Genomic DNA, 72,089 nt, shown 5'->3' on the forward strand with positions numbered 1-72,089 from the left:
GGACCCCCCCAGACATAATGATTTATCTCTGTATTAGAAACCCCCCTGCATTCCTTCTCACCTCCACCATGCCCCACCAGCGCGCCCACGCTGCACAAAACCAGGCCCAGGAACAGGGAGACCACAACGGGATTCATGCTGGATTCTGGATCCGGGTCCGATTCGCCGAGACGTTTATATAGATCCGGGACGGGCAGGAGGGAGGGGGAGGGGAGGACACCGAGTGACATTAATTATGAGTAATATTTGCTATTTCTCAAGAAGTGACTTGCGTCAGAGCCGGCCTGGTTCCGAAATGATTCGTGTAACCGGTTACACGTAAAGAACACGCATTGTGACATCCCGGTGCGTCAGACATTAAACTTAAACCGGGGTCCGTTTCCAGAGAGCCGGGCGGATCGGGGAATGATAAGGTGTTTAGTTCTGTGCTGTATAAAACCCAGATGAGTCTCCGCACTAAGGGTTAACCCAAATGACCAGGCTTGGCTGGGGTTGTACCCGTCACGTGCCCAAAAAAACACCTTGCGGATTCAAACAAGCCAGATGGCGAGAGATTTAAGTAAAGTGCGGCGGCTGCAGTTTAATGTTAGAAGAATGGGGGGGCGTGGCTTGGATGGCGAAGGAGTAGGACGCACGGCTGTGGAGCTCCTCCAGCTTTTCTACATTTATACGGCTAATATTACATTTTGGAACCGATTCGAGACTCTTTTTCGACGCTCTTTACTCCAAGGATGTCCACGCATAAATCTAAACCCGCTGCTCACAACTTACCTGCTTATTTTGAGCCGAAACCAAAGAGGAAAGCGGCTTCCCGCGCTTTACTGACCACTCGCTGTATTGAGGAAGATGGCGACACCACGCTGCCCCCGGCGGAACCTTGCACACCAAACTCACCTACTCCGTCTGCGGAGGATCCTGATGACCAGGCACTCACTATTTCTTCTATGAAACTACTGCTCGAGGACATGCGACACAAATTTCGCCAAGACATAGAAAATTCGCTTGCGACAGTCCATAAAGATCTGCAAGATTTGGGGGACCGTACGCACCATTTGGAATCTAAAATGGAGGATTTCTCCGAGGCCCACAATACTGTGGTAGACACCTGCAACGCTCTGACATCGGAGGTGGAAGCCCTTCGTTTGAAGCTTAGTGATCTGGAAGACCGATCTCGGCGGAACAATGTCCGCATTCGAGGCATCCCGGAGGATGTTGCCCCAGAACACCTGAGGGCTTATACGGTATCCCTGATCCAAACTTTACTGAATCTCCCACAGTCGGAAGATGTCAATATTGACCGCATCCATCGCCTGTCTCGACCTAAGTCGCTTCAGGGTTCACCTCCCCGCGATGTCATTCTTCGACTCCACTTTTATGACCTCAAAGAAAAATTTATGTCAAAGGTGAGGCTCGCTCGCAATATTCCCGACCAGTACAATCATTTACAATTCTTTAATGATTTATCTCAGTATACATTACAACAACGACGATCTCTTTCAATTATCACTACAACTTTGCGTTTCCACAAAATTCTTTACAAATGGGGCTTCCCCACCCGCCTATTGATCACACGTGATGGCCTGGTACACTCGATTAAGTCTCCTGAGGAAGGAATTACTTTGCTGAAGACCTGGGGTTTGGACATTGTACGACCTCGTCATTCCTCTGCTCCTGTGACGACATCAATGGCATCCTCTCCTAAGCGGTTGGCCCGAGAATGGTCTGTGATCCCTGTTCATCGCTCGCCTCCTCATGCTTAATGGACTAATATATGGATGGCATCCTTACCACCACATTACAATTTTCCTTTTTTTTCCCTTTTTTTTTTATTTTTTTTTATTTTTTTTTTATTTATTTTTTTGATCGCCTGATTTACCGCTTACCACCGGATCCTGCGCAGATATTATACATGCCTAGGAAGTTCCTGCGCCGCTTCTCCGGGTTGACAGGGACTACACCGCCCTACGTCTGGACGTCACGTCGATGACCCTGCCTCATGCTTGTTCCAGTCTTCTGGAGATGCGGTTCACAGTCTAAGTTCTGACCACACTTCTTCATTTCTCCAACACCTGTGACACTCTGCGACTATGTGATCGCCTGTTCGGATGCAACGTTGAAGAACCAACCTCCTGATTGTTCCGATTCCCTTGGGCTACGGTTCGGCGTCTGAGTGAGACTTTTTTTTTTTGATTTCTTTTATTGTTGATTTTCCTGGGGGGGGGTTTTAGTGTGTTTGTTTCGGGGTTTTTTTTTTTGTTTTTTTTTGACCATGCTTCCTTACACTCACACTACATTTGATGCTGTATATGTCTTCGATTTCTCTCATATGCGGTTAGTTTACACTCACATCGTCATCTCAAGGGCACTACGCGCCCATCCTGTTCTCGACATTATAACCCCACCGTGGTTCCTTCCGCATTCATTTTGCTTTTATTCTCTCGCCGTATTTTTCCTTTTTTTTGACTTCCGCACGCTGGAGGTCTCCCTCCCACCCTTCGAATTTTGCTATTCCACCACACGACACCTGTTTGCCTTGGGTTTCTCCTCGTTGGAGATCGCAAGGTCTTGTTACTGCCTCCCCCTTACGCGGTCATTTTTTTCAGGGACCGCATGTTAGGAGTCTGTCTATGTGTTTGGAGGTTTTTCCTCCATGTTACTACTCCTTTAGCTCCTTCATGTCAATTATATTTTATTTTCATGTGCTCAACCTTTACTATTGCTCTGATTGTCCACGACGACCTTGCTCTTTATGTTGTTTATTTTATTTCAAGTGCTCTGATTCAGAATCCTTTATAGTCACGGGACTGTGCTTAGTTTTCATGTGCTATTGTTTGTACAGGGACCGGGCACGACTCTCGCTGTCATTTGTGTGTGTGGTCTTCCCCGGGGGTCTCAGCCACTCTTGTCCACGTCAATTTATACTACAGTTCGCTTTTATCTCTCTTTTTCTTTTTTTGATGGGCCAATTAATCATTACTCTCTAATGCCTCAGTATGGCCTCTATTAATTTAATGTCTATTAATGTGAATGGATTAAATACACCCCACAAACGTAGGATGCTTTACACAGATGCAAAGAAAGCTCATGCGCATATTGTTTGCGTTCAGGAAACTCACTTTAAACACTCCAAACAGCCACGGTGCTTCCTCAAGGATTATCCTTGGCAATTTCACTCTATGGCCACCACCTGTAGGGCTGGTGTTTCTATTTTTATTTCTAAACATTTATCGTTTCAATTACTTCGGTTGGTGACCGACCCCCGGGGCAGATTTTTGATCCTTCATTGTATTTTAAATTCTACGGAATACACGTTAGTTTCTTTTTATGCACCCAACACGTCCCAACTGCACTTTGCCAAGACCCTGCTGTCTAAGATAGATTCCCTCAAGAAGGGTCACCTTATCCTAACCGGGGACCTAAATGCACTACTTGATCCTGTATTGGATACCTCAGCTACCCTAAAGGGCAAATATGGTACACAGGTGAAATCATTGGCTTCATCACTTGCTCATTCATTTCATTCCTTCCAGTTATATGATGTGTGGCGCCTCCGCCACCCCCTGGATAGGGATTACTCATTTTTCTCTGCGCTCCATAAGTCGTACGCTAGAATTGATTTTCTTTTCGTTGATAAGTTTACTTTGCGGATGGTACGGGACTGCTCTATTGGTGTCATTACTTGGACTGATCATGCGCCGCTCTTCCTGTCTTTGCAGGTTGATCATTCTTTTATTGGTCGGGGCTCCTGGAGGCTTAATAATTCCCTGCTTTCAGATGACTCTATTAAGTCCCAGATTCACTCACACTTAGACTTGTATTTCCGCGAAAACACACATCCACAAACATCTATAGAGACATTGTGGAATGCCCATAAGGCAGTGATCAGAGGCAAATTCATCAGTATTGCCTCTTATTTAAAGAAACAGAAAGCTGCAAATTCTGATTACGATTCCCTACTTTTGCGTTTATATGACCTGGAAGCCCTAAATAAACGAAATCCGTCTACTCACTTAGTCACTGACATTGCCCGGGTCAAGCTCAAAATAGCTGAGATTCAAGCCGAGCGCACGGCCCGGATGAGGCTCCGCCTCCGCCAACGCTTTTATTCCAAAGGCAACAAAGCTGATACTTTGCTGGCGAACAAACTCCGCCACTCCACGGCCCTGTCGCGACCTCAATTTGTTTTTTCCTCACAGGGAGTTCCACTACGAAATCCCTCTCACATTGCCGATAGATTTGCATCTTACTACTCCTCGCTTTATAACCTCAATACTGATCCCTCAACTTCTCCACCTACGATAGATTCTATCAACTCTTACCTTGATTCTGTTGAGCTACCTACTCTACTACCTACGGAGGAGATGATCGCACAATTAGAAATTCCTTTGGAGCTGGATGAAATCCACTCCACGGTTAATCAATTAAAAAAGAACTCCGCCCCTGGTCCGGATGGTCTCACCAGTTTTTACTATAAGACTTTTTTCCCAGTGCTAGGCCCTCACCTTCTCTCTTTATTTCGTTCCTTTATGTCCATTGGCTGCATGCCGTCTGAAAATTTATATGCCCATGTCGTTACAATCCCTAAGCCTGGAAAATCTACTGACAAATGCGAACATTTTCGTCCCATTTCTCTTTTAAACAACGATATTAAATTGTATGCAAAAATTATAGCCAACAGACTTTGTCTGCTTCTTCCCTCTCTCTTGCATTCTGACCAGGTGGGTTTTGTGAAGAATAGACAGGCCAATGATAACACACGCAAATTTCTTAATGTTTTGTGGGAAGCCTCCAAAAATAACACTCAGTCTATTTTGGTTTCTTTTGACGCAGAAAAAGCGTTTGATCGTCTCCACTGGTCCTTCCTGACGTCTGTTCTCGCTAAATTTGCTTTTCCTTCTTCCCTAATTAGGTCAATCATGGCGCTATACTCTTCCCCCTCTGCTTCTGTTTCCTTTTCTGGATTCATTTCTTCCCCATTCCATATCTCTAACGGGACGCGACAGGGCTGTCCACTTTCTCCCCTATTATACATACTGGCTCTAGAACCCCTGGCGCAACGTATTCGATCAGACCCATCGATTACGGGATTCCCTACTTCGAGTGGTACTGATGTCACGTTGGGTCTCTTTGCGGACGACATTCTGGCTTCCATCACTCGCCCTTTAACATCTTTACCTGCGTTGCTCTCTCAATTCCAGCAATATGCTCAGGTTTCATATCATAAACTCAATGTACATAAAACACAAGCACTATCTCTAAATTTACCTGGTCCAACACTGCGTCTGCTCCACGAATCCTATGCTTTTGATTGGAGGAGAGAATTAAACTTCCTCGCCTACTATCTAGGCTGAATGAGTTTAATATTTGTTCGATTTGGAGGCAGGCTCTCCAGGACCTCGATAGGTGGCGCTCCTTTGATTTATCCTGGTTAGGGCGTATATCTTCGGTTAAAATGATGCTTCTCCCGCGGATTCTGTACGCCTTTAGAGCAGTCCCGACCGCTGTCCCTCGTAAATTTTTACGTCAAATACAAGTAGTTTTGAATTCTTTTATTAATTTTCGGGGTCATTCGCGCATCTCCAGTCAGGCGTTCTATTCTCCCAGGTTTAAGGGAGGTCTGGGAGCACCTGATATTATATCCTACTATCATGCATCTATCCTGGCACAATCGACCCTCTTTCATTACCGGGGTAACCTGCCTCAGTGGGTGGCCCTTGAAAACACCTATACCCGTCCGTATTCGGTTGCCCAGATTTTATGGTTACCTCCTCCTTATCGTCCAACACTTTCACCACTCCCTCCCACCACGCTGTGTACACTGCAGACTTGGTCTCACCTGGCTACACGACATTCGGCTTTATTGCACATCACTAAAGCTACTCCGCTCTCCTCCCTTGAGCTATTAGTCCCACATTTGAACCTCTCCCGTTAGTTTGCTGCCCACGTCTTCACAGTGGGTGACCTTTTCGAAAAAGGCTCTCTCCGGTCCTTTTTAGACCTTAGCTCTACTTACGAGTTACCCTCCTCCGAGTTTTACAAGTTTCTACAGGTTAGACACCTGCTGCAATCTCAATCGCCCTCGTTAACCGTTGATGTTGCCTCATCTGATCCGATCGTTCACTTATGTTCGAAGGCCTCACCCCCTCGGGGTTTGATCTCTATTTGTTATAGTTCGCTCCTGACCCATCTCTGGGATAATAAATTGCCACATATGCTAGCATGGGAACGTGAGTTAGGTGTTACCTTTCCCCTTGAGATGTGGCTTGATTCGGAGGAAGCAATGCGAGGGGTGTCGCACTGTAGTAACCATATTGAGCTACAAAAGAAAATAATTTGTAGATGGTATCTCACCCCAGCTCGATTGTCCCATATGTTTCCGTCCTGTTCGCCTTTATGTTGGCGGGGCTGCCCAGACAGGGGCACCATGCTTCACGTGTGGTGGCTTTGTCCCTCTGTCTCTCAACTTTGGAGAAAATTACTACATCTTTTAGAATCCACATTACACATACACCTTCCTTTTACGCCGCAATTAGTGTTATTCCACATGTTTCCAGATGACATCCCGGTTTGTGTTAAGAAATTGGTGATTCATTTCTTTTAAACTTTTAAATTGATGGTAGCTCGTAATTGGAAGTCGGTTACTCTCCCGAAACTCGCTGATATACTCCATCAACTGGAACATACATACCTCTTGGAAAAATTGTCATTCCAGAATGATCAACGGATGCCTTTATTCGATGCGGTGTGGGCCCCTTGGCCACAGATCCAGCTCTCCCCGCTGTGGCTGGGTTAATCGTTTGGGTCTTTCTGTGGAGTCGTGCCCGGTCTTTCCTTATTTCGGTGTTGGTTTGATGTATGGTTTTCCCGATGGCTTGTCTTGTTTTAGTCGTGACATGGTAGCATTACAATAGAGCACTAATTTGTTTTCCGGTTGAGCTCCTTTAGCCGTATGGCTCTTTAGTCGAGTCTCGTGCCATTGTTGTGGTTATTCTTTTGTGGCTGCTGTGCATTTCTGCATACTTCTCACTTGTACCTCACATGTGTCTATTGCCAATGTATTACATTGTTTTATTTGCTCTAATCTCACTGTTATTGCTGATTTTCCATGTGTATAATGTATTGCAACTTTGAGTCGACGAATTTGAAATTGAAAAACTCAATAAAAACTTTAAATTAAAAAAAAAAAAGTTAGAAGAATGGGGGAGAGCGCGGCGGCTGCAGTTTAATGTTAGTAGAATGGGGGAGAGCGCGGCGGCTGCAGTTTAATGTTAGTAGAATGGGGGAGAGCGCGGCGGCTGCAGTTTAATGTTAGAGGAATGGGGGAGAGCGCGGCTGCTGCAGTTTAATGTTAGAAGAATGGGGGAGAGCGCGGCGGCTGCAGTTTAATGTTAGAAGAATGGGGGTGAGCGCGGCAGCTGCAGTTTAATGTTAGAAGAATGGGGGGGAGTGGTGGCTGCAGTTTAATGTTAGAAGAATGGGGGAGAGCGCGGCGGCTGCAGTTTAATGTTAGAAGAATGGGGGAGAGCGCGGCGGCTGCAGTTTAATGTTAGATGAATGGGGGAGAGCGCGGCGGCTGCAGTTTAATGTTAGAAGAATGGGGGAGAGCGCGGCGGCTGCAGTTCAATGTTAGGAGAATGGGGGAGAGCGCGGCGGCTGCAGTTTAATGTTAGATGAATGGGGGAGAGCGCGGCGGCTGCAGTTTAATGTTAGTAGAATGGTGGAGAGCGCGGCGGCTGCAGTTTAATGTTAGAAGAATGGGGGAGAGCGCGGCGGCTGCAGTTTAATGATAGAGGAATGGGGGAGAGCGCGGCAGCTGCAGTTTAATGTTAGAAGAATGGGGGAGAGTGCGGCGGCTGCAGTTTAATGTTAGGAGAATGGGGGAGAGCGCGGCGGCTGCAGTTTAATGTTAGAAGAATGGGGTAGAGCGCGGCAGCTGCAGTTTAATGTTAGAAGAATGGGGGAGAGCGCGGCGGCTGCAGTTTAATGTTAGAAGAATGGGGGAGAGCGCGGTGGCTGCAGTTTAATGTTAGAAGAATGGGGGAGAGCGCGGCGGCTGCAGTTTAATGTTAGAAGAATGGGGGTGAGCGCAGCGGCTGCCGTTTAATGTTAGAAGAATGGGGGAGAGCGCGGCGGCTGCAGTTTAATGTTAGAAGAATGGGGGAGAGCGCAGCGGCTGCAGTTTAATGTTAGAAGAATGGGGGAGAGCGCGGCGGCTGCAGTTTAATGTTAGAGGAATGGGGGAGAGCGCAGCGGCTGCCGTTTAATGTTAGGAGAATGGGGGAGAGCGCGGCGGCTGCAGTTTAATGTTAGAAGAATGGGGGAGAGCGCGGCGGCTGCAGTTTAATGTTAGGAGAATGGGTGAGAGCACGGCGGCTGCAGTTTAATGTTAGGAGAATGGGGGAGAGCTCGGCGGCTGCAGTTTAGAGGGGCAATTATAAAACGCTACATATACACTATATATAGACGTGCATTTGTAACGACATAACATGTAATTATCTCTTTGAAGTAACGACTGTGATTCAAATCTGACTTCAAAAAAAACGGTGTTTCTTTAATATTAGCCCCTGCTGCCGATATATATATATTAATATTAGCCCCTGCTGCTGATATATATATATTAATATTAGCCCCTGCTGCCGATATATATATATTAATATTAGCCCCTGCTGCCAATATATATTAATATTAGACTCTGCTGCCAAAATATACCGTATTGGCTCGGATATAGGCCGCACCCTAAAAGTTTGGTGCTTTTTTAAAGAAAAAGCTTTGTAATAGATATGCTGCCACTCTGTCCCCCCCACCCCCGAGATATGCTGCCACTGCCCCCCCCCCCCGGATGTCTTGCGGGGCCAGCGGGGGACATCTACGCAATACGCGTACACAACTTCCGGTGCCGGCACTCAGCAGAGGTAAAATACATTGTGCTTACATTCACCGGCTGCAGCGATGAGCGTAAACAACCTCCGCTGCCGGTGAACGTCTGCACGATGCGCTTAGACAATCTCCCGTGCCGCCACTCCCCCCGTGGGAAGCGCTGGCAGGGGAGGCTGTCTGAGCGTATCAGAGAGTAGGATACAGGTCCCCTGCACCGCTGCGGGGGATCTGTATCCTAACCCTGCTGCCTGCCCGGCACCCGGAACTGCATGTCCCGGGCGCCGGGCGCTAGACCCCGAATATAGGCCGCACCCCCACTTTAAAGACAAAGTGTGGGGGGAAAAGTGCGGCCTATATTCGGGCCAATACGGTATATAAATATTAGATCCTGCTGCCAAAATACCGTATTTGCTCGATTATAAGACGATCCCCATCGTATAATTATAATATCAAGTTAGGAAAAAAAGAAAAAGCCTGATTATAAGACGACCCTATAGGAAAAATGTTTTTCTAGTAAATATTAATTCACATGTAAACTATTTATTTATATTTAATAAAAACTATGATTGAGAAAAATGCATTGTTTGTTTTTATTTCCTTTTATTTGCCAACCTGCCCCCCCCAGATATGCCTTATGCCACCTTATATACCACTCTGCCTGCCTGATATTCCTTTTAACCTAAGTCACATGTCCTCGCCTGAAACTCACAACGCCCTTTGCAGTACATATAATTATAATAATAATAATAATAATAATAATAATAAAGTACTGAGACATCTGCCCATTACACCATTTGACGACATCACATTCTAAATACATAGACATTAATATGAAGTCATCTCCCCCCTTTGCAGCTATAACAGCCTCCGCTCTTCTGGGAAGGATTTCCATAAGATTTTGGCGAGTTTCTGTGGGAATGTCTCCCCGTTCATCCAGTAGAGCCTTTGTGAGGTCAGAAACTGATGTTGGAGCACCTGAGGGCATGGAGCGCAGTCAGGTTCACTTTCCTGCTGTCTTATTCCCCCTCCTAATTGATTTTAAACTCACAAAATCAGGGCCCTCTTCCCCCTCTGTAGCATTACGTTTAACATGTGATGTTTAAATTTATTGTTAATAACATGTGCTCGATGTGAATCAATAAAGATGCAATACATCTCCCGGCCACTGTGTGGTGCTGTTGTACAGAAAACAAGAAGCACTCTTTTTGGAATCTGCTGCCATTGAATTATCTTTTTTTAACTTAAACGCTGTTAGGACTTTCACAACGAGTCCTTTAAACACAGCCGGGGTACTTTATTGGATGCATTTATTGGCAGAGACGTCTCGCGTAGAGACCGTTACTGGGTGTCTGAGACACGCTGTGGGTTTAAAGCGTCGGGGTGCAGGATAAAGCGCACGGACAGCACGCCGGCTGATGTTACGGCTCCCGGCCACCAGATGGCGACGGTGTATTCCTCGCTTCTCCAGTGATCCGGGATGTCTCCGGGAAGCCGCTGCGGGTTGGGGGGCTGCTGCTTATCACAGGGGGGGTCACCGAATGCCTGGAAAATGCTAAAGTTATTGTAGTGATAGGAAGACACTGCAGCAAATCACTGAAGGTCTGGCACTCAGGCAGTTGGATTTATTTCTTTAATTTCACTCAGTCTGGAGGGTTTGTGGCTCTTATAACACTTTCTATACGATACAACCGCCTGATCTGTTATTAATAGAAATCATTATGAGGAAAACACCGTAAGCGTTAGAATTATAATTAGCAGCCTGGATTAAGTTAATGAACACTGAGCAAACATTCCGAGCTCCTAGGAAAGACCTCTCCCCACCATCCTTCATCAAGGAACCATGACCCCTCTTCACCATCCATTGTCAAGGAACCATGAAGTAGAAGCATTATTAAACACTCATCTACAGACACCAAACAAGCCAAAATGCTTGTCTCATGGTGCTGCCACAACCACAAGGGATTCTGGGTAGGCGCATGCAAATAATGTCAACAATGACCACCTTTTGCTCTATATCCCCTTTATACACGGATCCCGTGAAAGTAATCGCCCCGCTGCACAGGGCAGACTTTAAAACTCGGGTAAGAGATGCAGCAGCCAGATCACCGCTCATGGACGGCTGTTTTTTTTTGGAAGCCTGAGGGTCCGTGCTTCTCAGGTGCGTGCGTCTGTGCATAAAAAGCCTGATACTTTTTCAAGTCTTCGTCTGACGTTCCCTGTGGGTATATGTCAGACACAATTCCTTCCCTCCCCGGCCATAAGACCTGCAGGAGGGCCGGATCTTCTGGTCCTGCTCCGAACAGGAGGGCCGCTGTACGGAAGAGGTAGGGAGCCACAAGGCATCGCACTACCTCTACCCACCAGGACAAAAAAGTCCAGATCCACTGCTGAAGTGCAAAGTCTGTGATCCAAAATCAAAACGATTCCTCGCCGTTCAAAAAAAAAAACGTGAAGTGGGGGCCCGACTGATTGGCACACGTGCACATATCCGTGCAAATCGTGAAAACAAATAAGGTGCTCAGCCATCCTTCCTTGGCCAAAACCAAAAGAATTGGTCCGCTTTCAAGCCCATAACGGTTAAGTAAAGGGAAGGGCTCCAGTAGCGAGGCCTTCAGTGCTTTGTTATGCAAATCACATCCACAGTGAAAGGTGCAGACCGTGAAAAGTAATAACGCGATAGGCGTGCGAGTGTTTATTGGGGTAACAGGAAGCGATCAGACGGCGGTAACCAGCGACAGGCGATATGCAGGAAGAGGCTCTCAGGAAGTGCGCCGGAGCGGAGCGGCCGCCGGGTCACGGACTCCGTCAGCTGGGTTTCCATAAACGCGTCCTATAGAAAGCATCGCTAATGATCCCCAGCTGTTTGTTTTCATTTATTCATTTTGTGGGCAGAAAAAAAGGAAAAACATATTTTAGTAAAATGACTAAATTTTCTTTACTAACCAACATCGGAAGGTGAAATGCTGGAACGGATAACATCGCATCACACTCCGGCGATGATGTCACAAAATGTATCCTTCCCTTTTGAAGGGAAAACATAAACTCGATTTTTGGTGCACTCCAGGCATATTTCAGACTGTTGGCAGCTATGATGTTCTGAACCATTTTCCTATTGAAATTAGTATTCTGAGAGAGATCTATACCTGCCAAGTGTCCCTGTTCAGTATATTTTTGCCCCTGTTTTTGTGTTATTGCAATATCCTCACCGTAAGCAGCGTTTGTAGCAGCCGTAGTTACAGCACTTCTCATTCCCGGTGCAACCAAAGTCCGTCACGCATTCGTCTGGTGGGGGGGGTACTTGACAGAAAAGCGGAGTGATGGGGCACCTACCTGGCTTTTCTGAAACAAAGAAGCGGAAAGGAAAGGGTTATTATCGCAGAATATCACAGAACATGCGCCGTCCCAAATATCTGCGCAGCGATCGCCCCGCCACCCGCTGTTTGTTCCGCCGTTGAAGGATGAAGTCTCAGGACATTGCCGCTGGGAGAATCTGCACTTCCCGAAGTGGCCACGAGGAGGCAGAGTAGTGAATTTCAGTAGCTGGGATTCTCCTGAGAGGTTCCTGCCCCGGACCGCTTCCTGCGACCTCGGCGTAAATCCTTGAAGTGAATGAATAATAGACTTGTGCATTCGCCTTCGGGCGAACATGAAAACGAACACGAAGAGTCTGTCTTTTTGTTCGTTCCGAAGAAACGTAGAAGAGAAGACAGCGCCGGTAAAAGGCAGGCGAAGACGAAGACTCACACACGAAGAATCTTCATGATCGTCTTCATCTACTGACCCCCCCGGTCCCTTCCCCATCTAGCCGACCTTATCTTCACGGCATCGCGGGAGGTGACGGAAGCGGAAATCCGCAGGTTCGTCGTCAGGGGTTACAGGGTCGCTTGCACGGCCCTTTATCCCACGGATTTCTGTTCCCGTTATCCAACGCAGCATCGCAGGGGTTAACGGGAGCGGAAATCAGGAGTTAAAAAGGCTGTGCGAGTGATCCTATTGGTCACCTGCAGGGTCTTCCTCTGGCATCAATCAATTGGAAGACCCTGCAGGTGACCAATAGGCTCACTCGCACTTCCCTGTAACCCCTGACGACGAACCTGCGGATTTCCGCTTCAGTCACCTCCCGCGATGCCGTGAAGATAAGGTAGGCAGGATGGGGAAGGGACCGGGGAGGTCAGTAGACGAAGACGATCATGAAGATTCTTCGCGTGTGAGTCTTCGTCTTCGCCTGCCTTTTACCGGCGCTGTCTTCTCTTCTACGCTTCTTCGGAACGAACAAAAAAACAGACTCTTCGCGTTCGTTTTCATGTTCGCCCGAAGGCGAATGCACAAGTCTACTTTAAACCATTGGTGGGTTTGGGGCATTTCATTTTTTGCTTCCCCCAACTGACCCAAATCACCATAACCCAATAGCTGTGCGAGTGTTTATTGGGTAAACATGAAGCGAGCAGACAGCGGCCATTATAGACAGACGATTCATTCTCCCGAGACATGCGCTGGAGGGGGACAGACAGAGCGGGGGTCACGGCAGGTCGGACTTCTTTTAATTTTCTGTTAAAAGAAAAAAATGATGTCACTGAGTACAATCAGCCATTTGACTACAATTACTTGCACTATAACTCCCATCATGGCACATTCTGCCGTGTCACTGAGGCATGATGTCATACTTTCCACACACAGGACACCATGTCCACCTTTTCTAGCACATGCAGTGCCCTTAAAACTCTGGAACACTCCAGACATATTTGGGACAGTTGGCAGCCACAACAGCTCTAATATCGGCCCTCATGGAAACCTTGGGATACACTTAATCAAATCACCTGCATTAAAGCAGGGATATCAACCAGAACATACTGTCAGCACCAACTGGGAATCTTATATATGATCACAGCGGGGGAGGAATAGAAAGGACTCCGCTCCAGACTGTGTGACCCCGAGAATCTGCCCCTTCACCCTGAGAGTTCCCCGGTGTGCCCGGACTCCATGATCTGGACCTGCCTCTAGTCCCGGAGCTCTTTATTATGTTCACCTATTGGACTTTCATTCATTCTGAGGCATATTTGAATGTGATACTCATCCTCAGAGCGACCACCATCTCCGTGAGTTGGGACCACCAGAAACGACGTTATCCTGCACTGCCCAGACTCCGTGTCTATCACCAATAGGGTGTCTCATCTTTACAGCCCAGAACATGCGCGACCGCAGCGCACAGACTGAGCCCCACGAGTAGCGCGACCACGGCCGGGTTCATCATGGTGGAGTCTGCTCCCCCATCAGAGACGGGGTGAGGTTTATATTTGTGCAGATGGGGCAGGACGCTGTCATGATGATCATTAAATGTTTCACAAGAAGCGTGAGAAGTAACTTCATAAAGTTCTTGTGACATCCCCGGGACAGATATTTCCGCCATTACCGGCCTGAAATTTCAATTGTTAGAAACTTGAAATGTATTTTTTTGGAAATTGTTGACTGAATCTTCCAAATCCACTTTATTTGGCAGCGCGTTTCCATAACTCCCAGCATTCCAAAATGTGAAAGAGGGACGCTCTCGCGGAACTCGCCGATACGAGCGATTGCACTTTATAAAGCCACGCTCGCATCGCCACGTAAAACACGCTTCACTTCTGTTGGCACAGTCCTGCATATTAAAAATAACCAACACTGTCAGGACTCGGGGGATCAGGTCGGGTCGGAGCCCACGTGCAGGGGATACTTGGGGTTGGGTCTGTAACCCACGGCGCACCATTATACAAAGACACCACAAGCAGAGATCCAGGTAATGCAATGTATTGAATGTATATAACAGGACAAGCAAATACGGGTAACACAGTCTGTAAGCAAGAAACCGGACGTATGGCAAAATAAATACCGGTAATAAGTCTTTTGGCAGGGAGCCCGCTTGGAAGGGCACGAAAGGCAGAGAACCCGCTTGGAAGGGCCCTTACACACACCTGTCCATACACACTGCTTTTACACATACCTGCCCAGAAACACACATATATACATACACTGCCCTTACACACATACAAATATACACGTACACTGCCCTTACACACACCTGCCTTTACACACACATATACACATAAACTGCAGCTTACAAATACCTATTCTTCTCTTACACACACCAGCCCACAAATGCACATATACTGCCTTTACACACACATATACATGTACACTGTCCTTACACACACACATCTGCCTGCCTTCAAACACACATATACATGTACACTGTCCTTACACACACACATACACTATAGCTATCCTATCGCAGTTGCATCATTAAGGCCGTGGTGTACTGCATTTTTGGAAAGACGCCAAGTCTGGAACGGGGACAGTTTCACATGCCAGAAATGCCAAACCCCACAGAACAGGCTTTTAGATTACATGTATGCACATAGCGCCAGCAGATTCCACAGCCATCTTACAAAGGGGAGATTAAAAATACCAGATCAGACATTCACTGGTTGTGCCACCTTTGGCCGCTCTTCCTGGCAGAATTGTTAAGTCAGGACTTCAACTCGGCCTCCAAAACTTTAATTTCCTTTCAGTCATTTAGAAGGGGACTCGCTTGTGTGCTTCAGAACTCATCCACGTGGAGCTTTAGGTCGCAATCTGACGGCCAAACCTTCTTCAGGATTTGCTGATGTATCCTCGGTGCCCGGGCCAGGCCCACCCAACCAATTTAACTACCCAGTAATTAACATGACACCAAAAAGTGGGGTTGAAAACGCTGCAGCCGATTTATTTAACCGAGCCATTGCCACGCAACCCAAACCAAAGCTAGGTGCATTACCATGGCAACGACTACCAAACCAAACACAATTAATATCATACGCTAAGCAAAATAAATAATTAACATGAATAAATAACAAAAACTGAAAACACCTCTAAGCTTACCAGGCTATCCAAGAGCACCAACACAAGGGAGGACAAACCCGAATGCCCAGCCTCACCAAATGCGCTTCCCCAGAGCATTCACCCCCAATTGTGACAAAATGAACCCCCTAACCAACAGCACAAACAATAGGGAGGGAGAGTTGGACAAACTACACACAGTAGGGTGACACACAAAACGGTGCCTAACTGTCACAGATCTGGATACTCTGAGCGACTACCTCTGCTGACTCGCGCGCCCTTATCCTGGGACAGCACACTCTTTCCCTGGTGCCCTGGTCGTAAGCTGAGACTCGGTACGGGGTATGGCTTTAAGAACGCTCTATTGTACACAGGCAAGGCCTATATTTATTCACGTAATCACATCAACACACAGAATGAGAAGTCTGACTAATAGAATTCAGGTCTCCCAGGAACAATAGGGGAGATAAAGGGATTACCCCCTTTAAGACGTGGGACAAAGTGCGGTGCGTGCACGCCGGCATCTTTAACTACATTAGGCGCTGTGGGGGCTGCCGCATGACGGTCATTTTCAATCCCGCTCGCAGCCGCTCAGTGCTTGTATTGAATGTTGGTCTGGTGGCCGTCCTGCTGGCGACCAATGAGCTCGCTACCATATATGGCTAATATATTCTCGGGCAGAATATTATGCTACTCAATATATAACCAACAGAGGGCAGCATTCTGTCCGATGATATATCAGCCATATGTGGCAGTGTGCTCATTTGCATTTATTCAAATAAAATATATTCCCATGATCCTTCCGTGTAATGGTTTAATACAAACCCCCCCCTCCAAATAAATAGAAAAAAAGAGTTCGCAGGTTTGACAGAATTAATGTCCGCGAGTGCGGCGGGGAGACCAGCGGATCATGGGAATATATTTTATTTAAATAATTAATAAATGAAAATGAGCACACTGCCACATATGGCTGATATATCATCGGACAGAATGCTGCCCTCTGTTGGTTATATATTGAGTAGCATAATAACTTATTAAGCTACTCAATGTATCGTACCGGCAGAGGGCAGCATTGTGTGCGAAGTTATAATAAGTTATTATGCTAAGTTAAATGTTTTAACTGTTGCAGCAGGGTCCCAGGTTTTTTTTTTCTTTTCTGCATAGCAACTAGTGATAAGGGGCTGTGTGAGTGAGCCTATTGGTCGCTTGCACGGCCCTTTACCCTACGGATTTCTGCTCCCGTTATCCAACGCAGCATCGCAGGGGTTAACAGGAGCGGAAATCAGGCGTTAAAAAGGCCGTGGGAGTGAGCCTATTGGTGACCTGCAGGGTCTTCCTCTGGCATCAACCAATTCCTCTTTCTGTGGATTTCCGCTTCAGTCACCTCCCGCGATGCCGTGAAGATAAGGTAGGCTAGATGGGGATGGGACCGGGGAACGAGCAAACCAGCATTATGGCTTCATCCTGATGAGTCATGTTAAGGACTAAGCAGCTCTCCTGGAGTGGTGTTTGTAGCTTCCCTATTCCCCCAGGCTGTTTCTGTTTCTGTGCTAACCATATGTGCCATGTCTGGAGATGTAATTGTACTCTTTTTTTGTATTTAAGTTTATTATACAAAACTGATTATGATAAAACAGACATCAACCTGTTTTAGCAGGAATACAAAGATCAGTAATATTAGCACAGATAGACGATAAGCAGTAATGCGACGCAGCGCAGGGCAATACACGTTACAGTACGACTTCAGTTTACGGAAAGCTCAGTAGAAGCAGTGTACAATTACATTCCCAGACGTGGCGCATATGGTTAGCACTTTAGTGGAACATAACCTGGGGAAATGGGGGGGAAAGGGGGCCGAGGAGAACGGGGCTAGTCTTCAGCCTCTAGACTGTCCTTGAGAGAGTAGTCTCTCAGCAGGCTGTGGATAAGCCTGCGGCAGTCACGGACTCAGCACCAGGCGGTTCCTGGCAAACCATAGAGCGTCCTTCACGCAGCACATGAGGCGCCAAGCATCCTCAATGGCGCTCTCAGTGTGTGTTCCTGGGAAAAGTCCGTAAAGTACCGAATGGTAGGACAGGTACTTTCTCTCGATAGAGTCCTTGAGATCCAGCTCCAGGGCTCTGAACAAGGCCTGTGCAAACAGGCACTGCCAGAACAAGTGAAGGGAAGTCTCCTCCTCCACAATGCACTGTGGGCAGTGTCTATATCTGCACAGCCCCCTGGCATGCATAAATGTCCTTAGGGGGAGGCCTCCCTGAATGGCCATCCATGCCATGTCTTTGTGCCTGTTGGTTAGCCTGCTCGACGACACGTTAGCCCAGACAGTCTTGGCTGTGGCGCCGGGGAGCCCTGGGATGTTCTCGATAGTGTCTTTGGCTCTGATGAGCTTGTGGATCACACGGGGTAACCACAAGTCTGGTTTAACTCCCTCCAGTTGGTGCTCCCTTACAAATTTGCCCACGTCCGAGTAGAACCAGGGCATGGTCCAATTGTAAGGGATGGAGCTGTCCCACTTTTCCCACTTGAGCTGCCTCCACAGGGGCAGCAGGAAGAAGCGAGACATGGAGTTTCCAGCAGAGCCTTTCACTACGTCTCTGAGAGTCCTGCGCACGCAGTTGCACACAAAGAAGGTCCTCAGCATGGTAGGGATGTCAGGCACTCCTTTGCCTCCCTTGCCGGGTTCCTTGTACATCACTGCGCGCTTTACTCTGTCCATTTTGGAGCCCCAGATGAAGTGGAAAACCGCTCGGTTGATGGCTCGGTGAATGGTGACCAGCAGGGGCCACGCCTGAGCCACGTACTGCAGCACGGGAAGAATCTCATTACGCAGCACCAGCACTTTCCCTTCGATGGTAAGGTCTCTGAGGCTCCACAGCCCAAATTTCTGCTTTACCTTGTTGAGTCTCTCCTCCCAGCTTCTCAGGGCCGCGCCATCTCTACCGAACCAGACTCCCAAGATCTTTAGGAAGTCGGTTTTGACGGGAAACGGGATCGGCTCAGAAGTCAGGTCCCACTGCCCGAACAGCATGGTCTCCGACTTCCCGCAGTTGACCTTTGCGCCTGAAGCTCGGCTGAAGTCCTCGCACGTCTGGACGAGCGCTCTCACCGACCCGCGATCCGCGCAGAAGATGGTCACGTCGTCCATGTAGAGCGAGCACTTTATCTCTTTCTTGTCTCTGCCCAGCACGGTGATCCCTCTGATCTCTGGATTCCTTCTGATGCACTCGGCGAAGAGCTCTATACAACAGACAAAAAGAAGAGGTGAGAGAGAGGGCAGCCTTGTCTGACCCCAGAGAGGACCGGGAAGGGGTCAGTCTTCCAGCCGTTCACCAGCACCGAGCTACGGATATCAAGGTACATCAGGTTAGCATAAGAGCAGAACATCTCCCCCAGCCCAAACCTCCACAGTACCTGACCCATAAAACCATGAGACAGTCGATCAAATGCCTTCTCTTGGTCTAGGGTGACCAGAGCGGCACGGACGTTGCGGTCCTTGATGTAGTAGATCGTGTCCCTGATGAGGGCCAGGCTGTCCGCGATCCGGCGCCCTGGGATGCCGCAGGTCTGGTCGGGGTGGACGATCTGCCCGATGACTTTCTTCAACCTGGTGGCTAGTACCTTGGCGAGAATCTTGTAGTCCACGTTCAGAAGAGAGATGGGACGCCAATTTTTCAGGTCGCATCTCTCCCCCTTCCGCTTATACAGGATCGTGATCATTCCCTCTCTCAGCGTGGGGGGCATCCTGCCCTCCACCACCATCTCCTCGTACAGGTCGAGGAGGTCCGGGCCGATGAGGTCCCACAGCATTGTGTACAACTCGGCTGGGAGACCGTCACTGCCCGGTGTCCTGCCCTTCCTGAAGGATTTGGCGGCAGAGTGCAGCTCCTCCAGCATCAAGGGGGCGTCCATGGCTGCACGACCTGCGGGATCAATGGTGTTAGTGATACCTGACAGGAACCGTTCAGCAGCCTCCGGGTCTGTGTCTTTGGGGGAGTAGAGATCTCGGTAGTAGTCGGCGACCACTTTCTGGACCTCCTCCTTCCCCTGTCGTACCACACCTTCGCTGTCTCTCATTTCCGCCAGGAGCGTGTGGGCGGAGTGGAGCTTCCTGAAAAAGAAAGAGTTACATTTCTCACCCTTTTCCAGGTTGTCCACCTTGGAACGGAAAACGATTTGCTTGGATTCCTCCTCAAAGTGCCTTTTCAGGCCCTCCTTGGTCTCCTCCAGCTCCTCGTCCCCGTCCCATCCGCACTGTTGGAGGTCCAACAGGGACTGCAGCTTGCGTTGCAGCCGTCTGAATTTCCTCTTCCTCTCACACGCCTGGAGTCTTCCTTTTGCCTGGGCTACAGTGGGGAACAGATACTTGGTACTGACACAATCAGAATATACATTACGCAGCTCATCCACGATTTCCTGCCTCTCTAACAGGGCACAGTTCAGCTTCCAGGAGCCTGGACCGGGAGGAAACCCTTTGCCCAGGGCACACTGGAGCCGAACAGCCCTGTGGTCTGAGAAGTAGCAGGGCACCATGGAGCACTGCTGATGCTCTGCCGCTCGAGAGATGAACACAAAGTCTATCCGGGAACGCACAGAGCCATCCGGCCGGCTCCAGGAATAGTTCACGGAGCCGGTCCCGATGGAGCCCATAGCGTCCTTTAAGGATGCCTCTGTGACAATCTCTCTGAGCAGTTTCGAAGTCACGTCCAGGTTTGTTGCGTGGGTGGAAGTGCGCCCTCCTTCCTCCATCGGGCAGTTGAAGTCCCCGCCCATCACTATGGCCCTGGCGGTGGTCAGCTGGGTCCGCAGGTTCTGGAGTAGCTCCAGGCGTTGCTTCTTCTCCGGGGAGGCGTACACGGTGATGAGCCTGACAGGCTCCCCCGCCCAGGATCCGTCCACGACCAGAAGTCTGCCGCAGACCATCTCCTGGACAGCGTCCACCGTGAAGTTGCCTCCTCGGATCAGGATAGCAAACCCCGCCGACTTGCAGCCGTTCCCGCCGGTCCAAAAGGACGGGCCGTGAGACCATTCCCTGCATAGATGGCGATAAGAACGAGAGAAGGGTAAAGCACATTCCTGCAACATATATACATCACACTGCTGGGAAGAAAGGAAGGTTAGTAAACCGCACCTCCGGAACTGGTCCTTCATGCTCCTCACATTAATGGAGAAAATAGAGATTGACGCCATTAGTTGGGAGTAAAAAGAAGGTTAGCTCAAACAGAGGCACTAGTTACCGCCTCTTCCCCGCCGTGGTCGATGGGGTTCACGGGGGTCCAGACGGCCTCGTCTAGCAGCTGTTCCAGGAGGGAGACCTGGTTGTCGATGTCCAGCTGGTTGAGGATCAGAGCCTCGGTCTCGGTGGCTGGCTCATCCGACGGGGTCAGGTCCTGGACCATCTTTTCGAACGTGTCGTCGTTGTCATTAGCGGGCTCGGGAGGAGAGAGAGAGGGAACGGTGGGGGCTGGTGGTGGCGCCATCTTCTGGACAGAGATCCTGGTGGGGTTCGTCTCAGTCTCGCTGTCCTCGTCCTCCTTCTTCCCGCTATGTTTGCGTTTTCTGGCTCCGGCTCCTTTTGGCGGCATCTCCAGGGGGTTGTCTGCAGCGGAAACAAGAGGGGGGAAAGGGTCGGGGTCTGCAGCAGCTAGGGGTTTCGGGGTTGCCAGAGAGGGTGTCTGCGGTGCCGGCGCCTTGGCTGGAGCCTTGGTCGGGGCCGATGAGGGGACCTTGGCCGGGGCCTTGGCTGCTGCTACCGCTGCGTATGACCTTGATCTTTTGGGGCAATCCTTGTAGATGTGGTCAGGATCGCCACACAGGTTACAGGTCTTCTTTCGTGGACAGTCTTTGGTCTCGTGCCCCACCACTCTGCAGTGCCTGCAGGATTTCTGTTGGCATTCCTCTGCCTTGTGACCCAGTTGGCTGCATCGTCTGCAGGTTGTGGGGTGACCAGGGTAGAAAAGCATGCCTGTAGAATTTCCCAGGGCAAAGCTCTGCGGGAGGTGTTGGAGCTCGTCTGGTGAGGTGGAGTCTGCCCTCAGACGGATCACGAGGGACCATCTTCCTGTCCAGAAGCTGTACTGGTTGAGGATCTTGGTCGGTTCTTTTACGATGTGGCAGTATCTTCCCAGAAAAGTTGCCACGTCTTTTCCTGGGGTGTGGGGGTTCCGCATCGAGACCGTCACGGGTCTCTCCTCCCTGTGGATGGGGCTGTTTCCATAGAAACGGGAGAAGACCTGATCCGGTTTCGCCGACCTGAAGGCTTCCCAGAACCTTTTGCAGACCGCCGCTGAAATGAACGTTACGTAGAACATTCCCTTCAAAAACGACTGGACGCTCAGGGTCTCTGCTGAGCTGAAGCCTGCTCCCTCGTGCACTACCTTCTTGCTGAAGGTGTCCACATCCATGTCAGGGGTGCGACCCTCCAGTTCCTTTAGCTTTAGGACCACAGTCTGCCTCATCCAGGTCTCCAGGGGAGGTGGGCTCCCTGAGGTCGCTGCAGGCTGGACTCGGCTTCCAGTGGCCTGGCTGGGTCGTTGGGCTTCAGAGGTCTGGGTTGCCATTTTCACTCCTCGTCGGGTCTGGCTGGGAAAGCGTGGAGAACTGAAAAAGAGAAGAGGGAGAGATTAAAAGCACAGGGGGGAGAAGGCAGGGGAAGGCACTAAAAAAGGCCAAAAAGAGGGGCAGGGGAAGGCACTAAAAAAGGCCAAAAAGAGGGGCAGGGGAAGGCACTAAAAAGGCCAAAAAGAGGGGCAGGGAAGGCACTAAAAAAGGCCAAAAAGAGGGGGAGAAAAGGCACTAAAAAGGGCCAAAAAGAGGGGCAGGGGAAGGCACTAAAAAAGGCCAAAAAGAGGGGCAGGTGAAGGCACTAAAAAGGGCCAAAAGGAGGGGGAGAAAGGCACTAAAAAAGGCCAAAAAGAGGGGGGGGAAAGGGCACTAAAAAAGGCCAAAAGTAGGGGAGAAGGCCACCTCAAAAAGAGGGGGAGTCTTTTCCAGCACCCAAAGGTAGACCGTGCGCTCAAGCCTCACGAGTGTTAGGATTTCTCCAGCATGCATCCACACGGTGTTGGGGAGTCCACAACGGGTTTCCTAGGGTCTGCGGGCCCGGAGGCCGAGGAGCGAACGCAACCGTGACCGAATCTTGTTTCGTTCAGAAAGGCATCAGTTAGAACCCCAATAGCAGCATGTCTACATAAGTAGAAAGGCCGAGGTCCAACAACAACCAATCGTCACGAACCTCAGGCAAGACACTTGATCTTAACCAAAAGGCCGAGAAGCATAGCAACTAATGGTCAGGGACTGTGCGAGTGAGCCTATTGGTCGCTTGCACGGCCCTTTATCCTACGGATTTCTGCTCCCGTTATCCAACGCAGCATCGCAGGGGTTAACGGGAGCGGAAATCAGGAGTTAAAAAGGTCGTGCGAGTGAGCCTATTGGTCACCAATTGGTTGATGCCAGAGGAAGACCCTGCAGGTGACCAATAGGCTCACTCGCACCGCCCTGTAACCCCTGACGACGAACCTGCGGATTTCCGCTTCAGTCACCTCCCGCGATGCCGTGAAGATAAGGTAGGCTAGATGGGGAAGGGACCGGGGAGGTTAGTAGACGAAGACGATCATGAAGATTCTTCGTGTGTGAGTCTTCGTCTTCGCCTGCCTTTTACTGGCGCTGTCTTCTCTTCTACGTTTCTTCGGAACGAACAAAAAGACAGACTCTTCGTGTTCGTTTTCATGTTCGCCCGAAGGCGAATGCACAACTCTATTATTCATTCACTTCAAGGATTTACGCCGAGGTCGCAGGAAGCGGTCCGGGGCAGGAACCTCTCAGGAGAATCCCAGCTACTGAAATTCACTACTCTGCATCCTCGTGGCCACTTCGGGAAGTGCAGATTCTCCCAGCGGCAATGTCCTGAGACTTCATCCTTCAACGGCGGAACAAACAGCGGGTGGCGGGGCGATCGCTGCGCAGATATTTGGGACGGCGCATGTTCTGTGATATTCTGCGATAATAACCCTTTCCTTTCCGCTTCTTTGTTGCAGAAAAGCCAGGTAGGTGCCCCATCACTCCGCTTTTCTGTCAAGACCCCCCCCCCCACCAGACGAATGCGTGACAGACTTTGGTTGCACCGGGAATGAGAAGTGCTGTAACTACGGCTGCTACAAAACGCTGCTCAAGGTGAGGATATTGCAATAAAACAAAAACAGGGGCAAAAATATACTGAACAGGGACACTTGGCAGGTATAGATCTCTCTCAGAATACTAATTTCAACAGGAAAATGGTTCAGAACATCATAGCTGCCAACAGTCTGAAATATGCCTGGAGTGCACCAAAAATCGAGTTTATGTTTTCCCTTCAAAAGGGAAGGATACATTTTGTGACATCATCGCCGGAGTGTGATGCGATGTTATCCGTTCCAGCATTTCACCTTCCGATGTTGGTTAGTAAAGAAAATTTAGTCATTTTACTAAAATATGTTTTTCCTTTTTTTCAGCCCACAAAATGAATAAATGAAAACAAACAGCTGGGGATCATTAGCGATGCTTTCTATAGGACGCGTTTATGGAAACCCAGCTGACGGAGTCCGTGACCCGGCGGCCGCTCCGCTCCGGCGCGCTTCCTGAGAGCCTCTTCCTGCATATCGCCTGTCGCTGGTTACCGCCCTCTGATCACTTCCTGTTACCCCAATAAACACTCGCATGCCTATCACGTTATTACTTTTCACGGTCTGCACCTTTCACTGTGGATGTGATTTGCATAACAAAGCACTGAAGGCCTCGCTACTGGAGCCCTTCCCTTTACTTAACCGTTATGGGCTTGAAAGTGGACCAATTCTTTTGGTTTTGGCCAAGGAAGGATGGCTGAGCACCTTATTTATTTTCACGATTTGCACGGATATGTGCACGTGTGCCAATCAGTCGGGCCCCCACTTCACGTTTTTTTTGAACGGCGAGGAATCGTTTTGATTTTGGATCACAGACTTTGCACTTCAGCAGTGGATCTGGACTTTTTTGTCCTGGTGGGTAGAGGTAGTGCGATGCCTTGTGGCTCCCTACCTCTTCTGTACAGCGGCCCTCCTGTTCGGAGCAGGACCAGAAGATCCGGCCCTCCTGCAGGTCTTATGGCCGGGGAGGGAAGGAATTGTGTCTGACATATACCCCCAGGGAACGTCAGACGAAGACTTGAAAAAGTATCATGCTTTTTATGCACAGACGCACGCACCTGAGAAGCACGGACCCTCAGGCTTCCAAAAAAAAACAGCCGTCCATGAGCGGTGATCTGGTTACTGCATCTCTTACCCGAGTTTTAAAGTCTGCCCTGTGCAGCGGGGCGATTACTTTCACGGGATCCGTGTATAAAGGGGATATAGAGGCAAAAGGTGGTCATTGTTGACATTATTTGCATGCGCCTACCCAGAATCCCTTGTGGTTGTGGCAGCACCATGAGACAAGCATTTTGGCTTGTTTGGTGTCTGTAGATGAGTGTTTAATAATGCTTCTACTTCATGGTTCCTTGACAATGGATGGTGAAGAGGGGTCATGGTTCCTTGATGAAGGATGGTGGGGAGAGGTCTTTCCTAGGAGCTCGGAATGTTTGCTCAGTGTTCATTAACTTAATCCAGGCTGCTAATTATAATTCTAACGCTTACGGTGTTTTCCTCATAATGATTTCTATTAATAACAGATCAGGCGGTTGTATCGTATAGAAAGTGTTATAAGAGCCACAAACCCTCCAGACTGAGTGAAATTAAAGAAATAAATCCAACTGCCTGAGTGCCAGACCTTCAGTGATTTGCTGCAGTGTCTTCCTATCACTACAATAACTTTAGCCTTTTCCAGGCATTCGGTGACCCCCCCCCCTGTGATAAGCAGCAGCCCCCCAACCCGCAGCGGCTTCCCAGAGACATCCCGGATCACTGGAGAAGCGAGGAATACACCGTCGCCATCTGGTGGCCGGGAGCCGTAACATCAGCCGGCGTGCTGTCCGTGCGCTTTATCCTGCACCCCGACGCTTTAAACCCACAGCGTGTCTCAGACACCCAGTAACGGTCTCTACGCGAGACGTCTCTGCCAATAAATGTATCCAATAAAGTACCCCAGCTGTGTTTAAAGGACTCGTTGTGAAAGTCCTAACAGCGTTTAAGTTAAAAAAAGATAATTCAATGGCAGCAGATTCCAAAAAGAGTGCTTCTTGTTTTCTGTACAACAGCACCACACAGTGGCCGGGAGATGTATTGCATCTTTATTGACTCACATCGAGCACGTTATTAACAATAAATTTTAATATCACATGTTAAACGTAATGCTACAGAGGGGGAAGAGGGCCCTGATTTTGTGAGTTTAAAATCAATTAGAAGGGGGAATAAGAAAGTGAACCTGACTGCGCTCCATGCCCTCAGGTGCTCCAACATCAGTTTCTGACCTCACAAAGGCTCTACTGGATGAACGGGGAGACATTCCCACAGAAACTCGCCAAAATCCTATGGAAATCCTTCCCAGAAGAGCGGAGGCTGTTATAGCTGCAAAGGGGGTCGTCAAATGGTGTAATGGGCAGATGTCTGAGTACTTTATTATTATTATTGTTATTATTATTATTATAATTATATGTACTGCAAAGGGCGTTGTGAGTTTCAGGCGAGGACATGTGACTTAGGTTAAAAGGAATATCAGGCAGGCAGAGTGGTATATAAGGTGGTATAAGGCATATCTGGGGGCCAGGTTGGCAAATAAAAGGAAATAAAAACAAACAATGCATTTTTCTCAATCATAGTTTTTATTAAATATAAATAAATAGTTTACATGTGAATTAATATTTACTAGAAAAACATTTTTCCTATAGGGTCGTCTTATAATCAGGCTTTTTCTTTTTTTCCTAACTTGATATTATAATTATACGATGGGGATCGTCTTATAATCGAGCAAATACGGTATTTTAGCAGCAGGATCTAATATTTATATACCGTATTGGCCCGAATATAGGCCGCACTTTTCCCCCCACACTTTATGTCTTTAAAGTGGGGGTGCGGCCTATATTGGGGGTCTAGCGCCCGGCGCCCGGGACATGCAGTTCCGGGCGCCGGGCAGGCAGCAGGGTTAGGATACAGATCCCACGCAGCGGTGCAGGGGACCTGTATCCTACTCTCCGATACGCTCAGACAGCCTCCCCTGCCAGCACTTCCCACGGGGGGAGTGGCGGCACGGGAGATTGTCTAAGCGCATCGTGCAGATGTTCACCGGCAGCGGAGGTTGTTTACGCTCATCGCTGCAGCCGGTGAATGTCTGCACAATGTATTTTACCTCTGCTGAGTGCCGGCACCGGAAGTTGTGTACGCGTATTGCGTAGATGTCCCCCGCTGGCCCCGCAAGACATCCGGGGGGGGGGGACAGAGTGGCAGCATATCTCGGGGGTGGGGCAGAGTGGCAGCATATCTATTACAAAGCTTTTTCTTTTTCCGAGCCAATACGGTATATTTTGGCAGCAGAGTCTAATATTAATATATATCGGCAGAAGGGGCTAATATTAATATATATATATCGGCAGCAGGGGCTAATATTAATATATATATATCGGCAGCAGGGGCTAATATTAAAGAAACAGCGGGTTTTTTTTAAGTCAGATTTGAATCACAGTCGTTACTTCAAAGAGATAATTACATGTTATGTAGTTACAAATGCACGTCTATATATAGTGTATATGTAGCGTTTTATAATTGCCCCTCTAAACTGCAGCCGCCGCGCTCTCCCCCATTCTCCTAACATTAAACTGCAGCCGCCGCGCTCTCCCCTATTCTTCTAACATTAAACTGCAGCCGCCGCGCTCTCCCCCATTCTTCTAACATTAAACTGCAGCCGCCGCGCTCTCCCCCATTCTTCTAACATTAAACTGCAGCCGCCGCGCTCTCCCCCATTCCTCTAACATTAAACTGCAGCCGCCGCGCTCTCCCCCATTCCTCTAACATTTAACTGCAGCCGCCGCGCTCTCCCCATTCTACTAACATTAAACTGCAGCCGCCGCGCTCTCCCCCATTCCTCTAACATTTAACTGCAGCCGCTGCGCTCTCCCCCATTGTTCTAACATTAAACTGCAGCCGCCGTTCTCAAACATTATGTGCAATATTTGGCGACTCGTATAAAGGATGAGACAAGGGATTTGCATGCGCCTACCCAGAATCCCTCGTTGTTGTGGCAGCACCCTGAGAAGTCTGAGAGAAAACCACTCCTTCTGGCGTGTCTGGTGTCTGTAGATGAGTGATTAATAATAAAGCTTCTACTACCCCCTTAATTTTAGTGGAAGGGTTTCCATCACCTTTACTCACCATAACTCATGTAATGGTATTTCTCTTTCTACCCCAAGCCTCAACCGTTAAGCCAGCATCGCTGATGAGCTGCATTAAGAATGAAATCGTTAGGCTTTATCATTGTTTAATGAAGTCCACACAGCTCAAGAGGGAACTGCTGGGCCCTGGATTTCTGGCAGGGTCTGGGTGGTCCCCCCAAAGATGTTTAAGGGGGGCTGCTGGGCCCTGAAAAAAAAAAAAAAAAAGCTGTCCATCTTAGCCAAATCTTCTTGACCCTCTGGACTTAGGGCTGATGTATTTAGAATGTGATGTCAAACGGTGTAATGGGCAGGTGTCTCGATACTTTATTATTATTATTATTATTGTTATAATTATAATTATATGTACTGCAAAGGGCGTTGTGAGTTTCAGGCGAGGACATGTGACTTGGGTTAAAAGGAATATCAGGGAGGCAGAGTGGCATATAGGGGGTTAAAAGGAATATCTGTGAGGCAGAGTATTATAAAGGGGTATTTAAGGCATTTCTGGGAGCCAGAGTGGTATATAGGGGGTATAAGGCATTTCTGGGGGCGGAGTGGTATATGGGGGTATAGGGCATTTCTGGGGGCAGAGTGGTATATAGGGGGGTATAGGGCATTTCTGGGGGGCAGAGTGGCATATAGGGAGTTAAAAGGAATGTCAGGCAGGCAGAGTGGTATATAAGGTGGCATAAGGCATATCTGGGGGGGCAGGTTGGCAAATAAAAGGAAATAAAAACAAACAATGCATTTTTCTCAATCATAGTTTTTATTAAATATAAATAAATAGTTTACATGTGAATTAATATTTACTAGAAAAACATTTTTCCTATAAGGTCGTCTTATAATCAGGCTTTTTCTTTTTTTCCTAAAATTGATATTATAATTATACGATGGGGATCGTCTTATAATCGACCAAATACGGTATTTTGGCAGCAGAGTCTAATATTTATATATATCGGCAGCAGGGGCTAATATTAATATATATATATCAGCAGCAGGGGCTAATATTAATATATATCAGCAGCAGGGGCTAATATTAATATATATATATCAGCAGCAGGGGCTAATATTAATATATATATATATATCGGCAGCAGGGGCTAATATTAATATATATATATCAGCAGCAGGGGCTAATATTCATATATATATATATATATCGGCAGCAGGGGCTAATATTAATATGTATATATATCAGCAGCAGGGGCTAATATTAATATATATATATATCAGCAGCAGGGGCTAATAAAAATATATATATATATCGGCAGCAGGGGCTAATATTAACATATATATATATATATCAGCAGCAGGGGCTAATATTAAAGAAACAGCTGTTATTTTGAAGTCAAAAAGTATGTTATGTAGTTACAAATGCACGTCTATATATAGTGTATATGTAGCTTTTTATAATTGTCCCCCTACTTTGGTCCCTGGTGACAAAAAGGGAAAAGAGGGAAGATTCCCCTCTCGCTCCCAATATAACCCTAATAACTGCAACAATGTAACCGCTACCCACCAATGACAGGAGACTCTGACTGCAGCCCTGAGCATGGGCCAGCAGTCATGACCCCCTTCCCTGTTGTTCCAGGGAGCTCCTTTATTTTACATTTATCAACACTAAACTGCAGCCGCCGCACTCTCCCCCATTCTTCTAACATTAAACTGCAGCCGTCGCGCTCTCCCCCATTCTTCTAACATTAAACTGCAGCCGACGCGCTCTCCCCCATTCTCCTAACATTAAACTGCAGCAGCCGCGCTCTCCTCCATTCCTCTAACATTAAACTGCAGCCGCCGCACTCTCCCCCATTCCTCTAACAGTAAACTGCAGCCGCCGCGCTCTCCCCCATTCCTCTTACATTAAACTGCAGCCGCCGCGCTCTCCCCCATTCTCCTAACATTAAACTGCAGCCGCCGCGCTCTCCCCCATTCCTCTAACAGTAAACTGCAGCCGCCGCGCTCTCCCCCATTCCTCTTACATTAAACTGCAGCCGCCGCGCTCTCCCCCATTCTCCTAACATTAAACTGCAGCCGCCGCGCTCTCCCCCATTCCTCTTACATTAAACTGCAGCCGTCGCGCTCTCCCCCATTCCTCTAACATTAAACTGCAGCCGCCGCGCTCTCCCCATTCTTCCAACATTAAACTGCAGCCGCCGCGCTCTCCCCCATTCTTCTAACATTAAACTGCAGCCGCCGCACTTTACTTAAATCTCTCGCCATCTGGCTTGTTTGAATCCGCAAGGTGTTTTTTTGGGCACGTGACGGGTACAACCCCAGCCAAGCCTGGTCATTTGGGTTAACCCTTAACTAGACTTCTTAGTACGGAGACTCATCTGGGTTTTATACAGCACAGAACTAAACACCTTATCATTCCCCGATCCGCCCGGCTCTCTGGAAACGGACCCCGGTTTAAGTTTAATGTCTGACGCACCGGGATGTCACAATGCGTGTTCTTTACGTGTAACCGGTTACACGAATCATTTCGGAACCAGGCCGGCTCTGACGCAAGTCACTTCTTGAGAAATAGCAAATATTACTCATAATTAATGTCACTCGGTGTCCTCCCCTCCTCCTCCCTCCTGCCCGTCCCGGATCTATATAAACGTCTCGGCAAATCGGACCCGGATCCAGAATCCAGCATGAATCCCGTTGTGGTCTCCCTGTTCCTGGGCCTGGTTTTGTGCAGCGTGGGCGCGCAGGCGCAGCAGGGCGGAGGTGAGAAGGGATGTAGGGGGGGTTTCTTATACAGAGATAAATTATTATGTCTGGGGGGGTCACAGCTCTACGTAGTTTAAGTATCTAGGACCATCCTGAGGCCAAATGGGATCCAAGGGTTAAACAAGAGGGGTCGAGGCAGGAAGCAAACTGCAAAACCATGGAGTGACCAGTAGAATCGAAACTGGGAGCACAAGGACCAAAGTAATATGGGAAGAGAGAGACAGGGGAGGCGATGGGAGAGAAGAGAAAGGGGATGTGAGAAGAGAGAGAGGATGGGAGAGAAGAGAGAGAGGGGAGATGGGAGAGAAGAGAGAGAGGGGATGAGAGAAGAGAGAGAGGGGGGAGGGGATGGGAGAGAAGAGAAAGGGGATGTGAGGGATAAGAGAGAGAGAGGATGGGAGTGAAGAGATAGAGGGGATGAGAGAAGAGAGAGGGGGTATGGGAGAGAAGAGAAAGGGGATGTGAGAGATAAAAGAGAGAGGATGGGAGAGAAGAGAGAGAGAGGGGATGGGAGAGAAGAGAGAGAGGGGATGAGAGAAGAGAGAGAGAGAGGGGAGGGGATGGGAAAGAAGAGAAAGGGGATGGGAGAAAAGAGAGAGAGAGGATAGGAGAGAAGAGAGGGGATGGGAGAGAAGAGAGAGGGCATGGGAGAGAAGAGAGAGGGCATGGGAGAGAAGATAGTGGATGGAAGGGAAGAGAGAGAGAGGGGGTGCGGAGAGACATTTAAATACATAAAGGGAGATAACAAAGGACAGGAGGGAATTTATTTCAAAGGAGGAGAAAAGTTACAACAAGAAACCGGGATCTAACGGCCGACTAGCCGGGGGCCGGAAGGGGCCGGATGGTTCTGTGTAGCTTCTTTCTGTTAATTGTGATATTTTTGCTCTGTACACCATTTTTTATATTGATCGATTGCTTTGTATGTTGCAGGGACTCCTGGACTCTGCCCAGTAGTAACAGTCAACTGCGAAGGTCCTCCATCCACAGCAGTATGTGCCTCTGACAAGGAGTGTCCTAGGGGTCAAAAGTGCTGCATCGTCCTCTGCGACTTTGCCTGTATATCTGTCTGATAATGTAAGTGCCCGTACATGCGCAGTGATAGAGGAGCAGGGTCTCCTCTCTAGAGTGTTCTTACAAACTTCTGTGTGCCGAGTGTTCTTTTTTGGCCAGTTCCTATTTGCTCCCCAAGTGCTTGTGCCCCTCTCTCCTCCCCTGATGCCCCTCTCTCTTCCCCGATGCCCCTCTCTCCTCCCCTGATGCCCCTCTCTCCTCCCCTGATGGCCCCTCTCTCCTCCCTGATGCCCCTTTCTCCCCCCTGATGTCCCTCTCTGCGTTCTCCTCCCCTGATGCCCCTCTCCTCGATGGCCCTTTCTCCCACCATGATGTCCCTCTTTCCTAGGAGCTCAGAATGTTTGCTCAGTGTTTGTTAACACCGCTAATTATAATTGTAACGTTTGTATGATCGCAGTAAACGTGGCACACGGTATTTCCCTCACGTGTGATAAATAATGTGAAAATAATTTCTATTATGGATTATTAACATCAGATCAGGCAGTTTTATCGTATAGAAAGAGCCACAAACCCAAATTAAAGAAATAAATCCAACTGCCTGAGTGCCAGACCTTCAGTGATTTGCTGCAGTGTCTTCCTATCACTACAATAACTTTAGCATTTTCCAGGCATTCGGTGACCCCCCCCCCTGTGATAAGCAGCAGCCCCCCAACCCGCAGCGGCTTCCCGGAGACATCCCGGATCATTGGAGAAGCGAGGAATACACCGTCGCCATCTGGTGGCCGGGAGCCGTAACATCAGCCGGCGTGCTGTCCGTGCGCTTTATCCTGCACCCCGACGCTTTAAACCCACAGCGTGTCTCAGAAACCCAGTAACGGTCTCTACGCGAGACGTCTCTGCCAATAAATGCATCCAATAAACTACCTGCTCCTATGTGAAAAAGTCATTGACCCCCTTTTTTATTTATTTTATACATTGTGCGGAGTTCACAGATGGAGAATAAGCAAACATGTCCAGCTTTGCAGTCTTCCAAATCAATACATCCAACGGACATTCTCCGGGGCGCGTCATCCAACACGTTACACGTTACACGAGACACTAAGTGCAGCCCTGTCTGAGAACGTCTCCAGCGCCACGTGGCGGAAACGGGATGTATTTGGGAAGAGGGGATTTTAGGTGCCGACCCACCTTCATCGAGGGGTAAATAGTTTAAATCCACGTAGCTCGAATAATCACAAGAAAATGCGTCTTTGACACGGAGAACGCGACCAAAAATCACCATAACGTGATAGGCGTGCGAGTGTTTATTGGGGTAACAGGAAGCGATCAGACGGCGGTAACCAGCGACAGGCGATATGCAGGAAGAGGCTCTCAGGAAGTGCGCCGGAGCGGAGCGGCCGCCGGCGGGTCACGGACTCCGTCAGCTGGGTTTCCATAAACGCGTCCTATAGAAAGCATCGCTAATGATCCCCAGCTGTTTGTTTTCATTTATTCATTTTGTGGGCTGAAAAAAAGGAAAAAACATATTTTAGTAAAATGACTAAATTTTCTTTACTAACCAACATCGGAAGGTGAAATGCTGGAACGGATAACATCGCATCACACTCCGGCGATGATGTCACATAATGTATCCTTCCCTTTTGAAGGGAAAACATAAACCCGATTTTTGGTGCACTCCAGGCATATTTCAGACTGTATTCTGAGAGCGATCTATACCTGCCAAGTGTCCCTGTTCAGTATATTTTTGCCCCTGTTTTTGTGTTATTGCAATATCCTCACCCTGAGCAGCGTTTTGTAGCAGCCGTAGTTACAGCACTTCTCATTCCCGGTGCAACCAAAGTCTGTCACGCATTCGTCTGGTGGGGGGGGTCTTGACATAAAAGCGGAGTGATGGGGCACCTACCTGGCTTTTCTCCACGGTGTAAGTGGAGAGATCACTGGCCGGGAGCTGCAACCATCAAACTATCTACAAACTAACTTATCTGCCTGTGAAAACATCTCATGTAACAATATTCGGCTCCAATCTACCAATAGTGTCCCTTCTCACCTCCATACAACTGCCCCTGCGTGCCCACGCTGGTCACAAAGCGCCCCAGGAGACCACAACAAGGTGCAAGGCGGAATCTGGGTCTGATACCCTCAGACATTTCTACAGATCCAGGACGGGGCAGGATGGAGGGAGGGGGCAGGATGGAGGGACGGGGCAGGATGGAGGGACGGGGCAGGATGGAGGGACGGGGCAGGATGGAGGGACGGGGCTGGATGGAGGGACGGGGCAGGATGGATGGACGGGGCAGGATGGAGGGACGGGACAGGATGGAGGGACGGGGCAGGATGGAGGGACGGGGTTGGATGGAGGGACGGGGCAGGATGGAGGGACGGGGCAGGATGGAGGGACGGGGCAGGATGGATGGACGGGGCAGGATGGAGGGACGGGGCAGGATGGAGGGACGGGGCAGGATGGAGGGATGGGGCTGGATGGAGGGACGGGGCTGGATGGAGGGACGGGGCAGGATGGATGGACGGGACAGGATGGAGGGACGGGGCAGGATGGAGGGACGGCGCAGGATGGAGGGGCGGGGCTGGATGGAGGGACGGGGTTGGATGGAGGGACGGGGCAGGATGGAGGGACGGGGCAGGATCGAGGGACGGCGCAGGATGGAGGGACGGGGCAGGATGGATGGACGGGACAGGATGGAGGGACGGGGCAGGATGGAGGGACGGGGCTGGATGGATGGACGGGACAGGATGGAGGGACGGGGCTGGATGGATGGACGGGACAGGATGGAGGGACGGGGCTGGATGGTTGGACGGGACAGGATGGAGGGACGGGGCTGGATGGATGGACGGGACAGGATGGATGGACGGGGCTGGATGGTTGGACGGGACAGGATGGAGGGACGGGGTTGGATGGAGGGACGGGGCTGGATGGAGGGACGGGGCTGGATGGAGGGGCGGGGCTGGATGGAGGGACGGCGCAGGATGGAGGGACGGGGCTGGATGGATGGACGGGACAGGATGGAGGGGCGGGGCTGGATGGAGGGACGGGGTTGGATGGAGGGACGGGGCAGGATGGAGGGACGGGGCTGGATGGAGGGACGGGGCTGGATGGAGGGACGGGGCAGGATGGAGGGACGGGGCTGGATGGATGGACGGGGCTGGATGGAGGGGCGGGGCTGGATGGAGGGACGGGGTTGGATGGAGGGACGGGGCTGGATGGAGGGACGGGGTGGACACACAGAGATGTATTTAGTATGAGTAACAGTGTTTCACAGGGAACGTCCACATATTGTGACACCCCGGTGTATGTGACCTGCCGGATCATACAGAACCGATTATAGAAACCGACCCATTCACACATATTCTGACGTGACAGGATCAGTCCGAGATCAGAAATCAAGTATTACATTGAGATGGGTCTCCTGAAGGCGGGAGATTCAGGGAATAACAACACAAATAACAATAATGGGTAACAATAATCTACAGAACTATCAGCGAGGTGTTATGTATCCGTGTGTAGGGACCATTCCTAAAAAATTCAACAAAAAAACAAGCAAACCAGGAATTATGAGCATTTACCAGTCTTGGCCACGGATCCCACCTCTGCCACCAATAAGTAAAGCGTTTTCTGTTACCTACCATGGGATCCAAGCACTCCATGCCAGAGACAAAGCAGCATTTCTGTCTCCCTGGACAGTCGCAGTCCTTCCAACACCTCGGTGCTGGCGTGGTGCGCAAGCACAGCGCCTTTACTATTGGGCATTGGCCAGGTCTCACTGAAACAGAGAATGAACTTTCATCACCGCGTCCACAAAACCCTTTTGTATCATTCCGTATATAATATATAATTGTAACCCCTCAAGGGATTTTAGTGATGGCTGCTGTGTCACTGACTCACCTGCAGTTCTTATGGAGTGACCAGCAGATGGCGAACTGCAAAGCACATGGATGAGGTGAAAAAGGGGCCATTGGAGTTTGGAGACAGGAGTTGAGAGTTGGATGCCAGAGGTGAAGGACCCTTGATGAGAGAGAAGGAGAGGGAGAGAGGCCTAAGACCAGAGGCCTGCTTGAAATCCATGCTCAGGGGAGAGTTGCAGCATCCTGGCAGAATCTTCCAGCAGACAGAGATACAGAGCTGTTTGCAGCAGAGTTGGCAGTGAAGAAGTTAAAGGCTGAACTGCCCTGATTGCAGGTGGTAGAGTGGTAAGCCTAAAACCTCTCCCCCTGTCTCCACAACAGGGCACCCTGAATTCTGCCACACACCAACAAAAGCTTTTGATCTCCAGTCCCACTGACATACTGAAGTTCCAATACAATTCAACTCATACTGTGGAGTAAGTTACTCATGGGCCCCAACTGTGTTATGTGCACCAACTAAAGGTACCCAGCGGCCAGTAGGGCGAAGATTAGGGTGGGCCGCAGTGATTGTTGTGGGTGGGTGAACCTTGTATTGTATATTTCATTTCTGTATATTTTATTCTAATATATTTCATGGTTTTCTGTTGCATTTATGCAGAGTGTTTTGCTGTGCAATACAAAGTTAATTTTAAGTTAGCCCTGTGTCAGTTTTATTAATCACTCGGCTATGTTCCCAGCGGGAGCTCATATCCATACCCTGGATGCTCCGTTGGGTGGAGGCACTGCCACAGTTATGTATCCCAACTCCCAGGTAGCGGAGGCTCAGGATTGGCCTGCAGAGCGCAAAGAGGTAACTGGGGTAAATGACCACAGAGATATTGGTGGGTCTACCCAAAAACCCGTTACATAATATTATAATATAAAGGATTCCTTGAAATAGACCTTATTAAAAAAATACACCTTTTTCAGTAAAAGACAACAAAACTTACGTTCCTTCATTGAGTGAGCTGGAATATTTATGAATTCTAATAATATTCTACAAAAGGGAAATTAATCGGCACTCATGTAAAAACAAAGTAAGTTATATAAATCAAAGAAAAACTATTTAAGGACAAGACATTTCTGGCCTGCCGGATTCAAGAGTAAAATCTTAACCCCAAGGTTCACAGGGGAAACAGTAGTGCTGGTTGGCCACCAGTGAAAACGCGCACTCACCACGTGCAGCAGCATGCAATACCACACACAGCGGCTACAGCATTTCTACCAGACAGTCTTGGCTGTGGCGCCGGGGAGCCCTGGGATGTTCTCGATAGTGTCTTTGGCTCTGATGAGCTTGTGGATCACACGGTGTAACCACAAGTCTGGTTTAACTCCCTCCAGTTGGTGCTCCCTTACAAATTTGCCCACGTCCGAGTAGAACCAGGGCATGGTCCAATTGTAAGGGATGGAGCTGTCCCACTTTTCCCACTTGAGCTGCCTCCACAGGGGCAGCAGGAAGAAGCGAGACATGGAGTTTCCAGCAGAGCCTTTCACTACGTCTCTGAGAGTCCTGCGCACGCAGTTGCACACAAAGAAGGTCCTCAGCATGGTAGGGATGTCAGGCACTCCTTTGCCTCCCTTGCCGGGTTCCTTGTACATCACTGCGCGCTTTACTCTGTCCATTTTGGAGCCCCAGATGAAGTGAAAAACTGCTCGGTTGATGGCTCGGTGAATGGTGACCAGCAGGGGCCACGCCTGAGCCACGTACTGCAGTACGGGAAGAATCTCGTTACGCAGCACCAGCACTTTCCCTTCGATGGTAAGGTCTCTGAGGCTCCACAGCCCAAATTTCTGCTTTACTTTGTTGAGTCTCTACCAGAGCAATCCCACTTCAACAGCCTGGCGGAATAGAAGAGCTACTTAGCACTTAACATGATTCGTCAGCATGAAATCCTGATGCTGGCTTATTAGTTAAGGCTTGGGGTAGCCAAGAAATACCAATTACATGAGTTATGGTGAGTAAAGGTGATAGAAAAATCTTCCACTTAAAATTAAGGAGGTAGTAGATGTATTATTATTAATCACTCATCTACAGACACCAGACACGCCAGAAAGCTTGTTATTCCCTCAGAAATCTCATGGCGCTGCCACAACCACAAGGGATTCTGGGTAAGTGCATGCAAATAATGTCAACAATATTCACCTTTTCCCTCTATATCAACTTTATACACGGAACTCTTGAAAATAATTAATAGACTTGTGCATTCGCCTTCGGGCGAACATGAAAACGAACGCGAAGAGTCTGTCTTTTTGTTCGTTCCGAAGAAACGTAAAAGAGAAGACAGCGCCGGTAAAAGGCAGGCGAAGACGAAGACTCACACGCGAAGAATCTTCATGATCGTCTTCGTCTACTAACCTCCCCGGTCCCTTCCCCATCTAGCCTACCTTATCTTCACGGCATCGCGGGAGGTGACGGAAGCGGAAATCCGCAGGTTCGTCGTCAGGGGTTACAGGGCAGTGCGAGTGAGCCTATTGGTCACCTGCAGGGTCTTCCAATTGATTGATGCCAGAGGAAGACCCTGCAGGTGACCATTAGGCTCACTCGCACAGCCTTTTTAACTCCTGATTTCCGCTCCCATTAACCCCTGCGATGCTGCGTTGGATAACAGGAGCAGAAATCCGTAGGATAAAGGGCCGTGCAACCGACCAATAGGCTCACTCGCACGGCCCCTTATCACTAGTTGCTATGCAGAAAAAAAGAAAAGAAAAAAACACCTGGGACCCTGCTGTAACAGTTAAAAGTCCGTGCCAGCGACCAACAAAGTCACCAGTACCGACATTTAACTTAGCATAATAACTTATTATAACTTCGCACACAATGCTGCCCTCTGCCGGTACGATACATTGAGTAGCTTAATAAGTTATTATGCTACTCAATGTATAACCAACAGAGGGCAGCATTCTGTCCGATGATATATCAGCCATATGTGGCAGTGTGCTCATTTTCATTTATTAATTATTTAAATAAAATATATTCCCATGATCCGCTGGTCTCCCCGCCGCACTCGCAGACATTAATTCTGTCCAACTTGCAAACTCTTTTTTTCTATTTATTTTGTTGGTTTTTTTTGTATTAAACCATTACACGGAAGGATCATGGGAATATATTTTATTTGAATAAATGCAAATGAGCATACTGCCACATATGGCTAATATATGTTCGGACAGAATGCTGCCCTCTGTTGGTGAGATACATTAAGTAGCAGAATAACATTGGATTTCAAGCATATGGAACAATGCTACTCAATGTATAACCAACAGAGTTCCAAAGGGCTATTCAAGGAGATTTAATTAGTCAATGAAGCTGTGTTTAGAATACCAGCTTTTAAACTCTAACAAATACAATAAATATACTATAAAAGATCCAAACTGGCCCTTCATAAAGTATAGAAGTCAAAAACAAGCAATCTTACGCATAACCTATGGCGAGAAAAACAATATGGGAGCCACATTTTTTTATTTATTCATTTGTATATTACAGAGATGACCACGCCACTAGCGTATCAGACTGGTCCCACACATCAGGGCAGCCTAGACGACCTAGGTTTCTCCCCTGTGAAGCCACCTCCATCCCAACCATAAGGCCCGCAGGCGAGCCGAATCTGCTTGGTCCCTCCAAGCAAGGGTTGGTATCGCTAGAACAATTGATGGAGGTGGGAGAGCCGCCCATAAGAGCGACCTAACTCCCCTCCTCACCAGAAAAGCCAGGACCTTTTAAAGGACCCAGCTCCACCTTGGATTTCCAGAGGTTTCCTTATAAATGCTGTATACTGTGACATGCTGTATTGATAAAAAATATTGCAAAAGACAAAACAAATAAACCCACATACTGGAATAAAGAAACCAATATACAAAGCGCTCCCCAAGGAAGCCCCAGCACATAGGCTGGTGTGATAAAAAAGCATCCAAAATATAAGGCTGGGGCCAGTGTATTCACAATGAAAAAGTGCACGGAGGGGTCTGAAATGCAAAAAGCGCTCCCCAGCATGCGCAGAAAAAAGTGAAGTGTACTTTCTTGGTCTGAGGTCTTCTATCAGCCATAGCACACCGGTGATGCCTATGAAAGCATGAAATGTTTGCCGTTTTTTTATTCCTCATCCAGTGGAGCCTTGCCATGCATTTTGGGACTGGACGGCCTTGATGGGTGGAATCTGATATGGTAATGAGGAGATCTTCTCTGTAATGGTTTAAAATGCTGTTACCCCTCCTATCATTTCATAGGGCAGGCACTGTCTGTTCTTGGTCTGAGATGAGGCTCCCATGTTGGTTTTATCACCTTGAGTTATTTTCAATATACACAGACGGGTGTCCCTGCTCACAACAACTAGGGGGGGGACATCAAGCATATAAATAGATTTGGTTCTTCTCCCAAGCTGGTGTGTTCCGATTGAGGTGGCTACTTCAGCGCTCTCTGTTTCTGGCTTGAAGTGGGGTTCCTATGTTGTTTTTTTAGCCTTAGGTTATTCTGGAGATGCACAGATTTGGGTCTCTGGCTCGTTGCACCCACGGGGATGGTTTCTTTATAATGTGTCCAGGGGAGCCTTCCTATGTATTTTGTGCCTGAGCTTCTCTGAGGGGTGGAACCAGTCTGATATGCAAATTTAGTGCTGTTTAAAATGGTCTGAGATGAGGCTCCCATGTTATTTTTCTCACCTTAGGTTATTAAGGCCCACTGGCCCCCACTGTAAAACCAACAGAGGGCAGCATTCTGCCCGAAGATATATTAGCCATATGTGGCAGTGTGTTTCATTTTCATCTCCCCGCCGCACTCGCAGACATTAATTCTGTTGAACTTGCAAACTCTTTTTTTCTATTTATTTTGAGGGTTTTTGTATTAAACTGTTAGACAAAAGGATTATGGGAATGTATTTTATTTGAATAAATGCAAATGAGCACACTGTCACATATGGCTAATATATGTTCGGACAGAATGCAGCCATATGTAGCAGTGTGCTGATTTGCATTTATTCAAATAAAATATATTCCCATGATCCTTTCGTCTAACAGTTTAATACAAAAAAAAACCCAAAATAAATAGAATAGAAGAGTTTGCAAGTTGGACAGAATTAATGTCCGCGAGTGCGGCGGGGAGACCAGCGGATCATGGGAATATATTTTATTTAAATAATTAATAAATGAAAATGAGCACACTGCCACATATGGCTGATATATCATCGGACAGAATGCTGCCCTCTGTTGGTTATATATTGAGTAGCATAATATTCTGCCTGAGAATATATTAGCCATATATGGTAGTGTGCTCATTGGAGTCCCCCTGCTGGCGACCAATAGAGCTGCTCATACGGACATTTAAACTCCTGGCACCAGAGCTGCTGCTGTACGCATATTAACCCCTTAACCGGAAAAAAAACTACGAAAAAATGAACACGAAGAATGTCCACGAATATTCGCCCGAAGAAGCCCGAAGACAGGAACGGGCGAATATTCGCGGAATACGAAGATTTTTTTTTAGCCGAAGACGAGCACGAAGAAGAAGAGCCCCCTGGTGCCAAAGTCTAATAATTACCACCACTTGTTGCTGTGGTCCAACTGGTCCTTGTAGAAATTAATCCAGGTTCAGCGGCAAGGAATTAAGTGGGAAGAAATCTAACTTTCTAAAAGTTATATATATGTTAGAACTCAAAGTAACTCTAAGAGTAAAACACGGTGCCGGGATCTTATGATGATGAAAAATTTAAATTGACTCTCACTCGCCAAATTTACTCCCGGACAATCAGGGTGAGTGAGTTTCGGTCAGAGAGTCCAATTTGTATTGGTGAATTCCCTTATTATTTCAAACAGAAGCTTTTAAAGACAGGGCTCATTATCATAGCCTCCACCTACGGACTGCAATTCTCCAATCATAACGGTGGGTTTTACCCATTATAATTAGGACTTCTAATCTTATTTACACCAAGAGACGCTCCGGTCTAAGAAATAACTTAAGACATTACAGATGCATTTGGAATTTATCCTTGGTCTCCGGTATCTCCAGACGTTACCTCCTAGATTGTAAATCAGGTTTTGGTGGTCTTACGATGTATCCCCCTTTCCCATTTACATACAAAGGGTGTATTAGTCCTTTCCATGCTGAAAACCGGCCCCTTAAGCGCGTGGTGAGTACTTTTTCCAGATGTTTCACTATTGATATTTGAGGAAATGAATAATACAACTGCACATGTGAGGAACCGAGATCTCAATGTTAAACATTTAAGGACAGTTTTTTTGTTTATTATTCTTATAAAGAACAATAGGGAATATGTTTGAAATCATATGTACAGGCTTATTTGCATACAATCTGGAGGGCGTGGTCTAACTCTGCTCCGTTAAAGCATTTCTACAACCCACCAAATCATTCGCCTCATTACTCCTTTCCAGTTTAGGAATTTTTACCCCATCGGTATCACAAACCCCTAATAGTGCATAGCGTGACACAGGCAGGATGCTTTGCGCTTCTGGATGCGACGCAGTCCTTAGCCAGGACGAAGCTTGCGACTAAAGCAAGCAATCTTTTTGATCTATCGTTAACAACAGCAAAGGAGCCCCGCAAATGCCAGGCATCAAAAAATTGATTAGTTGTTCCTCCCCACGGAAAATCTTTAGTAAAAGGCGAAAGATTTATTCGGTCTGAAGAGAAACCAGAGTCCATGAGACTCTCAAACCATAGATCATCAGAACAGGCATCTGTCTCAAAAAGAACATCCTCGTAAAGCCTTTATTTCAGACTTCAAAAAAGATCAAAACCCAGAGTTCTCCATCAGAGTAATACTTACATCATGTCACAGCCCCATCTCCTCCATCCGATCTTTGCCCATGCACCACAATCTCAGTCCCAGAATTCGAAGATCCGGCATCCGAACCTCCAAATCAACACCGGCCTCACTCCCCTCAGACTTAACCGGGGAAGACGCGCTACTTCCCACCTCCATCTTACCTCCTGTAAACCGGACCCCCACTGTATCTCCAGCTGCCATCATCTCCAACCGAGACTTTAACGCCTTCAGAACCACCTTCGTCAAATCCATAGCTTCAAGCGCAATCCACTATTGCCTTCCCGCTGCCAGAAGCAGCCGAGGTTGGACTCCCAATAATAGCAGTCGCCTTAAGACTCACAAAGCACCAATCCCAAAAGCTCACTCATATCTGCTCCATAGCACCGCCAACTCAGACGCTGCACTTGATCTAAACCAAAAGGCTGAGAACAACCCAAACATCCCACAATTAAATTTTTCTTTTCTTTTTGAAGCCCGAGGTGCGTGCTCCTTGGTGCCGCATTCTGTGCACAAGGCAGCAGAAGCCAGACTACGATACCGAGTTCCCTCACGGAGAACTCGGACAAATTCCAACCCCCCCCCATGGGAGGGTCGGATCTTGAGTCTCACTCCGAAGAGTGAGACTTCTTGCTGGCCTTCTTGAAGAGAGGAAAGGGCCAGAAGGCTCCAATCCTCCTCCAGCAAAGTCCAGGCTTCACTGCCTCTTAAAAAGAAAACAGTGTCCAAAAACGAAGTGACAAAATCGTGTGCCAAAGAATAGTGATGGCCAAGCCGTGAATTTCAAAAGCCGTGAATCAAAAAAGGGGGACAAATTAATTGGCACTCGTGACCACACGAAGTGATTAAATAAATAAAGAAAATAATTTAAGGGCAGGCCATTTCTGGCCTGCCAGATTCAAAAATAAATCTCATCCCCAAGACCTGATGGTACATGGGGGCGAGTAGTGCTGGAAGGCCGCCAGTGAGAACGTGCGCTCACCGTGTGTAGTGGCGTGCAAGGCCATTTCTGCCAGGGCAATTCCACCTCGGGTTCCATTTGCTTTCCCGAACCCTAAGGCCAGAGGATCAGTGTCATCTCTCCTCCCAGTAAGAGAGACTACACTTGATCTTAGCCAAAAGACCGATGAGGTTGGGATCCCACATCCCACAATGTTCACTTAATCTTAATAGAAACCAGAGTATCCCCAAACCTACCGCAGTGCAACGGCCCGGCTACAGGCAGTGCTCCTCGAGGTTAAGGTGTGTTTAATTAATCCCACCCAGCTCTTGCCTGATCATTGGAACCTTTAACACATGCAAAACACAATTGCAAAGGGATTGGAACAATTTAATATTGGGCTGTTTTAAAGTCTTATTAAACTAACAATAAGGCGGGGCGTTTCTCGGTGCATCATGGGTATTCAAATGAGGCGGCAGCTCAAACAAACCTTCCAGCAGTCTTAGTGACTGGGGCGCGAGGTTGCTTCTTTGAAACAATGTTGTTTGCGTTAAGAAAAGAAAAGCTGAAGATTGTAACTCCCCCACCGCTTACCTACGGGGGTCCGCAACTTCCCCTTCTGCTGCAGCCACCAGAAGTTCCTGGCACACATTCTTTGGGCTGCGTTACAAGGTTAGGGGTAAGGCTTCGGGATGGAATCTGATTACTACTCTTTTTTCCAATCGTGGCGTGCTGAACCCATCGGCTTCACAAATACCAAGTTGCCTGATGCTGTTTCCTTTGAAAGCAAATATATCTTTTCCACAAATCCAATCTTTCTAATTAAACCACCTTTCCAAAGTTAGCGGTTAGAAACGTTTAAGCATGGAAAGGTTTGGTGATAGAGCTTGGGTTAGGGGCGGGTTAAGCTCATGGCTTTGAAGAGGCCCAGTTACAGTTAGCTTCGGAGTACTGTTAATGGTTTACGGTTGACAGTTTAGGGTTAGGTAAGGCTTAGAATCCTTCCCCATTGTGGCGTGTTTAGCCCATCCTTTTCACAATCACCTTTTCACAAGCATCGCCAGCGCCAACATTTTGCACCTAAGATTATAAAAAGTACCTAACAAAATTGTTTTTGTTTTAAAACTGCGGTGGGAAGAAAACGCACGAAATACCGCACAGTTCATCATACAGCCTTGCGACGAACGAGCAAGAGGCTCACTAACGGCAGCGCACGGACGATCAGACTTCCCAGGACTTCATTTTGATGAGATTTTAACCAAATGCCTGCATATGCACCTTGTGCATAAAAAACTGTGAGTGCATTCCTATTGGTAGATATCGTTTTACCGGAAGATACTGCACCATTTTAGTTTGTCTTTTAGATTTCCATTGAAGAACATGAAAGCCTTTTTACTGTCCATATCGATGGGTTGGATTTGCCTCTTTCACTTGTGAGTGCAATATATCACTTGGCCACTACAATTGAACATACCGTCTACACTATATTGTATTGTTTTTTCCCCTATATATGCACCTGCGCCCCATACATTTCTGGCTCGCTTGTATTCTTACACTTTGAGGAGAGTGTCGTTTGGGCAGCTGCGGTCCATACTAGGAAAGTATTATTACATACAATTTATCTACTATTTATCACATTTCACCTAAGTAGCACGTCATTTTGGGTTTTTTTCTCACGGTGCCCCTAAATTAACCCTAAATACCCCATCAACCATAACTGCCCCTAAATTAACCCTAAATACCCCATTAACCATAACTGCCCCTAAATTAACCCTAAATACCCCATCAACCATAACTGCCCCTAAATTAACCCTAAATACCCCATTAACCATAACTGCCCCTAAATTAACCCTAAATACCCCATCAACCATAACTGCCCCTAAATTAACCCTAAATACCCCATTAACCATAACTGCCCCTAAATTAACCCTAAATACCCCATCAACCATAACTGCCCCTAAATTAACCCTAAGTACCCCATTAACCACAACTGCCCCTAAATTAACCCTAAAGACCCCATTAACCATAACTGCCCCTAAATTAACCCTAAAGACCCCATTAACCATAACTGCCCCTAAATTAACCCTAAATACCCCATTAACCATAACTGTCCCTAAATTAACCCTGAAGACCCCATTAACCATAACTGCCCCTAAATGAACCCTAAAGACCCCATTAACCATAACTGCCCCTAAATTAACCCTGAACACCCCATTAACCATAACTGTCCCTAAATTAACCCTAAACACCACATCATCCATAACTGCCCCTAAATTAAGCCTAAACACCCCATTAACCATAACTGCCCCTAAATAAATTGCATGTACTCCAGATAAATTACCGAATAAATTGGTATGGTTGATGGGGTCTTTAGGATTCATTTACAGGCAGTTATGGTTGATGGGGTGTTTAGGGTTAATTTAGGGGCAGTTATAGTCAATGGGGTCTTTAGGGTTAATTTAGTGCTGAGGACTGAGGGTTAATTTAATTAATTTAATAAAGTTAACTTAAGGTGTAGTTAGAGGTAAAGGGGGCAAACTGAGAGGAATCGAAATCTTGCGGGCAGTAAAGATTTGAATCTCTGAACGAATCTCTGAACGACTCTCTGCCTTCAGTGACATCACCAGAGTAGGCGGGCAGGAGGGTTCATTGACTGTAATGAAAGGGGCGCGGCCAATCGTCAGTGTGACTGCAGGCAGGGACTGGGAAACAGTAACTGCTGTGAGTCACACTGAGTGATCCGAAGAATCGGATCATGAATCGGATCATTTCAATGAACGACTCGAATGATCCGATTCACTTTACTGATCCGAACTTCCCATCACTGGTGACAAAGGCAATAGACGTAAGCTTCATGCCCCCAATATAACCCTTAGAACTGCAACAATGTTACCGCTACCCACCAATGACAGGAGAGCTGTGGACGCGCCAGCGGGCATCACCCCCTTCCTATTGGTCCAGGGGGCCCCTTTATTGTATGCATGTTTCTAATTTTGAAATCTAATAAACATTGAATAAGAAAAAGAATCTATTTAGCACAGTTTTTTGGTTTTTGTAGACTTATTTCATATAACAGTCAGAAATAGTGCATTTTTTATAAAGAATCACAATATATATATTTTTATAGAAAATGAGATGATATGATCCAAATAATGACATCTAAAGAAAGCCCTTCTTCTCCAGAAAAAAAAAACAACAATATATAACTTTTGTGGGTTCAGTAAATGAGAGAGGAAAATTACAGCTGAACTCGAACCCCGCAGAAATAAGGAGACCGCCTCGATCATAACGAGAACAAAAAGAAAAAAACAGCTCAGTCCTAAAAGGGTTAAGGCGTCTTTTTTGAGAATTTCACGTTTCCCTATTTTTTATGAATCTAGTGGCTTCTTCATGATAATATTTACTGGGAAGGATTCTTCAGCCCCCACCATTGTTTTTTTTCACTATGTGTAGATTTCACTTTATTTTTTATTAATTACTAAATATATTAAATATCGCGATAGCTCCTGATTTTTGTGAATATGAGAAATAAACGAGCCTTTTCTTGAAGGAACGTGTGAATACATTTATTCTCTGTATTCTGGGGATTTATTGGGATCCGGGATCCTCCAAAAAGGGATCGAGTGAATTTCTGTAACTCCGCAGACAAAGAGAATGCGCCAAGTTTAGCTGCGGGGGGCAAACTTAAGACCCCGTTTAATGCGCTTTATGCGGTTTTGGTTAAATTGTTTTATAAATAGCGATCGTGGATGTTTTCTGCCCCGTGTTTCTCTGTTATGTAGATCTTGCCCCCGTGTTGTCTCTTTTTCTAGGTTGTGGCCCGTGTTTGAGTGCCGTGTAATGTGAGGAGATTGTATCCGTGCCCCACGCGGGGCTGCAGTCTGAAGAAGTCGTTGATGTAGAGACGCGTTGGCTGTCGTCGGTAAGGTTTGGATCGGTTCTGTACCGGTATACGGTTAGGATTGGTGTCGGGGAATTTCCTTCCCTTCATTCTCAGCTTGGTGTTATTATAATGAATATATCCTGCGGCCGGCTAACATTATCCTTTTATGAAATGGTGGAAAACTGTAGCAAATCCCTTCCAAAATACTTTAATAATCTATCTATGCTGCAAGAAAAGCTGAAAAAAGTGAATACATTTCTGCACAAAAACCTGCAGAAAAAATACAGAGCGATGCGTTGGTGGAAGAAGCCCAAAAAATCACGTTTTGGCTAAATTTATAGAGATTGGCGGCCAAATAGCTGCCCCCTGATTGCCCAGCGATCCCAGTGAGCCCCCCGGGCTGTCTGCTTTCCAGAAATATATATCTGTTTGGGTGATAAATGTTTCCAACGGTCATCATTCCCATTTCAAATCAGCAAAATAACCATAAAACCCGCAAAAAAGCAGCGAGTAACACTGTATCCCTCGCAATGTCTGCCCCATTACTGCCAGAAAGAGAATAGAATTCCGTCTCCTGTGTATCAGGTGCTTCCCAAATCAGGACGCCTCAAATACTACATCTTGGGAGAATTCACTTTAACAACAATTACCTGAACAATAAACGGATCGGCTCCCTAATTCCCTGCCAACGAACAAATAACAAGAAAATAATAATCCTCACAGCGCCCAGCAATAGACTCCGATCCGGCCGGAAAACACCTTAAAGGTTTCTTCTATCTCTACTGGGTTTTTATTTTGTATCAAAAGTGTTTTTGTAACATTGCAAACGAACAAAACCTCTATCGTTTCATTACCTTGAGATCACGGAACACGATGATGTCATGTCTTCATTGTGACATCACAGGTGCAGTACACAGATACAGCACATCAGAGAGCAGAAGGACACTTCTACTGTAGACTCCTAACAGAGAAGATGCGGATCGTAGTAGCTTTGCTATTTGCTATTTGCTGTTTGACTTCTGAGACTTTTCCTGTTCCGCGCCCGAAAGGTAAAGAATCCGAATAACTCGAGATCCGGATAAAACTGGGGAATATCGGCTTTCTGGGTTCTGGGCTCCCGGTGACCGCAGCAGATCAGCGGCAAATGTTTCCATGAACTATTTCTTGCTAGCGGTTATATTGTTGAGTACAAACAGCGGTATAATTCTCTTTGTATCAGTAGCTGCCGGAATCGCTGCCCTGCAGCTGCACTCGAGGCGGTTTGGTAGAAAAATATCAGTTAAATCCGTTAGAAATCCAATGAAAACCGGGCTCTCCACCTTACACCGGACAGCATATGATATTTAGAAATGTTTTTGGGACACAGAGGAATTGCGCGTCTCTTCCCGAGGTTCCTATGAATGAAGAAGTTCGTTGGCCGTTGATGACCCCGGTGTTGTTTTTTTTTGCAGGGACCGACGGGGATTTCCAGCCACGAGAATCCAAGCCAACATCTAATGGTAAGATACAGACGTCTCTCAGATGGGCATCCATGCTTCAGAAGCGTGTGATCCGTGTTATGTGTGTATGTGTACGATGCACACGCGTGATTTCATTACCCGTGAGAAAGATGAAATGTGGAATATTAGATAAGAGAGGTTACAGTATCCGCTCCTCATGTAACTGTCATTTGGGGCTGGCTTTATCTGTAACTCGGGGATAATAGAAAGATATTGTATAGAGAACATGCAGCTAACGCTCCTTTTTCCTGTTTATGTCACAAAGGATCTCTGGCGATCGGAGGATTCCGTTCACTGATTACACGAATGGCGCAATCAGGTACGCTATGTGTTTTCTTTTAACATTAATGATAACCGTATGGAATAGCAAACTACACAATAATAGCAAATGCTCTCATAGTGGAGTAACTGGAGCCGGAAAAAGAAACGCGTCATTTCTAACTCCTCTACACTAAGATAGAAGCGCAGCGTTAGAGATAAAAGACGTTCTATTAATGCCTTCGGGGAGAGGAAGCTCTGGAAGCGACAATGTGTCCTACTTTCAGAAGAGGACAGAAATGACCATTTTCTCCGATCTCGTTTAGTAGCAGATCCTATTTTTCTTTAAGCTTTAATATAGAAATCTGTCTGTGTGTTATATAAATATGTATTTATCTCCACATTCTTCTCGTGCTAAGAAATATTTTTGCTCTCTCTACAGTTCATTCACGACGGGTGTTGAGGATCGTGCAGAACGCATTCTTCTGTGTTACATGCGCGGTGGTCGCCGGACTGGTGGTCTATTTCTACGTACAGTAAGTTATACAAATTGTTGGAAATTCAAATGCTGCGGAGAGACATCCAACGCAACGCACTATATAAAAAATGACCAAACAGCATGTATACTATACACGGGGAGAAACCCCCCGATGCTGCTGGAATCCATTTCTTCCTTAACGGGTTCATTATTCTTATTTTAGGTTTCGCCGCTGTAGACAACGAAAAAACAGACCGCCGGATGAAGAGTCCCTCCGCGGCTTAACTTCCTTGGGTAACATATATTAACAATAATGAATAATAGAAAGAGTATACGCTTATTGTGACCGTATGATGTCATCAAACTTGGACTTTTAAAATTCATTGCTGGAACTTAACTCACCCGTCTTACTAAGAAATGATTTCACAATATAAATAGAATATCAATTATTTGCTACTGTAACAAAATAGAAAATAAGGTTGGAAGTCACATTATAGGAAACATTTCTTTGAAGCTTGGGAATCAGAGGGTTTTTATGTACACGTTGTCGAGGGACGATCCGTAACATATTAACCGATTTGCTTTCTTTTATTTTTCATTTGTTTTAGTAAATCCATCAATTTCCAGTCTCCAAGAACAGGAGAGTGAAGAAAGAATTGAAAGGAAACCGAAAACATCCAGGAAGATCCTAAAACATCCAGGAAGAGACCGGACTGACAGAAGGAAAAAGAAGATTTATGATGAAGAGGAGGGTGAAGAGGAGAGTGAAGAGGAGGAATGTGAGGAAAAGGAGGAACGGGCGAGAATGAAGAGAAAGAAGGACTATAAAGAAAAGGAGGAATGGGAGGGAATGGAGACAAAAAAGGAGAGGAAGAAAAGGGAGAAAAGGGAGAGAAAGGAGAAAAGGGAGGAAAAGAAGGAAAAGCATAAATGGGAGAGAAAGGATAAAAAGGAGGAAAGGAAGGAAAGGGAGAAAAAGGAGATAAGGGAGAAAAAGGAGGAGAAGAAGGACAGGAAAGAAAAGGAGAAAAGGGAGAGAAAAGATAAAAAGAAGGAAAGGAAGGAAAAGGAGAAAAAGGAGAGAAGGGAGAAAAAGGAGGAGAAGAAGGAAAAGGAGAAAAAGGAGAGAAAGGAGCGAAGGAAGAAAAGGAAAAAAGAGCTTAAAGAAAAAAGCATCAAAGAGATGAAAAAGATGCAACAGAAGGTGAAAGCAAAATCTAAGAAAGCCAAAGCCAAACTTCAACGCGAGCAGCGGAAATTGAAGTCAAAGGCAAAAACAAAACTGAAGAAAATGAAGAAAATGAAGAAACCTAAATAGAACATCGCCAAAAAACTGAAATCCAAGAAACGGAAAATACCAAAACTCAAGAAAAAGCCATTTCAGTTTGGAAAATTTAGGACATGAAAGTCATGGAGGGCGAAGCAAACAGACTCTAAACCTGACTATGGTTTCCTAATCATCAAGGAAGCCAGAATCTCGTTTTAATGATGCCCGGCCCACATGCCAGCTCTTCATTTCACTTCATTCACCCCATTTCTCCAGGTGGATCATTCTCCATGAACTCTTCATTTCACTTGATTCACCCCCTTTCTCCGGTTGGATAATTCTCCATGAACTCTTCATTTCACTTCATTTACCCCATTTCTCCGGTTGGATCATTCTCCATGAACTCTTCATTTCACTTGATTTACCCCATTTCTCCAGTTGGATAATTCTCCATGAACTCTCCATTTCACTTGATTTACCCCATTTCTCCGGTTGGATAATTCTCCATGAACTCTCGGACTGCTATCATTTGGAGAGTTTTCTATCCCAGCAGCGCTCCCTAAGCCGACCTCCTTCCATTCGCTCGATAATCTTGTATGTGGATCCGGATCACCTGCTTTCACACAATCTGAATAAATCACATCCACTGAAACTCTCTGTTCTGGGTTTTACTCAACACTTCATAGAAAGCAATTAATTTCGTCCGGCACGATCTCTGCTTCATAAACCTGAGTTAAATAATAATAAATAGTTGTTTTTTTTTTAATATTATCCCTTAACCGGCTTCCAAAATGTCCCCGCTACTGCTGGGTCTATAACCACCTGGCTGAGATTTTGGTCTGTGTTGTTAACGCTTCTGCTTTAGGCCAAGTGGTTAAGTAGCAGAGGGTATAAACCATCCGGCCCCGGGGCATTATCTGTTCTGCTTTATTTATTTAGCAGATCTGGCACTTTGTCCTCTTTCAGCCAATCAGATGTTTGCTGCCAGCTTTTCTGATTTACGCTTTAGCCGATAAAATTCCCCTTTTTGAGTTTTTCTTGATATTTTTGCAGTTTAGAAATGATTCTGCGAATCCGTTTGATTTTCTGTATATTATAAAAGTGATTCTGTTTCCAAGGAAACAGACACAGAATACCAAGTTCCTGATTCTGTCCCAAGGAAATAAGGTTGCACAGTATGGAGGTTCAGATATTTGGTTGCAGATATCTTACAAAGCACTGGATGGATATTCAGGTTCTGCTCTTTGCTTTGTTCAGCGCGTTACGTATTGATCTGATTTCATTAAATTATAGACATTCATTATAATAAAACGGTTGCCCTTTCTGCATCCTGATTGGTCGCTGCTCCCCATATCAGCAACAATCAGCAACATAACAATACAGGAGAGATAACTTCACGGGGAGGAATAATCCTGCAAGTCCTGACAAGTGGAAGTGAATATGGCTGTTGTCTATAGGTTTCCAGCTATACATTTCTGTGCATGTTGTTGTGGGGACTTGCGTAGAGATCACAGTGTCTGTGATCGGGGGACTGTAGGGAGGAGAGTAAGAAACCATTTTCCTCACTCTTCTCCCATGCTAAAAAACGAATCAGAAAAAAATAAATAAAACAATTGTTAGTCATTTAAAAAAAAATTTAAACATTAACAAAATAATACAATAAATAATAAAAAAAAACAATAAAGTGAGCTAAGTGATGTCATTGTGGCATCGCTGGCATTAATAAGATGTTCAAGAGGTCCCTAAGAGGACCTCCAACCATACTGCACTGATAAAAAAATCCCTTACATCAATGTTTGGCTTAGTATATAGTGATAGGGGTTATGGTGCATTATTGTCAATATCTGGCTCAATGTATAGTGATAGGTGTTATGCTGTACCACCATCAATGTCTGCCTCAGTATATAGTGATAGGTGTTATGCTGTACCACCGTCAATGTCTGCCTCAGTATATAGTGATAGGTGTTATGCTGTATCACCGTCAATGTTTGCCTCAGTATATAATGATAGCAGTTATGCTGTACCACCGTCAATGTCTGCGCCAGTATATTATGATAGAAACTAGACTTGGGCACCAGGAGGCTCTTCGTCTTCGTGCTCGTCTTCGTCAAAAAAAAAATCTTCGTATTCCACGAATATTCGTTTTTTCTTAGTTTTTTCCGGTTAAGGGGTTAATATGCGTACCACATCAGCTCTGGCGCCGGTAGTTTAAATGTGCGTACCAGCAACTCTATTGGTCGCCAGCAGGGGCTTCCTGCTGGCGACCAATGAGCACACTACCATATATATATAGCTAATGTATTCTCGGGCAGAATATTCTGCTACTCAATGTATAACCAACAGAGGGCAGCATTCTGTCCAAAGATATATTAGCCATATATGACAGTGTGCTCATTTGCATTTATTAATTATTTAAATAAAATATATTCCCATGATCCGCTGGTCTCCCCGCCGCACTCGCGGACATTAATTCTGTCCAACTTGCAAACTCTTTTTTCTCTTTTCTCTTTTCTCTTTTTCTCTTTTTCTCTCTTTTTCTCTTTATTTATTTATTTTGGGGGTTTTTTTTGTATTAAACTGTTAGACGAAAGGATCATGGGAATGTATTTTATTTGAATAAATGCAAATGAGCACACTGCCACATATGGCTGATATATGTTCGGACAGAATGCTGCCCTCTGTTGGTTATACATTGAGTAGCATTGTTCCATATGCTTGAAATCCAGTTATTTATTATGCTACTTAATGTAAAACCAACAGAGGGCAGCATTCTGTCCGAACATATATTAGCCATATGTAGCAGTGTGCTCATTTGCATTTATTCAAATAAAATATATTCCCATGATCCTTCCGTGTAATGGTTTAATACAAAAAAAACCCCAAATAAATAGAAAAAAAGAGTTTGCAAGTTGGACAGAATTAATGTCTGCGAGTGCGGCGGGGAGACCAGCGGATCATGGGAAGATATTTTATTTAAATAATTAATAAATGAAAATGAGCACACTGTCACATATGGCTGATATATCATCGGACAGAATGCTGCCCTCTGTTGGTTATATATTGAGTAGCATAATAACTTATTAAGCTACTCAATGTATCGTACCGGCAGAGGGCAGCATTGTGTGCGAAGTTATAATAAGTTATTATGCTAAGTTAAATGTCGGTACCGGTGACTTTGTTGGTCGCTGGCACGGACTTTTAACTGTTGCAGCAGGGTCCCAGGTGTTTTTTTCTTTTCTTTTTTCTGCATAGCAACTAGTGATAAGGGGCCGTGCGAGTGAGCCTATTGGTCGCTTGCACGGCCCTTTACCCTACGGATTTCTGCTCCCGTTATCCGACGCAGCATCGCAGGGGTTAACGGGAGCGGAAATCAGGAGTTAAAAAAAGGCCTAAAGGGTTATATTACTGTATACAGCACTGCGGGGTTATATTACTGTATACAGCGCTGGGGGGTTATATTACTGTATACAGCACTGGGGGGTTATATTACTGTATACAGCACTGGGGGGTATATTACTGTATACAGCGCTGGTGGTTATATTACTGTATACAGCACTGGGGGTTATATTACTGTATACAGTACTGGGGGTTATATTACTGTATACAGCGCTGGGGGTTATATTACTGTATAGAGCGCTGGTGGTTATATTACTGTATAGAGCGCTGGGGGTTATATTACTGTATACAGCACTGGGGGTTATATTACTGTATACAGCGCTGGTGGTTATATTACTGTATAGAGCGCTGGGGGTTATATTACTGTATACAGCGCTGGGGGGTTATATTACTGTATACAGCGCGGGGGGTTATATTACTGTATACAGCGCTGGGGGTTTAGTACTATATATATCGCTGGGGGGTTATATTACTGTATACAGCGCTGGGGGGTATATTACTGTATACAGCGCTGGGGGGTTATGTTACTGTATACAGTGCTGGGGGTTATATTACTGTATACAGCGCTGGGGGTTATATTACTGTATACAGCGATGGGGGTTATATTACTGTATACAGCGCTGGGGGGGTTATATTACTTTATACTGCGTTGGGGGGTTATATTACTGTATACAGCGCTGGGGGTTATATTACTGTATATAGCGCTGGGGGTTATATTACTGTATACAGCGCTGGGGGGGTATATTACTGTATACAGCGCTGGGGGGTTATATTACTGTACACATAGCTGGGGTTTTATATTACTGTATACATCGCTGGGGAGGTATATTACTGTATACAGCGCTGGGGGTTTAGTACTATATACATTGCTGGGGTTGTATATTACTGTATACATCGCGGGGGTTGTATATTACTGTAATCATCGCTGGGGTTGTATATCACTGTACACAGCGCTGGGGGTTATATTACTGTATACATCGCTGGGGTTGTATATCACTGTACACAGCGCTGGGGGTTATATTACTGTATACATCGCTGGGGTTGTATATTACTGTATACATCGCTGGGGTTGTATATTACTGTATACATTGCTGGGGTTGTATATTACTGTATACATCGCTGGGGTTGTATATTACTGTATACATCGCTGGGGTTGTATATTACTGTATACAGCGCTGGGGATTTAGTACTATATACATCGCTGGGGTTGTATATTACTGTATACATCGCTGGGGTTGTATATTACTGTATACAGCGCTGGGGATTTAGTACTATATACATCGCTGGGGTTGTATATTACTGTATACATCGCTGGGGTTGTATATTACTGTATACATCGCTGGGGTTGTATATTACTGTATACAGCGCTGGGGATTTAGTACTATATACATCGCTGGGGTTGTATATTACTGTATACATCGCTGGGGGGTTATATTACTGTATACATCGCTGGGGTTGTATATTACTGTATACATCGCTGGGGTTGTATATTACTGTATACATCGCTGGGGTTGTATATTACTGTATACATCGCTGGGGTTGTATATTACTGTATACATCGCTGGGGTTGTATATTACTGTATACATCGCTGGGGTTGTATATTACTGTATACAGCGCTGGGGATTTAGTACTATATACATCGCTGGGGTTGTATATTACTGTATACATCGCTGGGGTTGTATATTACTGTATACATCGCTGGGGTTGTATATTACTGTATACAGCGCTGGGGTTTAGAATCACAGAATGCTATTGTATTTTTCCTCGAGGCCTCACCCTTACATCTCGAGATAATTGAGTCAGACCTCTGGGTAACTCCTTCATTGCCATGCAGCTTCCTCATGCCTTTGTAGGGCCGCATGATAATGATGAACGAAATGTTCCTGCAGAGCTGGAACATGCTGTGTAATTATAACAAACTCTGACATCACCTTAGAAGCCAACACCCGGGTCAGAGATTGCCCCATTTCAAGATTCTTAGAAAGAGCTGAATTGTTTTAATCCTGATGAAGGGTAATGGAAGCCTCCCCAGATTATAGCTTCAGTATAGTTGGGTTTTCGGGTAGTTTGCTGGGCGGATAGGGGTCAGAGTGGGAGGTTAGAGGGATATGGGGGCCGTGTAGAAACTCCAGAGTGTTTATATTTTTCTCTTGTAACGCTCTCCACTGTGTTAGATTTCTTATGTTTAGTTCCCATGTGTGACGGAAGCCTCCATCACTGGGACCACTGGAGAAGCCTGACTGCCAGCCTCCTCCCTATTGACGATGGGCCCTGGGTTTGTAGAGACTTCTGTGGCTACCCCCAGCAGTATCATCTCATCACTGGCTGAGGGGATTATCTCCGGCAGACAGCCAGGATCTGCCACCAGGGAGAGGCCGCCATTGTTTCAGTTTAAGTCTTCCCCCCACCTATTGTATTGTTAATCCCGTTACTGCCCCTGTTGTCTCTGGGAGGCAGATTAAGGGGGCGGTTTGTGTCCCAATATCTTGTTTTATGTAAATGTGTGTTTTGCTGGATATATCCAGCTCTGTGTGTGAGAAATAAATCAGTCTTCGTTTGGTTTTACCCTACACTGAGTCTCGGCGAGTGACTGGGGAACCGGGGAAACTGTGTTGTCCCAGGCTAAGGGAGCACAAGACAGCGGAGGTAGTCGGTCGGACTAGCCAGCTCCGTGACATTGGTGGCAAGCGGCGGGATTGCTTCTTAGTCCGAGGGACACTTACTTTCTACCGGGATTGACCGACAGGACGGCAGGCTTCGGTCGCCTTGACGAGGACATGGATGTGGTATCAGAATTCCAGGGGCTGCTGCGGGTCATCCTCTCCTGCTACACCACTACTCTGCCTACAGAACAATACCAGAATCTGAGGCAAGTGGTTCGACGGTCAGTATGGCAGAGGGCTGTTATATGCCGGGGTCAGTGTCTTCCAAGCTCTGAACAAATGATTAGAGACCAGCGGGAACTACGGATGTCATTCCTGGGACAGCAACCCCAGGAGCAATGGGTATCTGAATTGGACAAGCTGGTCCAGCAGGAGGTAGAGCTGGAAGATCACTATAGAGCTCTGCAGTGGTATACAGAACAAGCATATTGGGGAACTGCGAAAGAATGTTCTCCAGAGGGCTATGACTTCGGTGGCCTGGGATTATTATGGGATAGTCTTCAGGAGGATCCGGACTTCGGCAGTACAGCGGAGTGGCGGATCGAGGACATCCGGGATTTCAGGCAGTGGGACCTCCCAGATGCACTAGGACTTAAAGGTGATTTAGACTTTTTAATTACACAGGAGTGGGAACTGGAAAAGGCGTATAAAAAACTGTTTGACCGCGTTCAGCAGAATGCCCCAGTGTCCAGGGATTTTGTGGATGTTATTGAGTCGTCATCTGAGGATGTTGATCCAGGCGGGGTGGATGGGACTGCGGTCTCCACCCCTGAGTCACAGGGATACCGGGCAGCGAGCTATGTGACTTTACGCCACAACCGGATCCAGAGATTGTGGATCTAATTGATTTTACATCTGAGGATGTTAACCCAAGAGGGGTGGATAACACTGCGGTCTCCACACCTGGGTCCTCAGAATGCTGGGCAGTCTGCCCAGATCCCTTAGCCCCAGCTGAAGAGCTGGCAACAGGGCAGAGCACTGCTGGCTTCTGCCCCACACCTGCAATGGCTACAGGGATCCAGGGAGATGCGGCAGCCGGCCCTTCTCCCCAGCGGCAGCTCACATGTCCAGGAGCGGAGGAACCGGTCCTCCCTCCCCAGCTGCAGGCCGACCCACAAGATGCCCTAACCCCAGCTGAAGCAGGGAGGTGGAAAAGCCGGTCCATCTCCCCAGCGGCAGAACCTAATTCCGGGACCGGATCAACCTGACCTCCCTCCTCAACGGCAGCAGGAGCACCCGGGAGGGGATGCAGGAGTTATCCCTCCCCAGCGGTACACGGGAGATGGCGCAGCCGTCCCATCTCCCCAGCAGCAGCACCAATTTTGGGAGGGCATTGATGGGCCAAATAAACTGACTACGGAGTCAACCTGTTTGGGGTCTCCTCCTGTGTCAGTCCAATTCGAAGGGGGGAGAATTGTGACGGAAGCCTCCATCACTGGGACCACTGGAGAGGCCTGACTGCCAGCCTCCTCCCTATTGACTACGGGCCCTGGGTTTGTAAAGACTTCTGTGGCTACCCCCAGCAGTATCATCTCATCACTGGCTGAGGGGATTATCTCCGGCAGACAGCCAGGATCTGCCACCAGGGAGAGGCCGCCATTCTGTCAGTTTAATGTTGTATAAATCAGTCTCCCCCCCCTATTGTATGGTTAATCCCGTTATTGCCCCTGTTGTCTCTGGGAGGCAGATTAAGGGGGCGGTTTGTGTCCCAATATCTTGTTTAATGTAAATGTGTGTTTTGCTGGATATATCCGGCCCTGTGTGTGTAAAATAAATCAGTCTTCGTTTGGTTTTACCCTACACTGAGTCTCGGCGAGTGACTGGGGAACCGGGGAAAGTGTGGTGTCCCAGGCTAAGGGAGCACAAGACAGCGGAGGTAGTCGGTCGGACTAGCCAGCTCCGTGACACCATGTTTCTTGCTATCCGTATCTCCCTGTTCCATTTAGAATTTCCTTGAGAAATAAGTTTCTATTGTTATATTCTGTTATTAATATTCTTATGTATGTCTGATGTTACCCTTTTGCTAGTTGGAGACACTAGAGAATTGTTATTGTAGTCATTCTCCTGGCGCAAGGTAATCCTTTTTCTAAGTAAAAGAACCCTTTTGCGCCTGGATTGGGATCTAAGAGCCCGTCGGTCAGCGAGGTTAATGACAGCGGGCAGTTGGGACAACGGGCGCTTTGCACAATGAGGAGCTTCTGGCCCTTGGAATAAGAACGGGTTTGAATGAAAGTGTGCTGCCAGTAAATGTAAGAGGAGAGGGTGACGCGCGGGTCAGAAAAGCGCATTGCGTCATCGATTATAACAAAAACGCTGGGGGGTGAAGGTTTTTCCGATCCGTGTCTGCAGCCGTACCGGGGTAACATGGTATAAAAGGGCTGCCAAAGAGAAGCCACAAAACAACACGCAGAGTCTGTCATAAAAAGGGGTTAGGAGGGACTCCATTATTAGTATTTATTTTTTACATCACTGGTCTCCACAACCGGCCTCTTGTTGCATGGCGCCTCATGATGTTGCATGGCGCCCTCTCATCTGATTATGGTGGCTGAGGGTCCAACTTTATCGACCCCTGGCATTACATGAGACCACGTTTCTGTGAATGTGTAAGTGTTTGTATATATTATATACAGTATTATATGAGGAATATACAGGGATATAACGGGTTATAAGGACGGGATTAGTTACACGGCCGGAGAGTATATAATATATAATATGAGGAATATACAGGGATATAACGGGTTATAAGGACAGGATTAGTTATACGGCCGGAGAGTATATAATATATAATATGAGGAATATACAGGATATAACGGGTTATAAGGACGGGATTAGTTATACGGGCCGGAGAGTATATAATATATAATATGAGGAATATACAGGATATAACGGGTTATAAGGACGGGATTAGTTATACGGGGGGAGAGTATATTATATATAATATGAGGAATATACAGGATATAACGGGTTATAAGGACGGGATTAGTTATACGGCCGGAGAGTATATAATATATAATATGAGGAATATACAGGGATATAACGGGTTATAAGGACGGGATTAGTTATACGGGGGGGAGAGTATATAATATATAATATGAGGAATATACAGGATATAACGGGTTATAAGGACGGGATTAGTTATACGGCCGGAGAGTATATAATATATAATATGAGGAATATACAGGGATATAACGGGTTATAAGGATGGGATTAGTTATACGGCCGGAGAGTATATAATATATAATTTGAGGAATATACAGGATATAACGGGTTATAAGGACGGATTAGTTATACGGCCGGAGAGTATATAATATATAATATGAGGAATATACAGGATATAACGGGTTATAAGGACGGGATTAGTTATACGGGGGGAGAGTATATAATATATAATTTGAGGAATATACAGGATATAACGGGTTATAAGGACGGGATTAGTTATACGGCCGGAGAGTATATAATATATAATATGAGGAATATACAGGGATATAACGGGTTATAAGGACGGGATTAGTTATACGGCCGGAGAGTATATAATATATAATATGAGGAATATACAGGGATATAACGGGTTATAAGGACGGGATTAGTTATACGGGGGGAGAGTATATAATATATAATATGAGGAATATACAGGGATATAACGGGTTATAAGGACGGGATTAGTTATACGGCCGGAGAGTATATAATATATAATATGAGGAATATACAGGGATATAACGGGTTATAAGGACGAGATTAGTTATACGGCCGGAGAGTGTATAATATATAATATGAGGAATATACAGAATATAACGGGTTATAAGGACGGGATTAGTTATATGGCCGGAGAATATATAATATATAATATGAGGAATATACAGGATATAACGGGTTATAAGGACGGGATTAGTTATACGGGGGGGAGTATATAATATATAATATGAGGAATATACAGGATATAACGGGTTATAAGGACGGGATTAGTTATACGGGGGGGAGAGTATATAATATATAATATGAGGAATATACAGGATATAACGGGTTATAAGGAGGGGATTAGTTATACGGGGGAGAGTATATAATATATAATATGAGGAATATACAGGATATAACGGGTTATAAGGACGAGATTAGTTATACGGGGGAGAGTATATAATATATAATATGAGGAATATACAGGATATAACGGGTTATAAGGACGGGATTAGTTATACGGCCGGAGAGTGTATAATATATAATATGAGGAATATACAGGGATATAACGGGTTATAAGGACGGGATTAGTTATACGGCCGCAGAGTATATAATATGAGGGATAGAATTCCACATTCACTGTCCGGTTTGGGGCTGTGAAGGCTGAGAAGATTACCGATGACAGTGTTTTGAGAAATTCATTGTTTCGGTGCAGGTTTAGCCCGAGCCGCTCCCTTTCTTCCATAATCGCAGGTATATAAATCCGCCGGCAGCCTGATGCTCAGACACAGTTTTGGAACGACATGGCTTCATCTCCTGCTCTCCTCGCCTTGGGGCTCGTTCTGAGCTGCTTGGGGACGATCCCGGCGCAAACAGTCAGTAAATTGACTCCGTCCCATCCAGGTAACCCTTTGTTGGCCCACATTTGTTTTTTTACCTCTCACTTTTCAAGGGAGAGTTTTATGAATGAAACGATTTTGTAGCCGAATGAATAATCTTTCAGAATTGAATAATGTGACAGATTTATTATTTGTTTTATGTATTTTATTTCCTGCCGTTTATTGCTCTGATAACTCGTCGGGGGACCCGCATCCACTTTCCGGCAGCTAAAAACACTGATCCCACTTTCCGGCTTTGCTTTTGCAGAGATTTATGACAGAGGTCAATGTTAGAACATTCTTTCAGTTCAGGTGTAAAGCCAGCTCCGCTTTTCTTGGCCTTTCTTTCAGCGAGAATGAGATCGAAGAGTTTAGGATACATCGCAGCCGCTGTACCCGCCGGGTCCCCATACGTTAGATGGTAGTCGGTAGTCAAAGTGTAAGAAAAAGCAAGTGAAAAACTTAATGAAGATGACGGACAGTTTAACGACTCGCACTTTGAGTGAGCGTACATGGAAAACGTACCATTACTTATCAGCCACCGGCGTTATATCGTCTCCTTAATGTTGGGCTCACAGTTAGTGTCTCTATGGGGTTAATGTATGAATATTCAGCACTGAAACAGTTAAACTCCTAACACTCTCATCCGCCCCAGTCTTTTTAACCCAAGGAGCTGTCGCTTGCCCTGTGTCAGTATGAAGTCATTCAAGTGATTGACAGCTTCCCCATCCGCCCCGATCCTTTCTGCCCCATCTGGGCTGCCTCACTTCCAGCCTCCCTCGCCCAGCCAATGACGGCACTGTCTCTTTAAATAAATGCGTCTAATTGCCCCGATTTCTTTCAGAGGACTTGATCGCAATTAAACTGAAGCCGGGGACCTGCCCGCTAAACGTGGATTACCCCACGTGTGAGAATGCGATGCCGCAGAAATCCGAGTGTGAGACGGATGCAGACTGCAGGGGCAAGAAGAAGTGCTGCTACTCTGGCTGCCGGAACCGCTGCCTCGACCCTCTGACTGGTACGGGGCAGAACTGTGAGCTGGGGTGGGAAAAATCCCATCAACCCCCTCATTTCAGAATCATGCATAGATAAATCAGTGAGCCGGCCCCCTGTATAATGTATAGATAAATCAGTGAGCCGGCCCCCTGTATAATGTATAGATAAATCAGCGAGCCGGCCCCCTGTATAATGTATAGATAAATCAGTGAACCGGCCCCTGTATAATGTATAGTTAAATTAGTGACCGGCCCCTGTATAATGTATAGATAAATCAGTGAGCCCTCTATAATGTATAGTTAAATCAGTGAGCCGCCCCTGTATAATGTATAGATAAATCAGTGACCGGCCCCTGTATAATGTATAGATAAATCAGTGACCGGCCCCTGTATAATGCATAGATAAATCAGTGACCGGCCCCCTGTATAATGTATAGATAAATCAGTGACCGGCCCCTGTATAATGTATGGATAAATCAGCGACCGGCCCCTGTATAATGTATAGATAAATCAGTGACCCGGCCCCTGTACAATGTATTGTTAAATTAGCGAGCCGCCCTGTATAATGTATGGATAAATCAGCGAGCCGGCCCCCTGTATAATGTATAGATAAATCAGTGACCGGCCCCCTGTATAATGTATAGATAAATCAGTGACTGGCCCCCTGTATAATGTATAGATAAATCAGTGACTGGCCCCCTGTATAATGTATAGATAAATCAGTGACCGGCCCCCTGTATAATGTATAGATAAATCAGTGACCGGCCCCCTGTATAATGTATAGATAAATCAGTGACCCACCCTGTATAATGTATAGTTAAATGTCTCCTTGAATTGTAAAGCTCCAATAAAGTGATGGCAGCCCCCCATTTATGAAACGTTCCCCACATTCTCGTCCTGCAGCCAAGGTGGATTCCTGCCCCTACTTTAATGCCTCCATCTGTATGTTTGCCCGACCCCTGCCCAATGAGTGCCACAGTGACAAGCAGTGCCCGGGCTCCCAGAGGTGCTGCTGCTTCAACTGCCGGAGACAGTGCTCCCCAACAGTGAAGGGTAAGTGAAGTCCGGCAGCTGCGCTTCTACCCCCTGATTGTCTCTCAGTCCAGCCCTGACCTCAAAGGAATGAAACAAGGAAAAAGGTCTTTGGCAAGGTTTCTATGGAATGAAAGCAAAATGACTGATTGGCAGAAATTACTAAAGACTGAGCCTGTAACGGCCCAAACAAGGGCCTCCTCTTCATCAGGAGAAAGCCCTACTGCAGAACCCGGCTGCTCCGTACACAGGTCCACCTCTCAGAGTAGTGGGTAATCCATCAGATCACTGTAGTGTCTCTCCTGGGTTTATTCAGTGAGTAGTTAAACACCTTATGTATGAATATATTCAGGTTTATCAACGTCACAATATGGGATTTGCAGGCGAGGTCATTCGAGCTGAAATACACCTTGCATGTCCTCGCAATGAACCTGAAATATTTCTTCAGGGATAATGTTTCCATGATCAAACGAAGTATGTGATCCAAAGCCTTGTTGTTGCAGTGAAGCCCGGCCAATGCCCCTCCATATCGCTCTTTCCGATGAATTTACCCAAACGCCATTGCCAGAGCGATTCTGACTGCCAAAGAGACCTGAAGTGCTGCGATTCCTGCGGGAAGAAATGCGTGAAGCCCCTGAAAGGTAATGGGGGGGGGTTTATATAGCATTTTACCCACACATCAGCTTCACGGCATCAGCAGAGGGGATGACCAAGTACTTATTATGGACGCCTCGCCGTTTGTTTTTCGGCAGCCGTAAAGAGTCGCTGGGGTCACGGCTCTGTCGGTGAAAAACGAGCATCCACCCCGTCCAGTGTAGTCTAACAGCCCCTCTCTGGGGCATCTGTGTGAAATCTCTTCTAACCAGCAGACCCTTGGGATGATAGCTGGGGACTTGTTGGCTTAACTCTCCGGCCCTTTGTTTCTCTCCGCAGAGCGCCCCGGGAATTGCCCGGTCAGCCTGGAGCAGATATCGTGCATCACGACCCCGGGCAAACCCCTGTGCGGCAGCGACAGGGACTGCAAGCCCGGCCTGAAGTGCTGTCTGTCGGACGACAGGATGCAGTGCGTGACCCCAATTACAGGTAACCCAAATCATTCCCGGGAACACTCAGAAGGTCCAGAGAGGGCATCTGTGAGTCTGGAGGCTTCACTGCCCTCTCAGGGGTTTTTCCTCCATCACAGAAGCCACTCTCAGCACCTACCTGCTCTTACTACTCTCTAACGAGGCGTGACTAGACAGACGGCGAGGGGGAGAGCGCAGGTACGTCCCGCCAGACACCAGCCACTGTCTCACTTACGCTGCCAACACCCCACGCGTTTCGCAGATATAACATTTGTGGGATCACAGACCCCGCAGGTCCCTGAGCGACTCTGTCCCCTGTGCTTCTGTGGTTTGCCGGTTAATTTAAAGCTAAAAGCTTATCGTAAAATACATGGAATTTCTGTTGCCATTTGAATTATTAGGATAGGATAACCGGGTATATAAGAAATTTATATATATATAAAGATGGAGGCAAAACACACAGTTACATATTAACTGCTTCTCTTCCTGTTCAGGAGGAAGGAGGAGATAACAACAAAAACTTTATTTATACTTATCTTAACCATACAATTGTATCACATAGGCTATAGCACTGTGAGAGCACTCAGATTATATCTCAATAATTCCAAATATTCCAATTGATATTTTTAATTTTTTTTACAGAAAAAAATGGGTTCTGCCCCATACCGGTCACCAGATGTGCCTTCCCTCCCCCACTCCCAAAGTGCAAAAGTGACCATGAATGCCCCGGGAGGCAGAAGTGCTGCACCCCTCTGTGCCTCCAGGAGTGTACGGACCCCTTAACAGAAGACCCCGTCATTCCAGCCCCCGGTATGTGGACCCCCCCGCCAGATCTGCCGCCAATGTCCTGCCGTACAATGACTCCATGATAGCGATACGAGTAACGTATTTTGTGAGGAATTCAGAAATCAAAGCCTCTTTCCACCCAAATGACCTTTTTCATGCAATTTCAATCTGCTCTCCTTTTCTTGCAGTAGAGCCAAGGAATTGCCCGGTAGTGAACACCCTGGTAGCCTGTAAATTACCCTACCCCAAAGGCGATTGCACCACAGATGCCGATTGCCCCGCCAACAGGAAGTGCTGTGACTATGGCTGCATCTTCAAGTGCATCGAGGTCTGAGGTGAGGATATCGCAATATGGCGGCTGATGCGATTATATCGCTGCGCCACAGGGAGAGAGGGACAGAGGGGTTTGGGACTGTCCAAGATAAACAGACACATGACAGGTATTACCATATACTATGCATAGCTACCAACAGTCCCAGATTTGCATTGGGCAGTCCTGACATTTGAGCTCATGCCCTGACAAATGCCCCGGCCAGGAGCTCAGCTGCCAGAAGAGGGTGGTAGGAAGTTGTGTGAATGTTGATGTCCCAATGACTCTACCCCAGTAACTTGGGCAGGACGCACCATGAATAGCAGCGCTGCCCGTGGATTGTGTGTCAGGATAATGGGAGTTATAGTCCAACAAACTTTGGGGCGTGATAGAAATTATAGTCCGTGGAAGCCTGGTTAGTCCTTTACTCCGATCTCCCAGTGTCTGCCGAGTAAAATGCTTCTTTTTATTTCAGCACCAATACAATGAATCAGACAGAAGCGACCCCAGCGCGGAGTTAATACTAACAGCCGGTACGGGGCTGACGGAGTCCGTGACCCGCCGGCGGCCGCTCCGCTCCAGCACGCTTCCTGAGAGCCTCTTCCTGCATATCGCCTGTCGCTGGTTACCGCCGTCTTTTCGCTTCCTGTTACCCCAATAAACACTCGCATGCCTATCACGTTATGGTGATTTTTGGTCATGTTCTCCGTTTCTGGGAATAGAACTTTTTCACCTTCACATCCCGTTCGTGGGAAATACCGTATTCGCTCGATTATAAGACGAGGTTTTTTTCAGAGCAAATGCTCTGAAAAATACCCCTCGTCTTCTAATCGGGGTCGTCTTCTAATCAGACCTCAAATAGAGGTCTGATTAGGAGACTAAGATCCAGATCCCCCGCACCGCTGCAGGGGACCTGGATCCTCCTGTCGTCGCCCCCCCTCCCAATTTAACGCCCCCCCACACACACACACACTTACCGGTGCTTCCGGAGGTGAAGTTGGCAGCGGGGGTTTGTATGCGTCCGTCGCAAATACCTTCCCCGACTGTCAGAGATCAGAGTTCCCCGCACCGGTGCGGGGAACTCTGATCTCTGACAGCCGGGGAAGGTATTTGCGACGGACGCATACAAACCCCCGCTGCCAACTCCACCTCCTTCCGGCTGCCGCGAAATGAGACGTCAACCCGCTGCCCCGGCAATACAGCAGGAAATTGGAAGCACCGGTAAGTAAGTAAGTAAGTAAGTAAGTGTGAGTGTGTGTGTGTGTGTGTGTGTGTGTGTGTGTAGGGCATTTCTGGAATGCCTTATACCCCTATATGCCACTCTGGCACTTAGGGGGTTAAAAGGCATATTATGGGGCAGAGTGGCATATAGGGAGGTATAAGGCATTTCAGGAGGCAGAGTGGCGTCAAGGGGGCATTTAATAGTGCACTCTGCCTCCTGAAATGCCTTATACCTCCCTATATGCCACTCTGCCCCATAATATGCCTTTTAACCCCCTAAATGCCAGAGTGGCATATAGGGGTATAAGGCATTTCTGGAGGCAGAGTGCTCTATATAATGCCTTTTAACTCCCTTAATGCCACTCTGCCTCCTGGAATGCCTTATACCTCCCTATATGCCACTCTGCCCCATAATATGCATTTTAACCCCCTAAATGCCAGAATGGGATATAGGGGTATAAGGCATTTCTGGAGGCAGAGTGGCACATAGGGGGTCAAAAGGCATACCATGGGGCACAGTGGCATATAGAGGGTTAAAAGGCATATTATGGGCCACAGTGCCATATTGGAGTGGCAAGCCTGGGGGCAGATGTGCGTAACTGGGGGACAGGTTGGAAAATACAAGAAATAAAAACAAAAAAATATATTTTTCTCAATCATAGCTTTTATTAAAAAAAATAGTTTACATGAATTAACATTTACTGGTAAAACTTTTTTCCTTTAGGGTCGTCTTATATTCAGGCTTTTTCTTTTTTTCCTAAGTTAATATTCAGATTTTGGGGAGTCGTCTTATAATCGAGCAAATACGGTAAAAACGAGCGGCGCCGGCCGGCTGCTGGCGGTAACGCATCATTCTCACGATGGACAGCCTGACCCGGGACGCCTCAATCACACGTGAAACATACCACAACCGTCACAACACCGGGTATCACAGCAGCACGACTATGGGGGATGGGAGTCAGTGGAATATGGGGGCAGGGCCAGCCCTACAATGGAGCCGAGTGGGGCAATTGCCCCAGGCAGCACTTTTGAAGAGGCGGTACTTTGCCGCCCCGAGCGCTTTTCTTTCTTTCTTTCTTAAGCAGAGGAGAGAGAGGGCGCCGAGTGGTTTTATCTTACCAAGTTGTCAGTACCCGCTCGGCGCCTCTCTCTCTCTCCTCTGCGAGCCCTCTAGCTCGGTCTCGGTGCCGGCTTGTAATGCTGAGCGCCGGAAGTGGCGTCAATTTCCGGCACTCAGCATTACAAGCCGGCACCGAGACCGAGCAGGGAGACTCGCCGCAGAACTGTTTAAAGGTAAGTACAAAGGGGGGGGGGCATAGGGTAGATAATGGAGTCTGCGAAGTTTAAAATGCCACCCCCCCTCGGCGTCGGCAGGGGGGGCCACATTTTAAACTTCACCCCAAGCGGCATTATGTCTTGGGCCGGCCCTGTATGGGGGGTTAGATGAGTGAGGGATGAGGGGGCAGGAGAGTGAGGGTGGAGGGGTTATTCCTCCTCCTCGAGGCTGCCAGTGATGGAGTAGTGTTTTGCCCAAGCTACGGATCAGCCTGCCACATGACTGAAGTACCCTGGATCTCTGGGCCGGACCCTCACCCAATAATGACGGGCGCCGGAAACTTAGGTTGGAAAGGCTGCAGCTAATTTTATTTATTAACCAAGTCATTGCCGCGCAGGCTTAGGCTCCCCGCACCACCTGCCGGGAACCCCCACCAAACGCTCTCCCCCAGAGCATTCACACCTCCTAGATGCCTGGTAAGCTACAGCCCCAGCAGTGACAGCTTAAATACCGCTCCTCACCCAAAACAACAGGCCTTTATTGTTTTCAGTGTTTGTCGTGTCTGTGTCCATCATAATCTGTTTAAAATAAGCTCAAATACAAAATATAAAAAAAGCATAACAACAGTGCAAATCATGTGAAACTACAAACAGAAGTGCTGCCCTTGGAAGCCCCAGCCCTTCGGCTGGCGTGGTAAAAAGTTTTCCCGTATGCACCGCACACCGAGCCAAAAGTCTGGGGCTACTGCATACAAACATAAAAAGTGCATGGAGGGGTCTGAGGTGCAAAAGGAGCTTCCCGGCATGTGACACGTGAAGGGCGCTTAACCTCACACTTACACCCAGCGCCCAGTCCTGGCCCAGAGATTGGGGACCTAAAACATCTTTGGGGCCTCATGCTTTCCCAACCCTAAGGCCAGAGGACTAAGCTTTCCCTCTCTCACAGGTACTCACCTGATCTTAGCCAAAAGGCCGAGAAGCTTACCCGAGGCTTATCCCTATATATATATATATATATATTTTTTTTTATTTTTTTTTGAGAGCCTCAGGTTGCGCTCTTCAGTTGTCGTCTTCATATTTTAATCAAATCATGAACATGGTGCTGCAGTGATCCAAACCGTGGAGGCCACAGTGGAGCCGAGTCCCCAATCTAAGTCTTCTGGGTGGGCCAGATCTTCCCAAGAGGAGATCCACTGAATACCTTCTTAGGGGAAGTAGGGGCCAGAATGCACACACCTCTCCCCCCACCAATACTGGACTGAGTCTTCGGGGGGCTCAGCTTCACTGTGGCTTCAGGCGACCCAATGGTGCTTAACTCACTACCGAAACCCAAAATCGATCGTGCTCTGAATCCAAAACAAAGTGCCAGTGAAACTATCACAGGCCCCAGCCAATGGCAGGTAAGATTCAAAATTCACTCTCCACCACCAGCCAAGTGCATCATGAGAGGATCCAAGGTGAATACAACACGCTTACCAACCCGTGCAAAATGAGAAAAGTGTGCCCCAAAACACATCACAGTGCCGAGTGTCCCAGTGGATCCGTGCTAGGGGACGCTATAACACCTCAGGCTCTCTGACACCCTCGCCAGCCCTAAGGCCAGAGAACCAAGCTTTCCCTCTCTCACAGGTACTCACTTGATCTTACCCAAGGCTTATCTCATTTTTTTTTTAAATCTATTTTTACACCAAGCAGGCAGAGGGGCCACAGCTCTGTGAAGAACCCTGTCTGATCTTCACTGTTATTATTATTATTATATTTATGTGTACCCGGTTTGAATGTGGCTGCAGCTCCGGCCTTCAAAGAGACGATCCTATAATCCGGCTGGGGCTCTTAATCAGCCAGCACAGCCCTGTCGGCCCCCGCACTACAGGGGGGATAACACAGGTGGGGGAACCCATTGTATCCCTTAATCCCCTCACCTGATACATCCCCTGTATACTGATGGGATTTGTGAGGGGATGTGGCTGATGGGATTTGTGATGGGATGTGGTTGATAGGATTGGGGGTTGGGTTCGGTGCACAGTGAATGGAGATTGTATATAAATTCTGTGTGTTTGTAATAAAGAGAGTTCTGTTTTTAACCTCAAAGCATGAAGTTCTGTCTCATGATTGTGGGAAGCACTGGTCTGTGACTGCTTTCTTCAGACAGCCACAGCGTGTCCGCTTACTGGGAGAGGGAAGGAGCTGACAGGCAGATGTGTCCAGTCTGGGTCACAGGACGATCCATCACAAGCTCCATATAGTTAAACTAGAGAACTGCATGCAGCAGCCCCTTCAGACCCAAGAACCTGCTAATCCACAACCATCCCAGCTGGGAAGATGCAGCCCAGGAAGACTTTTCAGCCAAGGGGAGCCATAAACAGGTCTAGTGGTCTAAACAAGCCAAAGCAAAAGGCTTAGAAAAAGAACCAAGCTGAACGGACACCTAGGAGCCCCCACAGTCAGCACTCAGCTTGTTTTAGAAGCCTCTGGTAAAAACCACAGAACTCATATTGAGACAAAACAGCAACTAACTTAATTGGGGAAACAATCACTACCAGCCTCCAAGAGCCTTTCAATACCCTGGCGGTGAGTTATGACCAGCATGCATCACACCATATGCAAAATACAGTATGCCGATCATATGCAAATTAGTTATAATAGAAAACCACACAAATGTACACGAGCATGCCATCAGAACCAATAATATTGGTAGCCAGCCAGAAAGATGGGAGAGGCTGCATGGCTGCATGTTTCTGGTACGCCCGTTATATCATACTGCTTAGAGGACCCTCTTTGTGTGCAACTGCGTGCGCAGGACTCTCAGAGACGCAGTGAAAGGCTCTGCTGGAAACTCCATGTCTCGCTTCTTCCTGCTGCCCCTCTGGAGGCAGCTAAAGTGGGACAGCTCCGTCCCTCACAATTGGACCATGCCCTGGTTCTACTCGGACGTGGGCAAATTTGTAAGGGAGCACCAACTGGAGGGAGTTAAACCAGACTTGTGGTTACCCCGTGTGATCCACAAGCTCATCAGAGCCAAAGACACTATCGAGAACATCCCAGGGCTCCCTGACGCCACAGCCAAGACTGTCTGGGCTAACGTGTCGTCGAGCAGGCTAACCAACAGACATAAAGACATTGCATGGATGGCCATTCAGGGAGGCCTCCCCCTAAGGACATTTATGCATGCCAGGGGGCTGTGCAGATATAGACACTGCCCACAGTGCATTGTGGAGGAGGAGACTTCCCTCCACTTGTTCTGGCAGTGCCTGTTTGCACAGGCCTTGTTCAGAGCCCTGGAGCTGGATCTCAAGGACTCTATCGAGAGAAAGTACCTGTCCTACCATTTGGTACTTTACGGACTTTTCCCAGGGACACACACGGAGAGCGCCATCGAGGATGCTTGGCGCCTCATGTGCTGCGTGAAGGACGCTCTATGGTTTGCCAGGAACCGCCTGGCGCTGAGGAGGGAGCAGGTCACAGTCCGTGACTGCCGCAGGCTTATCCACAGCCTGCTGAGAGACTACTCTCTCAAGGACAGTCTAGAGGCTGAAGACTAGCCCCGTCCTCCTCGGCCCCCTTTCCCCCCCATTTCCCCAGGTTATGTTCCACTAAAGTGCTAACCATATGTGCCACGTCTGGGAATGTAATTGTACACTGCTTCTACTGAGCTTTCCGTAAACTGAAGTCGTACTGTAACGTGTATTGCCCTGCGCTGCGTCGCAGTACTGCTTATCGTCTATCTGTGCTAATATTACTGATCTTTGTATTCCTGCTAAAACAGGTTGATGTCTGTTTTACCATAACCAGTTTTGTATAATAAACTTAAATACAAAAAAAAAATACTGCTTAGTAAATGCTATTGCCTCTAGTTCCCCCATTTTGTTATTTAGGCTCCGTGCATTAGCAAGCATACATTTAATATTATCCTGAGTCTCTCGAAAGACCAGACTTGACTCCGATTACATGCCCTGACATTGCAAGCGCCAGTAACTGGAATTTTTGTGAGTTACAGACGAGGACATGTGAATGCAATGTGAATTTCTATGTCCGT

At 47.0% G+C, this 72,089-nt stretch overlaps 1 protein-coding gene, 2 long non-coding RNA genes and 1 pseudogene across 3 annotated transcripts; 2 read left to right on the plus strand and 2 right to left on the minus strand.

Moving 5' to 3' along the window:
• The first annotated feature begins 30,589 nt into the window (after positions 1-30,589).
• On the plus strand, positions 30,590-32,688 carry LOC128484782 (uncharacterized). Its single transcript, XR_008351194.1, has 3 exons — positions 30,590-30,754; positions 31,688-31,831; positions 32,437-32,688. It is a non-coding gene; the product is annotated as an uncharacterized LOC128484782 (long non-coding RNA).
• A 368-nt stretch (positions 32,689-33,056) lies between these two features.
• On the minus strand, positions 33,057-35,494 carry LOC128484784 (uncharacterized). Its single transcript, XR_008351196.1, has 2 exons — positions 35,404-35,494; positions 33,057-33,272 (listed from the first exon to the last, which is right to left on the minus strand). It is a non-coding gene; the product is annotated as an uncharacterized LOC128484784 (long non-coding RNA).
• A 6,711-nt stretch (positions 35,495-42,205) lies between these two features.
• LOC128488267 (uncharacterized) lies at positions 42,206-42,308 on the minus strand (annotated as a pseudogene).
• An 18,971-nt stretch (positions 42,309-61,279) lies between these two features.
• LOC128484775 (whey acidic protein-like) lies at positions 61,280-66,233 on the plus strand. Its single transcript, XM_053461315.1, has 8 exons — positions 61,280-61,395; positions 62,215-62,388; positions 63,269-63,418; positions 63,901-64,038; positions 64,331-64,480; positions 65,104-65,271; positions 65,436-65,582; positions 66,033-66,233. Exons 1-7 carry the CDS (start codon positions 61,296-61,298, stop codon positions 65,579-65,581), a joined length of 1,026 nt encoding a protein of 341 aa, XP_053317290.1. The 5' UTR covers positions 61,280-61,295; the 3' UTR covers position 65,582; positions 66,033-66,233.
• The last annotated feature ends 5,856 nt before the right edge of the window (positions 66,234-72,089 follow it).

Source organism: Spea bombifrons, chromosome 3 (assembly GCF_027358695.1).
Source record: "Spea bombifrons isolate aSpeBom1 chromosome 3, aSpeBom1.2.pri, whole genome shotgun sequence".
Taxonomy (NCBI): domain Eukaryota; kingdom Metazoa; phylum Chordata; class Amphibia; order Anura; family Pelobatidae; genus Spea; species Spea bombifrons.

What these genes read in the sequence shown, in the direction of transcription:
- LOC128484775 (XM_053461315.1), top strand. Translation starts at nt 61,296, where the DNA reads ATGGCTTCATCTCCTGCTCTCCTCGCCTTGGGGCTCGTTCTGAGCTGC. An exon ending in ATTGACTCCGTCCCATCCAG is followed by an intron (nt 61,396 to 62,214) that starts GTAACCCTTTGT and finishes GATTTCTTTCAG; the next exon opens with AGGACTTGATCGCAATTAAA. An exon ending in GTGCGTGACCCCAATTACAG is followed by an intron (nt 64,481 to 65,103) that starts GTAACCCAAATC and finishes TTTTTTTTACAG; the next exon opens with AAAAAAATGGGTTCTGCCCC.